This window comes from Amborella trichopoda, chromosome 9, assembly GCF_054954075.1.
Source record: "Amborella trichopoda isolate Santa Cruz 75 chromosome 9, AtrichopodaSantaCruz75HAP2 v2.0, whole genome shotgun sequence".
Classification (NCBI taxonomy): domain Eukaryota; kingdom Viridiplantae; phylum Streptophyta; class Magnoliopsida; order Amborellales; family Amborellaceae; genus Amborella; species Amborella trichopoda.
The window spans coordinates 11,296,827-11,358,564 of record NC_142344.1 but is presented as its reverse complement, the minus strand read 5'-3'; the positions used below and the strand labels follow the sequence as shown (position 1 = coordinate 11,358,564).

The window sequence follows — 61,738 nt, the reverse complement described above, 5'->3', positions numbered from 1 at the left end:
GTCGATTTGTCAATCCGAATCAGTTTTTGAGGTGCCCGATCCGGGTCACCGATCTGCTTTTTAAACCATTGGTTTCTTCTTATTTTGGTCACTGATGATTAATAATGCAAGGAAGAATATGATTTAGCAATTAATTTTCCTAATTGCATCTTAAAAGCTCAAAATGTCATCAACCTAAACCTGCATGGCAGTTAAGACAGTCTTGCTAAAAAACATATGTACATGTCAATTAAAAATATTTCATGCATGAAATATGCACCCTAGGTTTTGTGAGCCGAGACGGCGAATTATCGAGGAAAAGTGCTTGCAAATATACCACAAATGTGTTTTATTATGTTAGGAATACGAAATCAAGAAATCTATCCAGTGCAGGTCAACAACACATATAGTGTTATGATAACAATTTTCTCTAACCTTGAGAAAGAACTCAATGTTATCAAATTCGTTTTGTTTAGCCTACAGATTTTAGGCATAACAGAAGAGAAGCAAAGCCTGGTGCTGCCGCTTTGCCCAGATTTGGATCACTTTGGGCTGTTTCGGGCAAATTCGGACCGTTTTGGGTTTGGATCACTTCGGGCTGCTTCGTTCAACTTCGAACCGTTTTGGGTTTGCTTTAGGTCTGCTTTGGCCAACAAAGAAAGAGCTATATAAATGTATTTTTTTAAAAAAAAAATTATTTAATTTTTTCTATTATTTATATATATTTCATATATCAATATCTAATTTATTTATATTAAATTTTTTAAAAAATACGAAATCTTCTCCCGAATCGGCCGAAGCATCGAATTACTTCATTTTTTTCACCAAACCAAAAAAGACTTCGAATCAAATCTGACAACATTGGACAAAACCCCATAATCAAGAGTTTGTATTAATCACTCTTTGTCAAAGAGCATGTTTGAATTGCGACCCAAGGGATAACCTTTCTCTTAAGTATTATAAAGGAAAAATAACATTTCTTTTTCCTCCGGCAACTGACAAATGGTTAATGTTAATAAATAGTCAAACCATCTAAAAAAAAAAATTGAGGCGGTTAAATCAAGTAAGTTACTAATAAAGTCATTGCTATTAAAAATCAATTTCCCCTAAGAACCTCCTCAACTATATTGTTAGAACATACCTAGGTTGCTCTTGATTTGAGGGATACTTTGGTAATTTGCCACATAAATTACTAATGCCAAATAATTTAAGGGATTCTATACATCAAAACTATTTACCTTTGATACAAATAGGTCACAATTATTTATAACCATCTGATGCGAAATCCGATAGCTTGAGTGTGTGATAAAATTTGAGATTTTTCTTTTATGAACTTTGAGGTTGGAATCGAATAAATGCAACCACTCCATTTCACATCTAATGGTCAAGATTAATTGTGCAAATCTTGTGCTAAAGATAAATAGTCCTACTATGTACTCTTCTATAATGTAAATTCCCTTGCTTGTTATGGATTTCAAACCTCGAAAATGCTTTTTATTGAAAAAACATTTTGTAATCAAAACAATAAGGGATAATCACGACTTTTGGCTTGGTGAGTAAAGTGGCGCCAAGTGGTCATAATGCTCTTGCTTGCTCCAAATTTTAATCCCAAAATAAGATTTTTAATGGAAAAATATATTTGAGTTACAGTATCTGGATTAAATTAGGATAGTTAAGTCAAAGACTTAAGTGGTCAAATATAAAAATATTTAATTTATAAGGTTACAAGCTCAAAACGAGGATAATTTTTTTAAAAAAGGATAATTTGAACATTTTTTAACAAAATTCTTCAAAATGTACTTAAAGGAAAATATTTTAAAAAATAAAAAAATTATAAAAAACCCATAAATTTGTACTTTATAGGCATCATCTTTCAATATTTTTGATACCACACTATTAACCCCAACATTATTTTTCTTTACAACCATCACACCAAATAAAAAAGTGAATTATTTTGAACCAAAATACCCTCTATTTTAACCCATGATTCGAAAACGTGACCCTAATATGTTTTGGTCCGAAACAAAAATATGTTAGACCAGCTTGTGCATGTCCAACACAAAAATGATCTGGACCAACAAAACTTGAATATAAAGCCAATCTAGCACAAAAGACGTGTCAGACCAATTCTATATTCAAATGCAATATTCAAATTGTGCTAATCGGACACATTTTGTGCCCGACCGACTTAGAGAGAGAAAGTAAAAAACATGGCCTAAAAAGAGGATATTTTGTTTAAAAAAATACCTTTTTTTTTTTTTACTTTGGGTTAGTTATAAATATAAAAAGTTTGGAGGTTAGGAGTGTGATTTAGAAGGTATTCGAGTCAAGAGGGTATCTATGATTTTCCCTCAAAATAATGACTTCATTAATTTATGAAATACTTTCACCTAGTGGTTTAAAAAACGGATCGATGCCCTGGATCGGACACCTAAAAAACCCATTCGAATCGGTGAATTAGCGATCCCGATTGGGGATCGGTCGGATTAAGCCTTAAAAAAATTTATCAAAATTCATTATAAGTGTTGCTTTTTAATAATCCAATGAAAAATGGGGGTCCTACATTATTAACTTTCATATTTTCATCAACATGCGAATATTGAGATGTACTTTCCCCGTATGAACTTAGGTTAACTATTAAATTTACATCACACAAAAGAATAATAATATAATTATTATGGATGAAGTATGTAATTATATTGGACTATAATAAAGAATGGATTAAATCGATGAAAAAATGGCTACCAAAATAACGAATTGGCAGAAAACCCTACTCTACTAAAAAAACCCAAATTATTACAACCTAACTATAATATTATATACTGAAATTGAAATTGTTGGTTTATATTTTATAGTTTATTTTATTATACAAATAATAACAAATCCAAAATATCTTATAATATCATTTAATTTAAAATGTATTGTTGACAACTGGAAGAAAAAATAGTATATCACATAATTTATAATACAAATAAATTAAAAAATAAAATATTTTATTATCAATATAGAAATAAATTCTAAAGTGGTATGAGTTAGTATTATTTTTCTCTTTTAAAATATCCTCTAAACTAATATTTTTAATATTCAATAAACTAGAATTAGTATTATTTTTGTTTTTTAATATCATATGAGCTGGTACTAGTTTTTAATCTCAATTAACTACTTAATTAATTAATAATTATATAACGAAATAATCTCGTGATATAATAGCCTAATAGATTTTTTACGTTTTATTTGGGTAAGTAAATTTAGATTTTTTTGGTTGAAGATAGGGGTGATGAGCAGCCAATTATTATTATTAATAATTTCTTCATTTTTATCATATAATGTCATTTTTATCATATAATGTCATTTTTATTGTAATTACCACCACCGAGTTGACTCGTTGTTTTTTAAATCCCTGATTATAACTATTAATTATAATATAATATTAAATCAAACCAATTTTAAAATATTAGTAAAAAACTTCCATATAATTAAAAATAATTTAGTGTATATCAAAATAATTATATTGACAAAAAATTAACATAATTATATTTAAGTTATTCACATAAACAAACAACAATTTCATATAATTATGTTAATTTTTGTAAATTATTATATATCATTTTATTTTTGTAATTATATGTAATTAAATATTATAGGTACTTTATATTTGTATATCATAATAAATAAATAAATATATAATTAATATTAAAAAATATTAAAATCTTAAAAATAAATTAAAATAACTATAGACTATTTCATTTTGTCATAACTTTTATTTTTTTTATCAATGTGACTTTTTTTGTCAAAATAACTTTTATTTTTATTTTTTGCTAAAGTAACTTTTCTTTTTTGACAAAAATTAATTTTTTATTTTTTGTCAATATAACTTCTTTTTTTTTGTCAAGATAAATTTTTTTGTTTTTATAACTTCTTTTATTTTTATAGCTTTTTTTTATATTTTTATAACTTTTTTTTGACAAAAAAATCCAATGTTGTTTATTTTTATAACTTTTTTTTTTTATATATATTTTTTAATTTCTTTATATATATATTTTTTGACGAAAAAACTTATGTTTCTATAGATATATATATTTTAACGAAAAAAAATTATTGCAATGAAGAAAGGGTTCGAACCTACAACCCCTAGTAAGTGGATTGAAAGAGCTGCCCATCATACCACTGCAACATATTTATGAACTTCCATATAACAAAAAAAAAAAAAAAAAATAAAAAAAAAAATAAATATATATATATATATATATATTTATATTTTGCTTTAGCTTCTCAAGACCGTCTAACTAATTATCCCACATGGAAGCATTGTAGTTATAGATTGTTCACGGGTAGTGTGTTACGTTGTGTGCGTGTGGAAGGCAGGCGCTTCATGGATTGTGTTGTGTATGTGCGTGTGCGTTTATGTGTCCATGCGTTTTTTAATTTTTTTTTAAAAAAGACTCTTTACCCTTTTTCGGTTTTCTTTTCTTTTCACTTAATAAAGAAATTTTTTTAAAAAAAGACTTTTTACCCTTTTTTGTTTTGTTCGATTTTTTTTTTTAAAAAAAGACTTTTTACCCTTTTTCAGTTTTGAACAAACAAATTCGGTTGTTCAACATCTGAAAATGTCTTGTTTTCCGTTGTTGAACAACAAAAAATAGGACAAAATCTTGGAATTTGCATCCTTATTTTATGTTGTTCAACAACGAAAAATAAAACATTTTCGGCTGTTCAACATCTGAAAATGTCTTGTTTTCGGTTGTTCAACAATAAAAAATAGGACAAAAGCTTGAAATTTGCATCCTTATTTTTGGTTGTTCAACAACCAAAAATAGAACATTTTTTGTTGTTCAACATCCGAAAATAGAATGTCTGTTTTTTTTTTCACTTCATAACGAATTTTTTTTTTTAAAAAAAGACTTTTTAACCTTTTTTGTTTGTTTTTTTTCACTTCATAACGATTTTTTTTTTAAAAAAATGCTTTTTACCCTTTTTTGGTTTTTCGGTTTTTGAACAAACGAATTCGGTTATTCAACATCCGAAAATGTATTGTTTTCAATTGTTGAACAACCGAAAAATAGGACAAAATCTTGGAATTTGCATCCTTATTTTCGGTTGTTCAGCAACAAAAAATAGAACATTTTCGGTTGTTCAACATCCGAAAATGTCTTGTTTTCGGTTGTTCAACAATTAAAAATAAGACAGAAGCTTGAAATTTGCATCTTTATTTTCGGTTGTCCAACATCTGAAAATATATTGTTTTCGGTCGTTGAACAACTGAAATTAGGATTGCGAATACGCAACATTTACGATTGTTCACCATTCGAAAATGCCTTGTTTTCGGTTGTTGAACAACCGAAAATAGGACAGAAGCTTGAAATTTGCATTCTTATTTTCTACACTAATAAATAAACAAATGTTTCAAATGTTTAAACGAGCCCCGCTGTTTTTGGTTGTTCAATAACCGAAATGAGTTTATTTTCGGTTGTTCAAGAACCGAAATAAGCTTATTTTCGCTTTTTGAATAATCGAAAATGTAGCGATTGGTTCTTCAAAAACGGAAAAAGGGCAAAAAAGTTTTTTTAAAATTTTTTTCTCTTTGAAGTGAAAAAAACGGCGGCCAGTCTAGCCAGCCAGCCAGCCAGCGAGCCAAAACAAAGTAGGGCATAAACCACAAAATATCTCAAGGGGACAACGCCACTATGGCCCGAGACTGGGGCTAGGGCTACGACAGGGGCGGCCTGGATGAGCGTTGGGGGTACGCAGCCCTACGAGTATCCTCTCCTCTCATCTCGGTGTGCCCGCCCACTCCCGCCCTTCCCTCTATTTCCGCGAAACCGAAAAACAAAACCCCTCTCTCATCCAATTACACTCACACTGAGCTAGCCCCTCTTATGGGGCAAGTCACCCTGTCCCACCATGCATTCTAGCAGTTCTTGAACCCTAGAGACCATCCCAGTAACTTCAACATCTATATTTTCCCGTAGTTGACCATGGCTTCCTTCACATATTCTATCTGCTTTAACCCTATGTCTGTAAAATTAACACTTCCTGCTTCTTCTTCTGGTTATGGTTCAGTATCAGTGTTTCGTTCTGCGCCTATAACAAAATTGAGGTGGTCTCAAAGTTTTTGTCAGAAGAGGAGGACAATTCTGATAGCTAGGGCGGAAGATGGAGCTTCTAATGGATCAAAAAGCGAAGGAAAACCTGCTAATGGAACACTGGTTCGCTTGGTTCTCTTGTTCTCTTTTTTCTTTCCATTGTTTTGCTGAACTCTCTTTCTTTCTCTCTCTCTCGCTCTTCCATCTACACGAGCGTGGTAGTTGGAATGGTTGATGGCGATTGAAGCCCTTGGCTCCATCTAACCTGTTGATGCCAGTCTAAACCCTGCGATGAAACAGCTAGTTATTATCATAGAGTGTGCTTATTTTTTGGGTTAGTTAAACCATTGAAAGATTTTTATTTCAAAGAAATTTGACGAAAATATTACTTTCTCATGGTTTTTAAAATAAATCATTTGCTTATTGATGGTCGAGTGCTGGTGAATTCAGAGTCAGTCCTCAACATTATTGTAAGCTACAACGACAGTGGCTCCCTGGTCTTAAAAGTTTCTCTATACATGGATTAGGTGAGTGATAGAGGCGTTTACACTTGTTTTTCCTAAATTGATTATCATTATCTTTTTGTCTTTCTTTTTATAAAATATCCGATTCTCGATCTATTCGTCTATTCTCCAGTGTTCTACTCTTTGTTTTTGGGACAAAATTATTTAGCTGTATTTACAATGGCTGGTTTTGGACCTTTTGCAATTCACTTTTAATTCACTTTCAAATCCTGCATTGTATTAATTTGTTGCCGAGCTTTGTTATTTATCTGATTTTTGAACCTTTTTCAAATCATTTTCAATTCTTGCATTTTATCATTTACTAACTTAGTTTTACTACTCTCAATAAATTGTGGTGTAAGAGTGTTAGTTACCTTTACTCAAAAAAGAAAAAAGTTGAAACATCTTTTGCTGTTAATGAAATTGGATATGATTTCTTTAAGATCTCTGTAGGGTTCTGCCCTTGAGTTGTGTATTGCAGAGCATGTTTGAATCTTAGGGACATAAAAATCATCTGAAATAACCAAAAAAAGGATTTATCTGAGCCTTTTTTTGTATCATTGCAGCCATTTTTGCATGTAAATAGGCAATGTATATAATCTGAAATTCATTGTGATTTAGGCATACTTCATTTTTGTTTCTTTCAATGGATTTAGATGGTTTGATTCTGCATCTATCATGGTCCTTTAGGATCAGTACTATAATGTTAATTTTGATTAAGTAGAATAGTCATATATTCTATATTTTCGTGTTACTATGTATAAATGTAGTAAATTACATTGCAATGTCACTTCAAATAGTTCAAGGTATTAGATAAATGTCAGCTCGTGTATATTATGGAAGAGGCTTTGGCGCCTTCTCTCAACTAAGTAATGTTTTGAGACATCGTGCCTTTTTAGATGTTTAAATTATAATTCCAAGGCACATCAAATTCCATCATTGTAAGTCTTTTGAAACTTGTTAAATAATAATTTTTCATTATAGAGGGAAGGAGCTTCAAATCAGCGGTATCCATTGGATCTTCTTGTTGGAGGTAAAAAGTTGTTAACAAAAGGGGTATTGAGAAAATGTTTGTGATTGCATTTGCTGTCTCATTTGGAATCATCCGTATGTGTACCCAAATTAAATAATTAGAATTTAATGAGATTTGTTTATTATTCCATGCTTACTTTATAAGGGTTGAGATTACATCCTGCAGTTTCTTTTTAAATAATTTTCTATTGTATAATTTGGCTGTCTATTAGACTGTGGAAATTCTTCTAAGACCATTCACAACTCTATCTTCTCATGTCAAAAGGCATTGGGTTTTCAAATCAGCATATAGGTATTGAATAGTGTTGCATATCTTGATAACTTTATATCCATGACAACTGTTGTTGCGTGACTCTGTCATGATGATTAATCTTTGACTTTGTTAGTTTGATCTTATATTAGAGATTGTTATTAAGATTTAAGACGTTCTTGCAGTAATGCTTCTCATCTTTTTTTTCTCCACCGAGTCTGCCTTTTGCATTTTCTGTATGATTTTAGTTTTTTCTTTGGATACTTATGTGTAGGTTTAGTGCTTCTGTGTCATGTTAGAGATGTCTCATGATTTTGAAAATTTTAAACTTGCTGACACTCATTGGTTTGTTTTTTAGCAGCCCAAGGGCAGGAAGGAAATTCTTTTGGAGTATGTGAGAAATGTCCAGCCAGAATTCATGGAATTGTTTGTCAAAAGAGCACCCCCCCAGGTTTGCTACCCAATTCTATGTATTCTTAATTGTTTCTTGAATGAAGACTCTGCATTTCTCTAAATTTCTAAAGAATTGAGTTCACACATGTAATCATCATATTTGTGCATACTATAAAAGCTAAAGCATCTGCCCTGTTTATTCCTACAGGTTGTAGAAGCCATGCGCCAGACGGTGACAAATATGATTGGGACACTTCCTCCCCAGTTTTTTGCTGTAACTGTTACCACTGTATGTTTCTTATTGTACTCATTTTTTGTGATTCTTCTCACTGAAAAATTGTAGCTCTTATTTGATTTTTCTCCATGAATATTTCTAAGGAAGGACATACTTGCCAGCATATAGTTCCAATGTTATTGTTGAAACTGAACGCATTATATCCAATCAAAGCATACACTTCACCTATGTTTGTTGAAATTGAACTTATGTCCATTACTACTACTTTTTATAATGGTTTTCCCTTTCAGGTTGCTGAAAATCTGGCGCAGCTCATGTACAGTGTTTTGATGACTGGTTATATGTTTAAAAATGCACAATATCGTTTGGAGTTGCAGCAGTCTTTGGCACAAGTTTCTCTTCCTGATAAGCAGGACTCTAAGGTATTTTCCTGTTCCTTTCTATAACATTTTTGCTGTATTTTTTTATTTTCCCTTTTTTGGCTGCTGTAGGAGCTCGCTTCAAGTGGTGTCAGTCAATACTCTCTATAGCATAGTAAAAGAACCTAGTGATGTAGCCTCATACCATCATCAATAAATCATACTCTGAAATTGTGGATGGAGATTGGTTAAAAAGTGTTCAAATAATGAATAGCATAAGCAGGCGAGCATTGAGTATTGATGCATCATGAATCCCTTTTTTGGTTATCTTGATATTTACTCTATCTTGATATTTGTTGTATTCACATGGATTCTGTGGACTCAATGCATTAATGTCTTGAACTATTTTTAGGTAGCACATGAATTTACAGTAATTTAGAGCCCCGTACCATTCCTTCTGTGAGCAATTGTCACCATGGCCATTGCTGCATTATGCTATGGTCAGTGGAATGGACTTTATATTATAGTTGTATTTTGGTATTTAGTGAATATATCATATCAAACATGATCTATGTGCAAATCTTGATAGCCTTTCATAGAAATATCATTCCAGCTTTGATGTAAGCAGTTTATGCTGTGATATGATCTCTCTCTCTCTCTCCAGAACTTTGTATTAATAAGACTTGACTCTGATGTTGCATGATATAGGATGGGGCAGATTATGCACCTGGAACACAAAAAAATGTGACTGGTGAAGTTATCCGGTGGAACAATGTTTCTGGTCCTGAGAAAATAGATGCTGTGAAGTACATTGAATTACTAGAAGCCGAGGTTGAGGAGTTAACACATCAAGTTGGAAGGAGGTCAGCAAATGGACAAAATGAACTTTTGGATTATCTGAAATCCCTTGAACCGCATAACCTGAAGGTAGTAAAAATATTGGTTATTTTAAGCTTTATGCTGGTATGCCTTATTGCCTGTTATTTATTTGCTTCTAAAGATTTATCTTTCAAAATTTTATTGCTCTTTGTTAGGATCACAAAGGCCTTGTACTTGCTTTATTGCATTTAAATGGCCTGAACCCTGAAAATGAGATTTAATGTTTTCTTGTTTGGTTGGATTTAAACCAAAATGTAGTGGTTGAGATGAAATCTTTTATGCCACTAATATATCGTTTTCCTTCTATTTAAGTATGATCCTGTTTGATACAATGCTATTTAAACTTGATATCTATGCAAAGTGCAATGTCGAAATGGTCCGTCCGTAGGAATAAGCTCATTGAACTACAATAGCATGAAGCATAAAACAAAACGAAGAGTAAGAAGCGTAAAATAAAATGAGAACACCTTTTCAGGCGTTTGTTAGAATTCTCCCCTTGAACTATATTAAGAATCATAATTACTCTCAGATTAATAAACATAATACATGTAGCTGTGCTGTCTGAACTAATCTATATTTTTTTATTACTCTACAGTAAAGTGAGTCATCTTAAACTTTGAACTTCTCCCAATAGTCATATACTTCAATAGTTTTGGATGTTGCTAGACAGCCATGATATAGTGTCAGTGGAGAGGAGACTAGTGGATTTATCGTGTCTTGCACATAGAAATGTAAGAAGAGACAAAAAAATAAAAATATATTAAAAACAAGAAATAAAAATATAGTTCAAATATACTCATATCTTCTAAAAAGTTCTTTCAAATTATGGGAGTCTAATAGTACTGAGAAAGAAAACAGAATGGACGTAAATTTTTCAAGTAAAACTTGTGTAAGAATCCTAAATATTTTGTGGAATTAAAAATAGTCCCATACTTTCTACGCCCAAGTCCCTATTTTTTGTCATATTTTTATTTTTCCTCAAGTCCCTTTAAGCAGAAAAATAGGTTCTGCAGTTGAAGTGCCTAACCACCAAACTCATTTATTTTTGTAATTAAAAAATGGGCTTGGCACTTGAAGAGCCGGACCCTTTTTTTAAAGTAAAAACATGCCCATTTTTTTTAAGTGAAGAGCATGTATTTTGTTCTTCCACTGGAGCATACTGCGTACTTGCTCCCATGTGCTTCCTTTTAAGGCCCTCAAATTTTGGGGATCAGAATCATCAGATCTTTAAGAACTTAAAAGTCCTTTTTTTAGGTGGATGCCAAAATCTTTAGATCCAAAAAATTGTAAATAGCTGTATTGCTCGAGGAAGCAAGTGCGCGTGGGAGCATAATATATGTGCAATTAACTTAAAAGCAAATCGTTCTCGGCACTTGACTGAACTCATTTTTTACTTTAAAATGAGTTTGGCACTTTTTGTTAAGAAAAGGTTGGACCTTGGGGTATTTTGGGAAAAATTAAAAATCTGAAGAAAATGAGACTTGCATTAAAAATAAAATTTAATTCCACAAATATATAGGTTTTTTATGTAAATTTCTCAGTTTTAGTTATTAAAAGATTAGAATTGGAAATAATTAAAATTATTCAAACTATTTTTAAGTGTAAAACTTTAGGTGGAAATATTCATCTTGTATTATCAGTTATGTTTCCTACTTCCTATTTTTGTAGAAAAGTAAGCATAATATTGTAATGTTGATTAACTTATTACAAGAATTCTAGAAATTGCTCCTAAACTGATTTTAAAGGCTGAAATTTAATGAAATGTTTAACATTATTTTTTTTGGAATTTTTTAGACATGGTTAAAAGTAAAGAAATTAGTCACGAATGTAATTAAAGAGAAATATACATAGGAACTAGCAAATATTTATCAAATAAATACAAGGAAAATACTACAACTTAACTTTGCTGATTAATATGTCTATTTGAGCTTCACATTACGGGCAAAATACCTGCTCAAATATAATCTGATTACAAAAATTTGGATATAAAAAAAATATTATAACTATAAACATTAAAAAAACTAATTGCAAAAGATTTACAGAAAAAATAGAAAGATAACTATAAACATTAAAACTTATTGCAAAAGATTTATTGAAAAAATATGCAGAAATACCATAAATAATAAAAGGACACAGTTTCTATGAGTCCATGTAGAAATGAGTCATCTCTTAAAAATCTGTTTTTGAGATGGATTTTTGGACTTAATTTTTCTCTAATACGGAAATCATGAATATGAAAAAATAAATACATTTTGAAAATTAAAAATAATAATTCTAATTCAATTGTTTTTAGATGGACCACCTATTTGCGTCCATCTTTAAGATGGATGCTTTATACTTGGGACCACACATTCTAGAAATGGGGTCTAGCTCGCGTGAAACAATTTTCCATAATAAAATTAAAAAATAAATAGATAACATCTATGAAAGATGTAATGGTAAGATTTGATTGGCTCTAAATCTACTTTAGTATTTGATAAAAAACCAAAGCCAGTAAGCTGATGATCTTATCATGGATTCAAGAATTATAAGTATGTGGGAACGTGCATTATATTTTATTCCTACATTGTGGTAACTGGGATTTAAAGCTAAATCTAGCTTCAAGTACTTTTTTCTTTTGCAGAAAAAGTTAGATATTTATCTTTCTGATTTATCAACAGCATAAATTACCATAAGAAGAATCATCATATAGTCACCCATTTCAACAATACCTATTATGTACAATTTCGAAACAAAAGAAATACGATGCAACCTTGTCAGACAAATAAACCACAGAAACCAACTCCACATGAAGACATTGTTCAAAACGATAATTTGTATGTAAATGGAGGTAGAAGATTTGTGCATCAATTGTTGGTGCACACTCAATTATGATAGAATGTCATGTTCTTAAAAATATAGCAAGAGAGGAGAAAGAGAGTCATGGGTTTGTAGAGATATAGCAAGAGAGAGGAGAAAAGAGAGACATGGAAGATAGGTGAGGAAACAGAGAGACATGGAAAATACAAAGGAGGAAAGAGAGGGCTAGATCAAGCTTTTTTTTTTTCCCTTTCTTGATTTTGGGATTCTGGAAAAGAAAAGAGAGGGCAAGATTTTGGGATTTTTGGTTAACAAATATTTAGGGTGTGTTTGATAAGTGGGAGTTTCTAGAAGTGGAAGTTGAACATTACACTTCTACGTTTGATCTTGTTGCGTGGAAGCCGCAAAGTGGAAGGGCAGCCTTCTATCCGGCATTTTTTAAGCATCAAAATGGTCCCTTTTTGGAAGACCATCCTTCCATAAAAAATGATGGAAGGGCAGCCTTCCGTAAATTGTACGTGACTCCCTCCCACTCTCAAAAACTCCGTAATGTGCCCTTAAAGAAATTAGTGTGTTCTATATAGTTTTTATATTTTTTCTTAAAATTAGATTATTTAGTGGAATAAATAAGTGGGCCCTTACATATATTCTCCTACAACTTAAGAGTTTGAAGATAATGGGACAGATATTTGTGGGTTTGGAAGAGAGAACCTAAACTTTTTAATGAAACTAAATAGAATTGGAATTTGAATAAACATATTTCATCATTTTTTTGTCTAAAATTGAATAGGTTATATTTGAGCAATCTAGTCCCCTATCAAATCCTAACTCTATAACATTAATATCCATAAAAATAATATTATATTTTTTAATTCAATATACTAATATTATATAATTTTAATATGTTTTGTAAAATAAATTATTAATATTGTATAGCATTATATAGTATGTTATATAATAATACTCTTTTAGAATAATATTTTAATGTATAAATTTATATTTTAGACTTTTATATTTTTTGAAATATATCAATAATATAATATTAATATGTAAATATTTTGTAAAATAAATTATTAATATTTACAAATTATTATATAGTATGTTATATCATATAAATTATTAATATTGTATCGCATTATATAGTATGTTATATAATAATACTCTTTAAGCATAATATTTTGATGTATAAATTTATATTTTAGACTTTAACACTTCAAAAAAAAAATTTATATTTTAGACTTTATATTTTTAAAAATATACCAATATTATATAATATTAATATGTAACTATTTTGTAAACTAAATTATTAATATTGTATAGCATTATATAGTATGTTATATAATAATACTTTTTAAGAATAATATTTTGTTATATAAATTTATATTTTAGATTTTTATAAATTTACTATATGATATAGAAGTGTGATGACCTTAAACTTTCCCTTATACCGTCCCATGTTGGGTTATGTTAGGTTGGCAGCCAACGTAAAAAATTTTCAAAACTTATCATGACGGCGATAAGATGAGAGAAAGTAGACTTAGGTGGGTTGGCCATGTGTGGCGTCGACCAAGTACAACACGTGTTAGGAGGTGCGAGTTAGTTCAAGTAAAAGGCCTAAAAAGGGCAAGGGATAGGCCCAAAATGACATGGTTGGATGTAGTCCGAAAAGATATAGGGACATATGGCGTCACTGAGGGTATGACCTTTAATAGATTAGAATGGCGGACTAAAATTCATATAGCCGACCTGATTAATTGGGAAAAGGTTATGATAATGATGATGATATGGAAGTATTAGGAGTCCTATATCTCTTAGTGGTCTATTTACCTAATAATCTAATATGTTCCATGCAATAATCATATTGTAGTAAAGTTCTCCTAAAAATTCTTATTTTGAATATATTTTCTCTATTCATATCTCTTCCCATCATTTTTTAATTCTCTCTCCTAAAAACTCTCAAAAGACCATAAATTTTTTTTATCCATAACCTTGCCCATTGTTTTTCAACTACATAAAATCTATCCTAAAAAGGGTTGAATAGAAAAATACCCTACATAGATTTCCATGAAATCCCTCTATTTCTAGGGAACCTACCCTATGGTATCTCTATGGATAGGGTTCCCTTTTATTCTTGCCACACGTTTCCACCCCTTAACTATCGTTTATACAACACATAGATTTGGATATAATTTTCACTTTTGATGGATAAAAGCTTATGCATAATCATCTCATAGTTTGAGAAAGATGTTGGATTCATAGTTGTGCAAGGGTAATTTGATCGTGATGTAATTTTTCTTACTTTTTTTTTAATACATGGACATTTTGGTCTTTGGATCTTTAATAAAGTATCCATGGACGACATCATGGTTAGGCCATTATTCTATTTGTTTATTTGGGCTTTATATGATTATGGCCAAAGTAGTGCAATGAAAAGAATTCCCTTTTCTTATTTATAAAGAATTTTTGAGGAGGTATTTTTGTCCTGACAAATCATATATTGTTCTCATGAATCATGTTACCTTCTTGTAGCTTTAAATTTGGGAGATTGTAATAGATTTTTACAAATTAGGGTGTATGATTTCTATGTGTTTGGATTACTTATATTATTTGATGATATGTGGTTCTAGCAATCGCTGGATTTACTAAATGTTTGCTTGTTTGTCAACCACTAGATTTTCAAACATGATAAACGGCATCCCTAAGAGTTCCTTCTACCCCAAGGATTTCTTCAAAATCAATGGATGCCTTCAATTAGGTGATCCTTGTAAATTTTTCTTTACTGTTGTTGTTGACTCACACTGCAACCTCTTGCGGAGGCTTGAGGAATGGAGTCTATTAAATTTTGCTTGAGCTTGGTTCACGTGTGTTTCACTTCTTGCCAGGTCTTTGATAATATTTCATTTAGGGGATCAAGAACATATTTCATAACTTGAATTTGTTCTCTCTTTGAGAAGATGTGCTTATAATTAAAATTGTTCTAGATAACACCAAATTAATGAGGACTAACCAGAATCTATGCATTATTTGATTTCAAAATTTTGTCAAATGGTGTTTTTTCCAAGTTTTAGTTGACCAAATGGAAATTTGGTCATTATCATTTACTATTTAAGGGTGTTCGATTGTTTCAAGTTGAACTCCAATTTGTTCTTGTGTGGTGAGATGGTGGCGGCGGCGGTGTGATGGTGGTAGTTGTGGTGGGCCAGGTTAAGTGCTGGTGGTGGCAGTGGTGTGATGGTGGTGGTGGTGTGTTGTTGTTGGTGTGGCGGTAGCAGTGGTGGCCGTGGTAGGTGACGGTGGTGTGTGTTGGTGGTGGCTAGACGGTGGTGGTAGTGCAGTGGCGGTGGTGGTGGTGAGGTGTAGGGGGTGATGATGTGGTGGTAGTGGTGACCGTATGGTGCTGGTGGAGTGGATGGTGACTAGGCAGTGGTGGGAGGTGGAGTGGGTGGTTAAGTAGTGGTGGTTGTGTAGTGGTGATGGTGCACACACACAGAGAGAGAGAGAGAGAGAGAGAGAGAGAGAGAGAGAGAGAGAGAGAGAGAGAGTTCTTTTGCAAAATAACAGAATGGTTTTGTAAAAAATTCTATTTGCGAGCCCAATTCAAAATTTAAAATCAAATACCCCTTGAGGTCATATTGCATGTGAGGCCCAAAGTTCAATTTGCTTTGGAAATCAAACGCTGCTCTAGATTACTGGAGGTGTCTAATTCTGTTGTGATGCTGCCTGAAATCTCCCCTTGACCCATCATAGGCGTCCACTACATATTGAGTTTCAAGGGATGGTTCTTAGGAATAAAGACTTGAAATTTGACTTGAATAATTCAATGATGTTTTCAATATTGGAGTTATTAACCTTTATTTTGGTTACCTTGCATACTCCCAATTTTTAATCCATGGAGTCTATGTTAAAAGGTTTGAGATTTTTATAAAATAGTTATTGAAAAGTTGGACTCGGGTAGGGACTCGCTAGGTTCCTAATCCCGAGTATCCCATGTCCGACTTGGGTGAGTCCGAGTCAAGTTGGGGTAGTTTTAATAAAGAAAAGTCAAAAGATTATGAAAACTGGGAGACTTGGGCAATTCAGGGTTTTTAGCCTTGAATCGCATGGCTCTCAATCCGTTTCGAAACGGGCGAGTTTTGAGTCAGACCGGCAATATGTTAAACACTGCTTTAATGGGGTAAGTGGGGAATTGCAAATTGAGTGCATCAATGAGCATTTGTATGTTCTGCTCATGGTGATACAATACCGTGTATTTTTTAGAAGCTTAGGGAGGGTGACAATCTTTTGCTTTTATATTGCTTTGGCTGTTAAGAGATGACGGGGATGGTTGGTTGAACTATGGAATGATATTTGGAGGAAGAAGTACATCAGCGGTGGTTATGAGGTTTGGTATGGTTGGTGGATGAGTAGCGGGTCTGTTTAGTTCTTTGAAGGTTGATTAGAAGCTTAAAGATTGCTTTTAATGGGTTGAAATGGTAGGGATGGTAGCAGATGCAGTTTTGGATGGATAAATGGTGCATGCATAGGGGTTGGTTACTGTGGCTGGTAACTAGAATATTTGGGTAGTGGCCTGTCTCTCATAGGAATGAGGGTGCATGCTGGTTGGATCTGTTTATGTTGGGCGTGCATGATTTGATGGAGTATTTGAACATTATATGGGAGATGAGTATGAGGAAAGGGGCAGAAATGATCAGGTTGGGTGGAACAGTGAGATAGAGTGGTGCTTTGGAGAAGTTATGAACGAGATCCATGTGCAAAGTTTGAAGTGGTTGGAGGTGTTTCTACAGGTTTTTGTTCCTGCCATCCCCCCCCCCCCCCCTTCCCCCCCAATGTTGCATGCGAATGGTCAAGCATGAAAGGACAAATTATTGCTCATTTACAAAGTGGGTTCAATATTACTCATATCTGTGGTCTTTCTTGAGCAGTGGGAGAAATTCTGAACCATCCATTGCCCCAATGAAAGTACAGTAATTGTTTCATTTGGTAGGGTATGTTCGAATAATATTTGGGAAAAAGGGGATAATTGTTTTGGTTTCATGTCTATTGGTGGCAATCAAAAAGGTCGAGAAATAAATGAAGAAAGCGTAAAAGGTACGAGTACAAAAGATGATTTTTAAGTTTAAAGAGGGTTAGTAAAGAGAAGGTTTTAGTTAGGAAAGTTTAAAAAGAGGGTTAGATAGAAATTCTGAGGTTAACTGTTCAAAAAAAGGTACTGAATACTAAAGACAGTCTACTTGAAGATCAGGTGGCTAAGCCAGTATCATGTTCGTTTAGTGTAGTAATAACTATTCCGGTTGAGAAAGCAAACATCCTATGCTTGATTGCACGCACTTCTTTTGTATAGTGATATTGATGAACTTATGAAACAGCTTTGTATATTTCTATGTCTACATTTATGTGCTAGGGGACTTCCGTTCTCCCCTTGCACAAGTCTCTGCTTGTCTGCATGAAGTGCAACATGATGTGTTCTGTCGTTCAGCAATGAAATCTATCCCCACCACCCCATCTCCCCCCTCCCGCCCTCCAAAAAAAAAAAAGCGAAGGAAGTCTGTTCTCTTAGAAATATACAATATACATTAGGGCAAGTCTGATAAAAGGAAAATCTTGATTTACAAACCCTCATTTGTTAAATTCTAGATTTCTTGAAACATTTTCCAACAAATGCATAGATTTCAGTGGTAGGATATGGCATTTTTGGAATAGGGTGGTCTAGTTTGTCACCATTTTCAGAAAGTAAGGTGTTTTAGTATGAGGAACGTCACAGATGTATACACATGTTGCATGTTTGTCATGAGAATACTGAATACCTTAATTTGTTAAATTCTAGGTTTCTTGAAACATTTTCCAATAAATGTATAGATTTCAACAGTAGGAGATGTCATATTTGGAATAGGGTGTTTTAGTTTGTTACCATTTTCAGAAAGTAAGGTGTTTTAGGATGACATAGTTTTGATCGATGAGATCCGAAACGGCATCAACACAAAATTAGAATTTTGGAGGGATGCTTTAGAATCCAAGGTTTTAAAATTAGTTAGACTAAGACAGAGTATAATGCAAGTTTAGTAATAATAGGTGTAGAGACGAGGAAGTAGTTAAAATTGACGTCCAAGAAGTGCAAAAAAGACCACACTTTCGATATCTTGGGTTAATCTAGGAAAATGGAGAGATTGAGGAAGATGTCGCACACAAAATTAGAGCTGGGTGGGTGAAGTGGAGATGTGCAACTGGAATTTTATTTGATCGCCGCATGCCAATGAAGCTGAAGGGTAAGTTCTATAGGACAGCTGTGAGACTAGCTTTGCTCTATGGGGCTGAATGTTGGGCGGACAAAAAACAATATACTTATAGAATGTGTAGTAGAAATGAGGATGTTAAGATGAATGAGTGGCCAGACAAGAATGAATAGAATTCGAAATGAATCCATTCAAGATAATTTAGGTGTAGCACCAATAGGCGATAAGATGAGAGCCAGTAGACTTAGGTGGGCTGGCCATGTGTGGCACCGACTAAGTACATCACCTGTGGCGAGTTAGTTCAAGTGGAAGGACTTAAAAGGACAAGGGGTAGGCCCAAAAGGATGTGGTTGCAAGTAGTTCTGAAAGTTATAGGGGACTTATGGCGTCACTGAGAGTATGGCCTTTAATGGACTAGAATGACAGATCATGATTTGTGTAGCCGACCCCAATTAATTAGGAAAAGGTTATGATGATGATGATGATGATGATGATGAAGGTGTTTTAGTATAAGAAACTTCACAGATACATACACATGTTGCATGTTTGTCATGAGAATACTGAAAACACTTTGGGCTTTTTGTTTCATGACTGAATAGAACTCCAAGGCAACCAATATAATGCACGTATAACTTTTCTTTTCGTTTGTTTTTTTTAAAATGAAAACAGTATTTTGATATGAGCTAATTGTTGTTTCTTTTCTGAAAGAAAAAAATCAGATTAAGGAGTTTTCATGTGGAAAGTTCATTGGTTACAGTTAGAGTCATTTATTGTTCTTAGAATGTCCATCATTTTTGGAGATTTGCGGCATACATTTCCCGTGTAGGGAACTTGTGAAGTTTGAATAGACAGAGGGATAATCCTTTTTGTTTTTTTGGTTCTTTCTTTCTTTGTTACTTTTTTGTATGGGACATAAACCTTTTTGAGTGTTGACATTTTACTTGTAAGACCTTGATAAAGCATATCTCTGATGCATGTATCTTCCCCATACCAACCGTATCTAATATGTGGAGTTCGATTTGAAGCTCCAAATGTTGCAAATATTGAGGGGTTTTTGTGAAATTTTGCGAATGGCAATATGGCTGCTGGTCTTATGAGTACTGACAGATTTAACAGTTCTGCCCTAACATGCTACAACTGCTCTTGAGATGGTTTATTTGTGTTTGCGATGAACCTATGGATTTCTTGTTTATCGATAAGAATTATTGTGATATGTCTTACTGTTCCAGTTTCCATCTTTCATTAAGATTTAGAGAAAACCAACAGAGCCCAATGTCATAATAACTGAACCGGTAATCAGACTGGTAGTGTCTAGATCAATTTGTTGTGGTTGGACTGGTTGAACCGGTGAGCGTGTTTGCTTTTTTCTTAAAAGAAAGATTGGAAGAAATTCTCCATTTTTCCCTATTGTGAACATAGAAAGTCAAGGTTAGATTGAGTACTTGGTTAAGGTTGGATAAGATTGTGCTGTCACCATTTTATTATACTTCTCCAACATATATATCTATTCAAACTTTGAACGAATTTTATAAAACTATTAATGAAGTGTGCTCTTCAGGTTTTGTTGGGATCTAGAAATGAAGGCATCTAGTCGCTCATTGTACGTCTTTCTTGTGAGGATGTTTGTGTTGAACAAACTGTATTGTTGAACTCCTACTTGTCAGTTGTTTGTATCGGCTATTCATTGTTACAAGGCACACTTTGTTATGGTCTTTCCTCTTTTTGATCTTTGATATGCGAAGGCACTATGATCTTTAACCACACAATGTCTTATGTAGGAGCTGACGAGTAGTGCGGGCGAGGATGTTGTGCTGGCTATGAATACCTTCATTAAGCGTCTTTTAGCTGTGTCAGACCCTGCACAGATGAAGGTTTGGAATCTAGTTTGCCAAGCTTTATTTCTTTTGACTTGTCACTAATTTTAGTATGATATACTAATGGGATTATATTATGATGATATGAAATGTAATATTCAAGTTGGGAATGGGTTGGGGCATCGGTGGTTAGGGGGGCAGTTGCATCAATATAACATCCTAGGCTCCATTCTCACCTTTAAAACACTGCCAAAGCAAAAAAAAAGAAAAAAGAACAAAGTCATCTCTGAGGTATATCAAGTTGGATAATTGTCTCCTGCTCATCTATTGATAATATGAAGATTGAAGTATGCATGACGAGATTGCAAAACATTATCTTCAATAAGGTTACCTTTGGCAATTGAATTGTTTCTTGGGAACATGAATTCTTTTTCTTTGTGGATCCCTAATTCTCTTTTGTATTTTATCTACTTATTGATGCATGTTTATTTTATGGGTGAAGTTTGCATATGGTGCCATACTAATGCTGCAGAAGTAAGGCGCACCTCTAAATTGTGTTTCTAGGTGTAGTTCTGGTGTCAGAAACTTTATGAGGGCTTGAAAATCTATTTTTAACCTTAGCTATAACATTTAAAATTCCAAAAATGGTACAGATTGAGTAAATCTATAAACACTAGAAACTTTTGAAAATAGACAGTCTAGATAATTTGTTATAAGATGCAATATTTTTAGGACTTGAAATTCTTTTTTTTTTTTTTTTTCCATATTCATACATTTTGAGGTCAAGATGATCAAATTGGAGGGTTTTCCAACATCGGAACACTCTCTTCTAGAGGATTTTTTATATGTATGTTACTTCAATAGTTTAAGGTTGATACCTTATATAAACTTTTTTCCTATTTTATTTATATTAATGTGTCTGTTGTGTTCCATCCATGCATTTTTTTGCATATGTAAAATTCCGTTGTACATACTGGTACATGCTTATTAGTGATGTCTACATGTAGTACTATACATAGTAGTCTATAAATTTATATATTTTGATGTACTAATGTGGTAATATACAAGTCAGTTTGTCTATGCATTCATTTTTTTTCATCTGGATCTAAGAATAAAGTTCTTTATGAATTAGTACGAGAGGCTCATACTTGCTGGAAAGAATGGCACATCATGAGCTCATGCATAAACTGAGTCCCCATACCTAACCCATCAATTTCTTGAACGAAAAATTTTTATTTGGCACTTCAGTTATGTGCAAAGTTTGTTTTATTGATAAAAGCTGTATATGTTAAGAGTATTTTGTAATTTTAATTATTCAGGAACAAGATATCATATTATTCTTTGAGGTGCTGATAACATGTTATGTCGTAATTTGGATATTCTCATTTGCTTGCGAGGTCCTCTTGTACTGCTTTTATATGACAATTAGCATGCCAACAATTGACTTCTCTGCTATTTCATCTGCTGTTTTCTCTTTTCCCCAAAGTCAAACAGTTGTCTGCACTTACGGTTTTGCACACGGCGGTAGAATTTGAGTTTAAATGATCTAACAGTGTCCTCAGTCATTTGTAAAGTTTAACATTAGACTTACATGGAACAATGCCTGGGCAATTGATTGCAGACTACAGCAACAGAGACAACTGCACCAGAGCTTGCAAAGTTGTTGTATTGGCTGATGGTAGTGGGCTACAGCATCCGAAACATTGAAGTTCGCTTTGACATGGAGCGAGTGTTAGGTACAACCGCGAAGCTTGCTGAGTTACCTCCTGGTGAGAACATCTAATGCACAATTTAAACAGTGGATTGCCACCATATGCAATCCAACCTGCCAAGCTTAAGGGGGTTTGAAGGTAATTTGGGGATAGATGGTGCTTTCTCTCTGGCCTGGCTGCTTATTTATGGCAGTGTACTCAAGTATAGAAGAGGAAATGATTGGAACGTTCAAAAGAAGAAATGAGCTTCAGATGGAAAGGGACTAGTAAAAGTTCCTAGAAGAATGGCTTCTGAAATGAAAATGGGTAAAAGTGTAATTGGAGGAGACCCACTTGATGAAATTTAGTTTACATCGTGGGAGACCTCCTCTAGGGGCCTTATTGGGACACATGCCAATCTAATCTATATTAGGTCAATTTGATACACCTTAGAGCTAATAGTTCTTTATCCTGTCACCTTCATGAGAATCCTATGCTTAGGGTGTTATTTATTGTTAAAATAATCGGACTAAGGGCGAAAAATGGGCCCTGCATGAGTCTTGAGTTGATTGGCCGGGTTCACCTCGGGTTGCCCCGGAAAGGCTGGAAAAGTCTACAAATGTTTTTGGAAAAGTCTACAAATGTTTTTGAAAATTTATAAAAATTTAGAAAAATAAAATATACATAATAATGAAAATATTTACGATATGGGAAGTAGATAATTTTGCAAATATCTTTTTCCTTTGCAATATTTAAAAAATGTACTCCATTTTTTGTATTTTGCACTCATGTCTTATTATTATTATTATTATTTTTTTACCAAAATACCGTCATTCCGGTTCTTTGAAGTTCTAAAATCGGTACCTTTTCTTTGTTGTCTTTTTGAGCAACATATGGGTTTGAAAGTCGAAGTTCTGAAGTGACATTTTTGAAAATTAAGTAAGTTCTGAAGTTGAAGTTTTGAACAACTTATTCACTCAAAAAATGTGCAAGCTAAGCATTTTTGAAGTTTTGACTGCCATTTTCAGAAAAGTTGATTTGGAACTTCCGGTATGTAGTTTAAAAAAAAAAAAAGAGTAAACACTTTGAATTGAGGGTATTTTGAATAAATTAAAAACTTAAAAAAAGGTACAAGCATGTAAAATATAAAAATGAGAGACTTTTTATGAAAAAAATTATTTTGAAAAATAAATTATATAAATTACAAATAAAAAGGTGAAAGTTACAAACTATTATAAGAAAATCTTTTTGGAACAATGATAATGTTATTATTAGAAATCTTTTTGGAATCGTGTGATGATGCTATTAATTCAATATTTTAGTGGAATTTTGTGACAAAAATGAAGGAAATGATAATTCTGCATTTTAGTGGAATTTTGTGACAAAAAAGAAAGAAATGATAGTTTATAGGTACATGTCGGTAAAATATTGGTAATGCATTTTCTATATTTCTTTTCGACGTAGCCAAACAATAACAATGTATTTATCAGATTGCATCTAAATCTAAATACTATCCAAACAGTAACAATCAATTTACAGGTAATGTATTACGCAGTAATGTATTACGTCAGTAATATAAGTCATTGGTAATATATTTTCAGGTATCCAAATTGCCCTTGAGAGAACTATGAAAAAAGAGGGTCGGATTTCTACCAGCTTTTATATTTTGCTGAGTTTAGTTCACTCGCCTAATCAGTTGAGAACTTGCAGAGTTTGTACAATATTTCGGCAAGCCGGTGAGTACCATAGTGCTCGCCATAGTTGAGGGGGTGGTTGTGCTGGGGGTTTTGGGCTTGGCAAAGTGCGAGAACAATGGACTCGCATGCTGAGTGGCCTCGGCCGAGTTTCGAGCTTGAGTGAACTCGACTGAGTTTTCCAACATTAATCGGGTATGAAAACTTTGTATATATTCGCTGTATAGAAATGTAGCTCATTAAACCAAGATGGATCAATACCTCATTTGCAAGGAGATTAGTTTGCACATCTTTGTGTGGGTGGCTGGGTGCGAGTCTTCTTACCTAATGAGTAAGGCTTTTACCTCTTTTGCAAGGAACTGGTGCCGCACTTTTGCAAGAGATTTTTTAGCTCTTTTGCAAGGAACCGGTGCCACACTTTTCGTAGTTGTCTCGCTCTCTTCTGGTGTACTTTCCTCCTTCTCTTTGGTTTAACTTCTAATTAGTTTGTCTTTTGTTTCCCATTTTCTACCCCTTTTTTAATTTTTACGCAGGCGTATGTATGCTCTATTTTGCCTTTGTTTGTCTTTATTTGCCTTTCAATTATTTTTCTTTTTTGTCTTTTTTTGGGGAATTAGATGGGTCTGGGGTGTTTGTTGAAATTTGCTGATACATTTAAATTTATTTTTTATATTTAAAAATAGTTTCATATATTTTGTATTTTACAATGAAATCCTATTTTTTAGAACAATAAGTATATCTTAATTTATCTCTTTTTATATATATTGGACGGTCCAATTTGATATTTCCAAAAATAAAATGACCAACCTTCCCATCTATGTGTTTAAATAATTTTTAAATTTTTTTATAGTTATGAGATGCTGAGAAGTATAAACATACTAAATTTGGACTTAACCCGATATATAGAAAAAAATATAAAATTAATAGGTCCCCCTTCCTTCGATGGGTTTCCCTATTAAAATTAATAATATGGGGGAAATCTCTTTCTTCACACATATTTCTTGAATGTGTAATTGTGGATTGAACAATCAATTAGTACCTTGGCTAATATGGTCCAAAAACAACATTAGGTTTAGTCAATAATTGATCAAAATCAATATTTGATTTGTCTTAGCTGCTTAAACCATTTTGTTTTGACCGGCTCCATCAACTAAACAAACTTGGGGATTTTTATTTTATTTTTTAAAATAGGAAGAAGTTTATATAGAGTTGAGGCTCTAAACAACCAAATTAGAGCCTACCTCCAAAATTTCAATAGAAGAGGTTGTTTTAATGCCCAAATATCCTCAAATTGATCATCTTGGCATAAAGATGCATGGACATGAGAAAAAAAATGGATTTTGAGTTTTGGAAATAGTGCATCTTATAACGCATTTTTGGACCGTCAATTTTTAAGATTTTCAAGTTTTCATAGATCTACTCGATGTACACTATTTTTTAAGCTTTAAATTTTAAATTAAAGAGAAAAATATATTATAAGACTATCACAAAAATTTTCAATATTGAAATATTATTTCTCGATACTATTTGAAGGTAGGTTGTAATTTGATTGTTTAGAGCCTCGGCTCTATATAAACCGCACCCTTTAAAATATTATTTTTGTTTTTAATTTATTTTTCAAAAATTCAATTGAATTAGTTTGACCAATTTTTCTATCAGTAAATAAAGTTGGGCAGATATTTTACTATATTTGTTGATATTTTAATTTTAATTTTATTTTTCTAAAATTCAATCCAACCAGTCTGAACAAATTTTCCATCAAGTTTAATTAGACTAAACCCCTCACCGTGGCTTATCCAATCCTAATAGTACTGCTTAAAATAAATTTTTTTTAGAGGTGTATAAGGGAACCAAACGAATTCAAAAGAGCCTATAAATCACTTTGTAACTAATATTTGACCGCGTTTTTAAACTCTAATAACGCTCCACATCCCCTGATCCACTCTTAATCTTTAAAGGGTGTGCTCTTGATCTTTAAAGGGTGTGGTTTTTATAAAGTTGGAACCTTAAACGATCCAATTAAGGTGAATCTCCAAATTTTATCATGTAATTTTGGTGTATTTTTTTTAGAATTATCTGAAAGTCTATTTTCATATTTAATTATAAAAATTTTAAATGAAAAAAAAAGTTAAAATCAAGTAGATCTATAAACATATAAAAATCTTGAAAATGGGCGGTTTAGATAATGTGGCGCAAGATGCACTATTTATGAGACTCAATATATCAAACATCTCGAAATGATGAATTAAAACCTTTTGCGATAGATTTTTGAAGTGTATCTTTAATTCTACATTTTTTAAGTTGTAACCCTATATAAACTTTTTCCATCTTTTTAGATGGATTGTTTGCTTCTTACTTCTCAGTTTTAAGCTCCATATATAATTTTTTTTTAGAAAGTGCTCATTGGAGATTATCTGGGAACTTTTCTATTCCCTTTAGGTGGATGCAGCACTAAGCGATGTGCCGTGGCGGCGAACTTTTCATCATTTTGTGCGCGAACTTATCCTTCAAAAAATTTATTACCTCATAAATTCTTTAAATTTTATATATACAAATAGGCTATAAAATTATTAAAAATTACCCTCCCCAAATCTCCGTGTTGGTGAACATTTGATGCAACCATAGCTTGTAGTATTTAAAAACCCGGATCGGTGGGTACAATAATATTTAACTACATATTTGTGTCGAATCGTTTGATTGGCAATCAGCATCAAGTCTAGACTGGTGTGGATCAGATCTAATAAAATATTAAATAATTTTAAAAAATATATATAAAAAAATAAATTCAAAAAAAATTAAATTAAATCCCATACGATCTTAAAACCAATTCCGTCCCACCTGTTTTCCAACTCAATCGAAGATTTCAAAACACTGCTTTGATATATATATATTAATATCCCAGTTTGATGTGATCAATGATTGCCAGTTTGTCTACTAAGGATAAATGGTGACCCTTGGCTTCTATGGTTTCACACACAATAATGAGGTTAGGGAGCTTTAAATGAACAGTAAAAGGAGGCAGCTATCGCAAGCAAACACCCGTTCCTTTCGCATTGCTATTGGTTTTGGCGGCCGTATGTTTGTCCTTGGAAATCAAACCTATTGCAAGTCAAACAACCGTTCATTATTATTGGTCGTTCGCCATATATTTGTTGTTCAAAATAAAAAAAGAAATGTGTGCAGGGGCATTGTTTCTCATTTTACGGCTCCCTATCTTTGATGCTTTGACATGTTTGGTTCCTAACGAGGTTTTCATATTTTGAAAAAACAGATCGGTGACTTAGATCGTTCATCCCAAAAATCGGATCGGATCGGGAGATCATTGATTCAGATTGGAGAATAGGCCGAATCAGTAAGATTCGACATTAAAAAAAAAAAAATTTAAAAAAATAAACTTTCTTAAAAATCCATTTTTTTTAGGTTTTAAAAAATTAATGATATTGTAATAGTTTTTTTATTATTTTATTGAAAGTACATGAGTACTTAGAACTTTTCTCATGTCTGAGTGTTTGTAATCAATTATATTTATTTTATAGTAAAAAATAAAATTTAAAATATAACTCATTGCAATAGAATGGATTTATTTTATAGTAAAAAGTAAAATTTAAAATACAAATCATTGCAATAGAATGGATGTCTTTGACTCAAATTTACAGTAAAAAAAGAAGACGTCTATAATAGTTTTGGACTTTTTGATTTAATTGAGAGAAAACAAGGGTATGATCCTCGCAAATAAATGAATCTAACATGTAATAGTTTATGTGGTCAAAATATAGAATTTAGAAACATAAATTTTCAATCATGTTTTAATAAAATTATAATAAATAAATAAATTCATACTTACAATGTGGAATAATTGATAAAACAACTAGAAAATAGATTTTGAAGTGGTATGAATTAGTGTTATTTTTTTTAAAAAAAAAATATTCGATAAGCTAGTACTATTTTTTTAAAAAAAAATGTTTAATAAAGTAGGATTAGTATTTTTTTTTACTTTTTTAATATCATATGAGCTAATATTTCTTTTTTTTAAAAAAAAATAATTCCCAATGAGCTAATATCCTAATATTAATCCCTTGAGCTAGGACACTATCAAAAGGAGTTTATTCACTAGTCACTAGTAGGTTATGGAAACCACGCCTCCACTTGTAGCTTATATAATGGGATATATAAGAGCCAGTTGTGATTACGTTGGAACACAATGGCAAAGAAAGATCCACTATGAGAAATTTTAAGGATGTGATTGAACTCGCATATCCAAATGAAGAACATCTTATTCAATAGAAGAGACAAAGAAGAATTGTCCCGTATCAAAAAAATGTGGGACTGAAAGGTGGGGAAATCAAGGGCCATGTGATTTTAAGGATGTGATTGAACTCTCATATCTAAAGGCAACTCAATATAGGCCACCACTATATTTATTTAATGAAAAAATTAAGAACTACAAATTTAAAAACTGAAAACCATAGGAACAAGTTGAAGTCTTATGTTCTTGCTGAGAGAACCCGTACAGACTGTTCTGAACCGGCCGGTTTTAGAGGGACTCAACTGGATATCAATATATTATGGGATTTGGAATGGCTAGGACGAATCCTGGTCTGGATTACCAAATTTTCAAATACTGGTTCTTAATATAATCTTTGTTGACCTTTTCCTATGGTAAATTGTGTTTTTAAAACCTGGAATCGGGTGTTGGGTCAGTGTATGAATTTGAATTGGCAATTCTGATCCACCAATTCTTTGGGTTCAAAAGAAAATAAAATATTGAAAAACAAAGAACAATATTGAAAAATTAAATTGTGAGGGAATTGCTTTGTTGACCTTGCTCGAATCGGTGGATCTCAATTCGATTCACCCAATTCTTTGAACTGGATGATTTTGTCCAAATGGGGCTGATTCTTGGTCCGTAAGGGATTGAACTTTTGTATGAATGCTTTCGATGAGATAGGAAATTATCAATGGTAGTGTTTTGAGACTCGGCCGAGTTTACTAGGGCTTTGTGGATCCACTTGGACTTAGCCAAGTGATTTAGGCCTTGCTATATTGGGTGAGGCCAAGTAGCCCCACGTTTTATGTAAAAGTTGGGGTACATAAAAAATCTCAAAAGATATAGAAATTGTTGTATAAAATGTTTATATGTAAATTGGATTTCTATTGTCAAAGATTAGTGAGTTTTTTTTTTTTTTTTGCCATAATCCCTATTCCTATATTTTTTTTGGATTTTTTTTTAAAATATCTTCAACCTAAATCCATTTTTAAAATGGAAAAAGTTTATAGAGAGTCGAGGCTCTAAACAATCAAATTAGAGCCCACATCAAAAATTTCACTTGAAACGGTTGTTTTGATGCCCAAATATCATCAAATTGATCATCTTAACGTTAAGATGTATGGACATGAGAAAAAGATAGACTTCAAGTTTTGGAAATAGCTCATCTTCTAATGCATTTTTGGACCGCCAATTTTTAAGATTTTCAAAATTTCATAGATATGCCCGATCTACACTATTTTTGAAGCTTTAAATTTTATAATTAAAGACGAAAATATATTTGAAGGCTATCACAAGATTTAAAATGTAGAATTAAAGGTGCATCTCAAAAATCCATCATAAAAGATTGTTTGATGTTGGAAAACTCTCTAATTGAACATCTCGACTGTTTACGCTCCGATCTGCGCCGATCTCTAGGATGAGATCTGCTCAAATTTTAACAAAAATTGAGTTAAATTTGAAAAAGGTAGAGAAAGTGGGGTCACTTGAATTATGGGTTTAGAAAAATCCCAGAACTATACAGATCCGGCCATTTTTTGAGTTCACTAGCAGTGCCAACTCCAAATCCATATTTTGACTAAAACAATGCTTTTAAATTTAATTAAACATGATAATAAATTAATTTTTTTAAAAATAAAACTGATAATTAAATGAAGAAAACAGACCAAAGTAAGCAAATAAATAAATACTTACATCTAGAGACCCGAAACCTGGAGTTCCGGGCTTGGATTAGGCCGTTCTTCTGATTTACGCCATCATCTCCTTTTTTGGATGCCTTTGCTTGTTAGAAATGGTAGTTCTAGGGTTTCTAAGGCACGGAGAAAAACTCATAGGTAGGGTCAACCTAGGCTTTTATGAGGGATTAAGGATTGGAGCAACATTTCTAATAGGGTCTACCTAGGACTTTTTTGAGGGATTGAAGGAGAATTTACTTAGTTTTCTAAAGGTTTTGAGATCTTCTATGTTGAATATGAATTATGGGATTTTGGGATCTTTTAAGTTTGAATATGAATTATGTGATTTTTGGGGATTTTTGTGTGATTTTTCCTAAAATTTTAAGAATTTTTGAGGGGTTTTTCCTATTTTTGGGCTATTGTCCCAATTTCGAGAATTTCTTCATCTCCCTTTTTGAGTTTTGGAGAGGGTATTTATAAGGATTCAATAGGTGATTTTTACAGATTTTTTTGGATTTATCTTGACCCTTTTGACTTTATCTAATTAAAAAAAACTCGTTTACTGGCATCTGGGCCTGACAAGTTGCGACGCGGCCCGGCATTTGGGTCTCACAGTGATCAAATTATCATTTTCTATATCGTTTTAAGCGTAGATCCGATTTGGGTGATTCTTGGACCGTTGGAAAGATCTCGGAGTCTACTTCAATTTGGGATAGGTTTGGACATGTTTAGTTAAAATATATTAAGTCTAAGTTGCTTATGATTTACTAAGATTTGTGTGGTCCTTTGGGACTTAGAACCGAGGTTTTTAGGAATTCCCTTAGCCAGAATTTTGAGAGGGGTGTCTATATCGACATTGAGATGTATGAATATGAAAAAAAAAATATTTTGAGTATGAAAAATAGTGTATCTTGCAATACATTATCTGGACCATCTATTTGCAAGATTCTCATTGACCTATTTGATTTGAACCATTTTTAGAGTTCAAAGTTTTATAATTAGAGATGAAAATATATTGTCATGCCATCCTAAGAATTTTTTATACCAAAATTATATTTATAATAAAATTTAGAAGTACACACTTAAGGTTGAAACCTTATTGAAACCACACTCTTTAATGAATATTTTTCGAATCCAAGAAATAATATATCTTGCAAGACATTATCTGGACCATCCATTTTCAAGATTCTCATGTGTTTATAGATCGATTTGATTTGAACCATTTTTAAAGTTTAAAGTTTTATAATTAGAGATGAAAATATATTCTCATGTCATCCTAAAAAAATTTTATATCAAAATTACATTTATGATAAAATTTAGAGGTGCACGTTTAAGGTTGGAACCTTATTGAAACAACACCATTTAATGAATATTTGTTATTTTTATTATATTGTTATTATTTTTAGTTAATTTTTAATTTTTATGCAGCTTTTTGCCCAGGCGAGTCCACATTGAACCAAGTGAGTAACTCAGCCTCGGGCCAGGGCCAAGTACATGCTGAGACGTGAGTTTCAAAACACTTACAAAGCTGAAAAATCTCGAGGCTTTGAAATTTGTTAAGAACATCATAGTTTTTTAATGGAACTGATATAAGTGCATATTTTATCTTTCTTTAAAAAAACTTTTCTAAAAAACTTCTTCCCCATAATTTTATATCTTCATTAATTTAATATCTTTGAATTTTGGATTAGGGATAAGCACATTAAAAGTGAAAGTAAATTAAGAATCTTGATTTAAAAATAACATTTATAACTTTTTTTTACCAATATATTCTCTTAAAAGAAATACAATATATTCTCCAACAAATAATCCATCAAAACAACTACATATATCAAATAATAATTAGAGTTAAGAGGAATAACCCAATAAAACTATTTTCTTCCTCTAAACACTGAGTATCATTATAAAGAGCAAGAGAGACACTCATGAAACTAGATATTTAGGCACCTAGGAATTCATGGTGAGCTTCAAATATCTAGATTTGCATAAGCATTTTGTCACTTTCTTTTTGACAATAAAAGTTCGATTAACCTTTGTAATTTTTTTTTTTTAAAAAAATTTCATTAGTGCATGCAACATAACTATTTGGATGGACTATTATTATACATTTTTCGGTTTTTGTATTGGGAAAGTATAGAATGAGACCATTTACATTTGATACAAGGTAGTCACATTAATCTTGACCATTGGATGTGAAATTGAGTGGTTACAATTATTTTATTGACCAAGCTCAAACTTCAAAAGAAATTTTTTCAAACTTCATGACACATCCAAGCTACCAAATTTCACATCAAATGGTTGTAAAGAATTGTAACCACCTTGTATCAAAGGTAAATAGTCTTATTGTATATAATCCCGTATTGTATTTTAGTTAACTATGATCCTATATTAAAGCTATGTTTTTTGGGATTGTATACAATGATACCATTTACCTTTGATATAGGAATGTCACAATTACTTACAACCATCCGATGTGAAATATAATAGCTTGGGTATGTAACAAAGTCAGAGAAAAATTCTTTTGAACCTTGAGCTTGGTCAATGAAATAAATGCAACCACCCAATTTCATATCCAATGGTCGAGATTAATTGTGATCATCTTGTATCAAAGGTTAATTGTCTCATTATATACTTTTTAATTTTATTTATTTTTGCTTCTAACAATAATCCCATATCTTGGATTCCGTTCTTGTTGTTCGCTAATATAGTTTTTGTGTTTAGTATTGTTATTATTATATGCTCCCAATAAATCTACGATATATTTTGTACCACGACAACAGGCGTATTCTTGTTGTATTTGTTGAAAGTTTACACAAAAAATTGTCGATATTAAGAAAAGACATAAAAAATATTTTGGTGAATCATTTCTTGACGGACCCACACATATTAGGTTTTCAAAAGATATAGCTTCCAGCCCCCAATCCAATATGACCTTATTTTATAACACATTTTTATACCAAACATTTTAAGAAATGACGCTAACTTATTTACTCACCCAACACCTTCCTCTCTCCACTGGCCCCAAATCCTTTTTCTCTCTCTGTTGCCACTCTCCCAACCTCTCTCTCCATTGCGCCCACAATCTGTCTCTCTCTCTCTCTCTCTCTATCCTTCTGAGAGCTCAAGCATTGAATCAACAAGACATAATCACCCCAAATGCCCATTTTCAATCATCTTATTCACCTCCCCAAATGATACAATTTTACAGAGCCCCTTAACGATGGTGGGCTGTTCAGAGACACTTTGCTGGTACCCATTTTCCCAAAAGCCCTGTGACCATAATGCTATAAGCTGAGGCATTAATCCCATTTCCCCACGATTCTCTCAAACAATTTTATTGCATCATTGAGTCTCCCTTCTCTCCAGTAACCAAAACTGAAGTTTCAGAATCAAAGGCTATGGATTACCCTTGCTAATTGGTTAATCTGATAAAGGCCATGGATTACTGGAATTGAAGTTGCATAATAAATAAACTGATATTTTTTAACAACAAGTCTAGAGAGCTATGTCCGCATTGGCTGCTGGATTAGAGAGAGAGAAAGATGGTTTGGGGAGAGAGGAGAGAGAGAGGGGGTATGGGGAAAGGTCAGAGAGAGATAATGGTTTGGGGCGAGAGGAGAGAGTGTTTGTGTGAAAGAGATTAAAAAGGAAAAGGTCAAAGAAAGGATAAAGAGAGAGAGTGAAAGAATCGTCATATTTTAATATGTTTGGGACGAGAATATATAGTCAAATGGGGGTGGGGGTTATTACATAAATTTTTTGAAAGCTAATGCCGATGCATAGGTCTATTAGGAAATAGTATACCAAATTAAGGTGTATGAGATATTTTTCTTAAAAATTATAATTCAATTGTTTTAATGTATTCGTAATTGATTTTTTTGAGTCAAATCTGAAATATTCACATTTTTTAACTAAATTTTTACGATCCGTATTTTTTACCCGATTTTTTACCTCTGACTTTTTGGAGCAAAACCGATTTTATTACCGATGTTTTGATTTGGCAGTATATTGCTATTCCTCAACCTGTTAACTATGGGCACAACTACTTCGTTGGAGAATAGTTTTTTCGAAGTTGACCCATTCCTAAACTAAGTTTGCCTTTATTTTTTATCCAAACCTGAGAGAGAGAGGGATTGTTACCTTAGTATGTAAGAGTTATACAACTAAATCTTACAATCAAATTAGAGCCCATCTAAAAAATTTCATTAGAAAAGGTTGTTTTGATGCCCAAATATCATCAAATTGATCATCTCGATATCATGATGCACAGACACGACAAAAAAATAGATTTCAAGTTTTGGAAATACTACATCTTGTAACTGTTAATTTTTTAAAAATTTTAAGTTTTTATAGATCTGCTCTATCTACATTATTTTTAAATATTTAAATTTTATAATTAAAAATAAAAATATATTATAAAATTATCACAAAGATTTACAGTATTGAAACCACATTTTTCAAAACTATTTAAACTACGTTTTACTTTGATTGTTTAGAGTCTCGACTCTATACAACCTACACCCTTTTTAGTTTAACGGTATAGAAGTTGAGTGGCCTTATAGAGAGAGATAGATTGTTAAGTTAGTATGTGACAGTTCTAAAGGTTATAATAATTGCCTTTTTAAGGTTTTGGGGGAATCTTAGATGGGCCGAGTAGCCCTTTGAAATCATCATTATCATTCAGATCCTTATTTCAATTATTTTCAATCGGTTGCACAAATTTTATCATGTCATTCTGCTTTATTTTAAGGCCATATCCTGTTTTAAAATGAGCATATGATATATTTATCATTCATAAAAAATTGCAGCATGGGGTGTTTTGTGTCGGTTACGAACCTAACACAACCCTCTTCATTTACTCGGGCTGGGACCCGCCTATGACCTGCAAAGGCCCGGCCAAGGCTGAGTTAACATGGCTGGCCGCTTTGAAATATTTCTAAAAAGCGTGGGGTTGCTTTGTCAAGTTTGGCGACTTCCATACTTTCCAGGAAAAAAAAAGAAGCTCCATCCATCAGTGCCGTTTGAAATTCAATGTAGTGGTCCCCAAAAGTGTCCTTTTAAAAGCCAAGGGCGGCCTCACGCTCTATCTGTAGCCCTGAGCTAGCTGCTTTTTTTTAAAACTTCGGCACCCTACGGATGACGACAAATTTAGATTGAAGACCTAAATTGAATTCTAAGTGAGACTTTTATTTTGTTTATTTTACTTTGAATTATAAGAACCATATGGAATGTGACTAAAGGAACCATTATTGAATTTGCCATATGGAAATGAAAACCCGTGATTTTGAAAGGACCATTATTGAATTTCCCTACATTATTAGTCAAGATGGACCAAAAATTAATGAATTAAAAGTAATTATAAAAAGTAAAATATCAAGAATGAATCTATGATAGGAAAAATGTTGTAGATAAGGGTGAGGCCTTAAACAATTAAATTAATATGCACTTTAAAAATTCACTTGATGAGGTTGTTTTGATGCTAAAAAACCTTCAATTTGATCTTCTCAACTCCATGGATATGAGAGAAATAGATTTCAATTATTGAAAATAATGCATCTTGTAATATATTATCTAGGCCGTTAATTTTCAAGATTTTCAAGTGTTCATGGATTTCTTTGATCTACGCTATTTTTGAATCTTTAAATTTTATAATTAGCAATAAAAATAAATTTCCTGGCATTGCGAAGATTTCTAATACTAAAATAACATGTTTGGGCAAGTGCACCCTACGTTGATTTGTTAGAGCCTCAGCCTTAAACAAACTACACACCTCATTCTATAGATTAAAACCCTAATCTGAAAACGGAAAAACACAAAATTACAAACATACTTGTAGCCTTCAGATTGTGAAATAAGTTGATTAAGGATGTCTTACAAAGCTCGATAAAATCCTTTCTAAATTTGAGTGTAATAAATAGCGCACTCTCAACCGTCCAGTTTCAATTCTAAAGGGTAGATGTAATCTTGACTTCTCGCGCCAGGGGTCATACCATACTTTTCCAAATGAAATTAGTGAGCAAGTACCACCAGCTGGAATTCACACATGAACACCTGTCTCTCTCTCTCTCTTCTCTATATTCTCTCTCTCTATTTATTGAGTCTCTATTCACACACGCACATTATTAATGAGTTCCATTATTTGGAATTGAACTCAAAGCTTGGGCATTCCCTAGAGAGAGAGAGAGGTTGTTTTGGAGCAAAAAAAAAAAAAAAAAAACTAGAGAGAGAGAGTTCTTGAAGAGAGAGTGTGTTTTAGTTTTTGGGCAAAAATATCAGAGAGTGATAGTGAGTGAGAGAGAGAGAGAGAGAGAGATGTTGCAGTGGGCATGGGCATACACATTGGCAGCGGCCATGGCGATGTTACCAGCCTCCACAGGGCTCGGCTTCAGCTGCAAGTCCCCCTCTTCAACCACCTGCCAAGCCTTTGTGGGCTACTTCCCCCAAAACACCACCACCGCCCATAACATAACCGCTCTCTTCAGCCTCTACTCCGCTTCATCTCTGTTCGCCGCCAATTCTCTCCCCGCCTCCACACCATCCTCCCACTCCTTCCCCTCCGGCCGGCCCGTCCGCGTTCCAATCATCTGCCGCTGTGCAAACGGCATCGGCATCTCGGACGGCACCCCTAATTACACCGTCGTCAAAGATGATACTCTCTCTCTCATCTCTGAAACCCTGTTTTCGGGCCTGCTTACTTTCCCCGATATTGCACAAGTCAACAATATTTCCGATCCCAATCGTATTCTTGTCGGGCAAAAGCTTTGGATTCCTCTGCCTTGCAGCTGCGATGAGGTGGAGGAGAGGAGGGTGGCGCATTACGCACATGTGGTGGTGGCTGGGTCGACCACAGACGAGATTGTGGCACGGTTCGGAGTGAAGAAATCGGTGCTGCTGTCGCTTAACAATATTACCGATTCTTCTCTCAAGGCCGGGGCGGTGCTTGATGTGCCACTACCAGGTTTCTCTCTGCTTCTTTGTCCTCCATTTTTGCTTCCTCTCTCATGCCTCTGTTTTTTTTTTTTTTTGCTATTTTGTGTCGCCTAAAATCTTCTCAAAAGCAAGATTTTTCATTAACTTTTTTTAAAACTGAACTGAATTTCTGAACTTCCTTCTCAATTGCTGCTTCTTTCTTGTAATGTTTTTCCTTCTTTTGTTTCATCATGAATTATGGGAGTTGTGATATTTGGACTTTTCATTCTATCACTGTGATACTTGTCTTTTCTTGAGAGATTAAAATGTTTTTTATTTTTACATTCTTCTATTGTATTACTAATCCTTTATAGAAAAAGGTTATATAAGATTGCCATCGGAAAATGTAGTTTTAATGTTGAAAACTCTTCTAATTGATGATCTTGACATCAAGATGTATGAATATATATAAGAAAAAAAAGATTTTTAGTCCCAGAAATAATTCATATTGCACCATGTTATCTAGACAGTGTATTTTCAAGGTTTTCATTTGTTTATAGATCTATTGATAAAAATAGATTTTCAAAAAATCCTAAGAATTTTTTACACCAAAATTATATGTTATGATAAAATTTGGAGGTGCACTTTAAATGGATTGTTTAAAGTTACAGCCTTGTACAAACCACACCCATCTTTTATTAGCCAAGAAATTCCCCATAAACAAGATTGGGGTTTCGTCACTAATCATGAAACTAAATTGTTTTTTCTTGATAAACAAACAGCTTGTTATGCCACTATGGATGATCGATCAATGGATCACAACTTGATCGTCCCCAATGGGAGCTATGCCCTCACTGCCAACGATTGTGTGGAGTGCTTGTGCAACTCTACAGACCTCAGGTGACAAACCAATTATATGCTTTGGATTTATACTTTCTTATTTCTTTTAGCCATAAACCTCGGGATTTATTTTTTCCATTACCTTCACTTCCTTCAAATTCCAAGCCATTAATTGATTGTGATTTATGGGTAACATTGTAGGTTACAGTGCAAGCCATTTCAGGTCACAAACATTTGCCCATCCATGTCTTGTGAAGTAAGCGGCCTTGCTAATGATCTTCCTCTTGGCAACACTGTAAGTTTTCATTGTGCTTAGTGATCTTTCTTTTGCTAAAATAATTGACTTTGTTGAATTAATTATGTATTTGTTTTTGGGAGGAGCTGTGGCCTCCCATTAAGCATTTATATTATTATGGTTTTAAGACTAATGTCACCCTTGGTCAAATTTGATATCATGTTTATCACCAACAGGATTGCGGTTTGACCCATGGGTCTAAAAGTATTATAGACCCATGGGGCAACAAGGTTTTAGTTTATAATATAAATATATTTAATATATAAAGGATGGGGTTGTCGTCTGGCCGCATATTTCAAAGTTTGGTGAAGCTGCACTTTAGATCCCAGCTACAAAAACAAGATCTGGTGCGAACAAATTTGTTTTAGGGCCTACAAATTATCTGCTCGATTTGAAGCTCAAAAAATGGTGCAAAGCTGACGAACTATTAACAATTAAAATCAATGGGCTAAAAAAGGTTTTACAACCATATTTTAGTGCTTGAAATCTATTTTTTTTCCAATCAAGGGGGCGATGCTGGTTTTTGGGCATCGGAATTGCAATTTCAAATTAGATTTAAGGTGCCGCTAGATAAAGCTGTGGTTTTAGAAAATATTTTTCCATGCATGAACAATTTCAGTTTATAGTGCATGTTCTGCATCATGTTTTCTCATAAATTCTTTTCAAAGTGTATTAGTATATTGGGAAAAGTATATAATGAGACGATTTATCTTTGGCACAAAAGGATCACAATTATTTTTTAACATTGGATTTGAAATTAAATAGTCTCAAATTTCAAATGAAATTTTATCGAACTTTTTGACACACCAAAATTATCAGGTTTTCACCTCACATGATTATAAATAATTGTGATCTCTTTGTATGAAAGATTAATGGTACGATTGTATACATGTTTTCTCACAAATTAATTCAATTCGGTAAAATTTAGATGCCCAAGGGTTGAATAGAATGTCGGTGTGTGAATTTTCAATCCAATTCACCACTTGATAAAATATAGATGGCTCAGGTTTTACGTACCCCACGATTTGACCTGTACCTCCAATTTTCAATTAAAAATATCTTCTTCCTTTATATGGGTTTCGTTCTTAAGAAGGTTCAAGGATAATGTTTGCTCAATTTCGTGTATTCACTATAGCCTTTGTACCCTTTTATTTCAGCTTTCCAGTAGCGCAAATTCTACCTCAACGGCCTGCCCATCGGCCACTTGCGCTTACCAGGGCTACACCAACGCCACCATCTTCACTAAGCTCGATACTTCCACATGTTCAGGTGCAGTCTCATTCCTTCTTAAATGACTATCTCATCATTAGGGGTGGCAATGGTCCAGGCCCGGCCCAGACCTAAACTTCTAGGGCTTGGCTCTCACTGCTAGCCTAATTGGCCCGGCCCGACCCGACCCTTTTTCTTTTAGTTTTTCATGAGATTTTATTTAACCCGGCTGGGCCCGGCCCGGCCTAACCTTTTTTCTTTAGCTTTTTTATGTGATTTTATATGGCCCGGCCTAGCCCTTTGCTTGGCCTACTCATTAGGGTTGAGAATGGGTTGGATTGGGTTTGGATCCACCAGGTTCTGGATTCAGATTTGAAAAGTATACGCAGGATCCGGATCCAGATCTAAAAAGTATTCATAGGATTCAGAATCGGATCCGGATGTGGAAAGTATACATAAGATCTAAATTCCGAATCCAAACCTGATTGGATCCCAAAAAAAATTATTTTATATATTTTATATCTATAAAATTATATATAAAAAGTACTATATATATATATATAATACTACATAATATTTTTAATTTTGGCTGGATCCAGATCGGATCCCCATGTAAGATCTGATCCAAATTCAAATCTGAATCCGGATCTATCCCGATATCCCAGATTTGTATAGGGTCCGAAATTCAGATTTCAGGTCCAAAGTGGGTAGAGTCTCAGCCGCGTAATCTTTTACTAACCTGAGAGAGAGAGAGAGAGAGGTTTTTCTTGGATTCCTAGCAGCTGGGATAATATGGAATTGGTAACAGGTGGGCCCCCTAGTTTTGGGTCGATTGCTCGAGTGGTTGCGAGATGGTGGGGCCTCTTGTTTCTAACAACACTCTTCTTACTCTCCTAAAAAGAAATCACATCTGAGAAGCACATATGCTTCAATTTTGGACTCAGTTACTGTTGAAAAGGCGGAGCAGAACGTTGTTATTGTGTGAATCTTTTTCATTTTGGAAAACGCAGTTATTCATAATGTACTGTGTTGTAACGTACCGTATTTTGTTTTTTTCTGTTACGTTCATTGTGTTATATGTACCTTGACCTCAGGCGGTCAAAAAAATGTTAAGAAAAAAAATACAAAAAAATCTGTTAAAATATGAAAAGCATATAAAGAAAGAAAAAGTTTATATAAAGATACTACCTTATAATGTAGAACCACGGATGCCCTTTAAAAATCCATCGGAAAATGTAGTTTTAATGTTGAAAAACCCTTTGATTGATCATCTCGATATCGAGATGTATGACTATGACAAATAAAAAGATTTTAAGTCTCAGAAATAGTGCATTTTACAATATATTATCTACAACATCCATTTTCAAGATTTTCATATGTTCATAGATCTATTTGATTTTAACCATTTTTGAAAGTTAAAATTTTATAATTAGATATAAAAATAGAATTTGAGATAATCTTAAGAATATTTTACATCAAAATTATATACCATAATAAAATTTGAAGGTGCACCTTACTTCTACACCTATGGATGCATCCGTATGCAAACTGCACCCTATAAAGAATGATTAAAACAAAACACATTCAAATGAAGTTGAAAATTTAATGTAAAAAATGGATTTTAACCCATTTTATATTTTTCAAGGGCTATTTTAAAAATTTTCTAAAATAGATGGAAAATATAAAAGTGAGTATTAATTAACAAAACAATTTTTAATCGTTACCATAATGTAAAGAATATTTAAAAATGCATTACAAATCAAATTCTTTATTTTTGAGAATTTATATACATTTTTTTGATTTTTTTCTTAAAAATACGGGTTGATCACCTTAACCGCCCAAAATCGGAATCAGCCACTGGCTGGTTTTGATCTAACAGGGTAGTTAGCAGTTAGATCGGGCAATTTTACGAACAATGACCCCAAGAGATTATAATAATCCCTAGCCATCAGATGTAGAATATGACATTTTGGGATGTCTTCTAAAGTTCGAAAAAACTTCTTTTAGACTTTGAATAGAGTCAACGAGACAACTCTAGTCACTTTGTTTGGTATCCAAGTGCCGTGGTACATTATGATCTCTTTTTACCGAAGGCAAGTATAAAATTTTCCCATAACTATACAAACAAGAAACTCGTTTCGAAAGTGCTTGAAAGAAAACTTTGAACTGGCCTTGCCTGGGATGTTAAAGGAGTGCTTTAACATGAGAACCTCTGATGTTGGTGAGCATCTTAGAAGTGGGCTGTGCCTGCACACACATTGGCTGCTCCACTTTAAAGGCCTAGAGCGTGTCTAGGAATGGATTTCATAATCCATTCTTCTCGAACATTGATTTGGTCGTCGATGCTCTGTGGTTTGAGGGTTTTGAAAAGTAATTAAATTTACAGTAATTGAATGAAATGAGTGAAAAAAAAGAAAAAAAAAAGTTCACACCTTTGTCAGAGCCTGATGACAGAATCCTAAGTAACAGGAAGCCAAATTAGACTTGTTGAAGAGGTGTATGATTCTCAAGCTGATCTCAAAGAAATAAACACATGTGGATACAACTCAGCTATTTGCATGATAGTGAAAGGAGAGCCAAATATAATGCAATTATGTGGAGAATTGAGTGGACCAATGATAAAAACAACTAAAGTGACATCTAGAATAGGACATCTTATCCTATAGGTAGGCTTGAATTGACTTATTTGATCTTGGTTCATTGAAATTCACATTTCTCTAACTGGTTTAGTCCTGATGACGAGGCAGATTCTGCCATTTGTGCCTTGCTCCATTTTCGAAATTATTTAAGAATATTATGAAAATATGGGGAAGAGATTTTTGGATATAGAAAACAGGATTTTGAATCAAGGAATAGGAAACTACCTACTGATCTTGTAACCCAAAATCCCAACTTTGAATAATTATTATTTTTTTGTTCCTGTTTTCGTTTAGGCGCTGAAGAGAATCAAATCATCCACCACCGAATAATTTTAATGCTTCAATAGGCTTAGATCTGGTGCCTGGTGTGCCACATTAAAAATGCATCATGCCTGAGTTCTACCTCCCAATAATTTTGCTTATTGGCCCCCTCATTTGCTATTTAAGGCCCTGAAATGGGTATTTTGAGCTCAAATGATTCTCTTTCATGGTTCAAAGTTCAAACTCATAACGTTACCCCTTCAATGCCCAACCCTAAGAAATCTACTTCCAGGAGATTTGATAGGGGTAAATAGATTGTTTTTACAAGTAACCCAGGACAACAACATTGGAATGCCATATAGAGCCATTAGGTAACTTAAAAAGGAAGTATGGATTATAAAATCTACTGGGTAGGTGAACCCATTATATTGAAAGGATACAGTGATGCAAATTGGATTTAAAAATAAATCTATATGTCCAAGCGGCTAAATTTCACTCTTGGTGGAAATGCAGTAGCTTTGGGGTTTGAGAAGCAAACTTTATCTCTTGATCCACTTTTGAATCAGAGTTAATTGCTTTTAAAATGGTTGGATGAGAAGCTGAATGATTAGCGGTGGCAACGCGTTAGGTCCGAGCGGGTTGGGTCTGGCCAGACTCGGACCTTGACCCAGACTCGAATAGTATTCAGATAAAATTTGGTGGTGCACCTTATTTTGATTGGTTAAAGTTGCAACCTTATGCAAACCACATTATTTATTTATTTAATTTAGAAGAGTATTCAAACAATTACTGTTGGAGGGCAAAAATATGAATTTGTAGATTTTTAAGTGATTAACCAATCATTGAGAAATGCGGTGTCGCTCTACAGTTTTGAATGTGATAGAGTTTACACCCAATACTGTGATTTGTCACAAGTTTGAACATCTTTCATTAATCATGACTACCCTTTAGTTTGTGCTAAAAAGGCCCTAAATCAGTGATTTAAAGAACGGATCGATGTTTCGAATAAGGCATTTTAAAAACTCATCCGGATCAGTGATTCAAATTAAGAATCGGCCGACTCGATCGGATTAAGCTCTAAAAAAATCAAAAAAAATTATTATTAAAATTATTTATAAATGTTATCTTTTAGAAATCTAATAAGAAATGAGGGTACTCCATTGTTAACTTTAACTTTTTTCATCAATTTGTGAATGTTGATATGTTTTTTCTCTGTATAAACTTATGTTAACCATTAAATTTACATCACACATAAGAAAAATCATATAATTATCATGGAGAAAATATATAATCATATATGGACTACTATAAAGAGTAGATTTAATCGATAAAAAATGGCCATTAAAATATCGAATTGGTAGAAAGCCTTAATCCCCTAAAAAAACCCAAATTATTACAAACTAACTAACTATAATCCAAATTTATTACAACCTAACTAACTATAATGTTATATGCTGAAATTAAAATTGTTGTTTTAAATTATATAATTATTTTATTATAAAATAATAACAAATCTAAAATATTTTGTAATACGATCTAATTTAAAACTAAAAAAACCCAAAATATTACAAACTAACTAACTATAATCAAAATTTATTACAACCTAACTAACTATAATGTTATTTGCTGAAATTAAAATTATTGGTTTAAATTTTATAATTATTTTATTGTACAAATAAAAACAAATCCAAAATATTTTGTAATACGATCTAATTTAAAATGTATTATTGAGAATTGTAAGAAAGATAATAAATTACGTGATTTATAATGCAAAAATTAATAAATAAAATAAAAAATTCGGTTAGAAATTATTAGAATGCATACCAATTTTCGAAAAAATACTTTAATTTTTCAAAAATTTAATTTTTTAGATTTCTAGAATAAATTTAGTAAAAGAGATTGTTAATCGAAAGAGAGATTTCAAATGGAATATTTTTTTAAAAAAAATTAAATTTTTAGATTTATAGAATAAATTTAGTGAAAACGATTGTTAATAGGAAAAGAGAGATTTTTAAAAAAATTAATTTTTTCTTATTTTTGTTGTCAACAAAAATAAAATAAAATGTGTCAAAGGCAGAATCGAACTTGAGAAGTAAAGGCTCTAATGTGAAAGTGATAACCACTCCACTACATCAGCACACGTGTAATTGTTTTCTATATTAATAGTACTTACCCAAATTCCATCATAATTTAACGCATCGTGGGAATTATCCCACATCCAACGGCGAGTTTTAGTTTTGCCTCTATAAATTGCTTTGTACGTTTAAAAACTATAGTACGTGTGTTTCCGAGGTTGTCATCCACGCGTGGCCGGTGGGAAATTGTAGTCCCACGTGTGGACTAAAGAGAGTCAATGTTGTTTTGGCACGTGCTAACTCGCTATTTGACGTTAGAACCGGGTTATGTTCTAGAACCCGAGCGGTTTGCTAACTCGTTATGTGACGTTAGAACCGGGTTATGTTCTAGAAGCCCGGCGGTTTGCTCCGGTTCTGTTCTAGAACTGGGCGGTTCACGGTTTTACACTGAAATCGACATCGGGTAACCGATTCATGTGCCGACCGACTCGGGCGAGTCCGTTGTGACTTGCCGATTTTTAAATCACTGCCCTAAACTATTGTCTAGACGTATCCAAGCTTATCCTCAAGGGCAAGGGAAATTTATCTTAATATGTATGAGAAATAAAGTATTTTACATTCTATTCATTTTTTTTTATAGGTAATCTATCAAATTACCCTTGAGATGTGAACTATTTAACATTTTAACTATACTATTCAGTTTTATTTCATAATATCCAAGACAAGACAAATGATAATGACTTGGAATAGTTCCAAATATGTAAAACATTAAATAATGCATCTCTCATTGGTATTTTGATCAAAATTTCCGATTTTATTTAATTTTAAAATACCCATCAAAATCACCACAATCAAATAGTTGCAAATGCTAAATAGTCTATGTAATTTGATAAATTTCCCTATGAATTTTACTAATTACCCAAGAAAAAAAGAATCTGAATTTTACTACAAATATCAAATTTTAAACAATATTGCTAGCTTGGTTTGAGGTACTCTAGCCATGTGGCAATTCTTTTGAAAGAGCTAAGCAATTTATTCAAAGATAGCCCTTGGTCTTTTACATCGTGAGCTTAAATGTTTTCCCCAACATGTTTGTTTTACCCCTAGAACCCCAGGGCCCTAACCTAGTCACCGTCCCATATGTACCTCAGATGTAAAACTCACCTTTTATCTCACCAAATACCTCATTATTCCTACCATAAACCCCTCCAGGGATCATAAAGGCTAATAGTTCGTAGTGATCTATACCGTAGTTGTTGAAGCATCATAAGAAATGGACGGGACCCACTCCAAAACCTCGATCTCACGATTCCAGTTAGGGATTTTTGATGGAACGCAGATCCCTATATTGTGATTCTCGTTCCCAACAGGTTTGAATCGCGGTTCTCAAGTGTATGATGCAATGCATATGATGTTTTTTCTATTGAGTAATGATCATATACACTGATTTAGGTTTGTGCCCAATGCTACTGTAAACCAATGCATCATATTTTATCCCTTAAAACATACTATTGCGATTCCTTTCTCATGGAATCGTGCTTCCCTGTGACAAGGATCGCTCCCTTGATATAAGATCATACAGACGACGATCCCAACTACAAAGAGCTTCTAACAAGCCATGACTCTGTAGACCTGAGTCAGCTTCTGCTCCCGGGAATACACCCGCACCGAACAACTATGATTTATACATCCTAGGCAATATCCTGAAAACGTCATAGAAGCCCCATAACTAGCAGCATTACTTCCTAATCCACCTAGCTCAATAGGAAAACTTACAAAGTCATGCTTAAGACCTACCGAATTAGGAACCTTCCTACACTGCTCTAAATCTAGAGTAGGATGATCCCACACCTTAGACACCCTTAATACGCCGTTATCAACCCAAACCCCATTTTGACCCATTAAATAGTATAAATAAATAAAAAATATTGTAAAAGGGGTAATAAATTGCCTCAAACCACTGAAAACCTCCACTAACAACTAATGGGTAGCTAGACGGCTACGGCTCAGATTGAGCTACCACTTGGGCAAGGACTATAAATTCTCCTTAGGCCAACAAATAGCCCATTCTCTAGACTATTTTTGAGCCCAAATCCTGATATTTTGACCCGGCCCTAACTTGCGAAATTTAACATTTTGGCCCCTCAATCCTGGAACCTGTAGGCATTGAAACCCTAACTTTAGACCTTCCAAGAGCCTGCAACGCCCTTACCATTCCAGCAAGCCTTGACAGAACCCTTCCATGCATTTGACCAATAAAAAATCTTAATCTGATCCACAAAACACCTTTGAAGGGACGTTAAGATCATCATAGGCATCCCTGTTCTAAATCTTCTAAATCTCTCGGCTATGATTAATTCGAGTTCACGCGATCATCTTTGGCTTAAGTTTTCTTCAAAGATGAAGGAATGGTCCCTCAACATCAAAATTCTATAATCCAGGCTTCAACTCCGAGTGCCAAGCCCGGCCTTGACTTACACGACCACCTTCTTCGATAATTTCTTACTTTCCTTCGATTTACCTATTTAATGTACCCTTTTTCTATTAAAAAGGTATTTAAACAACCTTGTTTCAATTTTCTATACTCTTTCTAGCTTGTCTTCCTATTCTAGCTGCGAGGCTGGTATTATGTGGGAAAACAATGTTATAGGCCGATTTTCCTTGGGGTTACAATTTGATAGAACCCTTTTACTTTTGACTATGATTTGATTTGGCATAGACACAAAACAAAGTAGGAGGAAATTGTCATCTTTCTAATATTTGCCTAATTTTATGGGAAAATAGAAACATTATAGAGTGTGCACAAATGACTTTCATAAAAATAAAAATAAAATAAAATAAATAAATAAAAACTATTGATGATTGATGTCTTGTATTATGAGGAAATAGATTTGTCAAGGTGGAATCAAAGGGATGACTCCGGAGGGCTGTTAAAAGCCCGAACTGCTTAGAGACTCTATATATTGTTACGATGGGGGTTCTTTTAGGGTTAAATAAAAAAAGGAGATTTTTTTGTAATAAGAAAACAAGTGTGAGGTAGAGAACCATTATAACACTATTTTCCATTCCCAGTACAGAAACTCTCATCTCCCGGTGGACATAGGCACGTTGCCAAACCATTTATATATTTGCGTTGTGGTTGATTTTCTCTTTCTTTTGTGTTTATTTCTTCTTTCTTGTTTTGTGGATTGTTTTTTCGTGTTTACAAAAGCAACTTGGGAAAAAGGGCTAGGTTCGTGGCAGTAGCACCCCAACACCCTAGTCACTATGTTGTGGTTTCCGTTCTCCCCAGTTAGTACCTTTAAAAAGCGAACTTCTAATCTACTTGAAAAAATAGGTAAGGGCTATCTTCTCCATTGAATTACAAAAAAAGACAACAAATGCCACTTCAAAGCTTTTTAAGTATAAAAATACTTTCCCATGTGACTCAGAACTCTCGCCGAAGATAGCTTTCCAATGAAACAAACCTTCCCCCGAAGTAGTGGTACATGGATTCCAACGTGGATGGGTGTCTACAAGTGTCTAATACATAGGTCTAATAGCCAGTATGGTTAGACATGCTGTACATTTTTTTTTATAAGTAAAATAAATAAATATCGTATTAATTTAGCATTCCATTTTACAATAATAATTAAGTAGTTGCAGGGGTGGCAGACCATACCATGGCACCTTTAATACAAGGTGGTGAGAGTTTAACGCTCATAGTAAGTATATCTTTTATAACTAAAATATTAGTTAAGTATATATGGAGACCATTTAACTTTTGTATGTGGAGGTCACAGTCATTTTAGACCTTTAAATTTTAAAATGGGTGGTTGTAAGAGTGTAATTGAATAGGCACAAAGTATTAAAAAAAAAAAAAAAATTTTAAACTTCGTAACTCAACCCTAGCCATCCAACTTGACATCTAATGAGTGAGAATGATTGTGACTTACATGTACAAACAATAAATGATCTCTTTATAGACAATGTCATAACTAATTGGGTGTGGTTTGTATAAAGCCGAGGCTCTAAACGGTCAAAGTAAAGCGCACCTTCAAATAGTGTTGACAAATGTGGTTTCAATGTTGGAAATCTTTGTGCTACCCTTAAATATATTTTCATCTTTAATTGTAAAATTTAAATCTTAAAAAATAGTGTAAATTGAGCATATATATGAAAACTTGAAAATCTTAAAAATTGACAGTACAAAAATCCATTACAAGATGCACTATTTCCAAAAGTTGAAATCTTTTTTTTTTTTTTTTTTCTCATGTCCATGTATCTTGACGATGGAAAGATCAATTTGAGGATATTTAGGCACTAAAACAACCTCTTTTAATGAAATTTTTGAGGTGGACTCTAATTTGATTGTTTAGAACCTCGGCTCTATGTAAACTTTGTCCTAATTTAAATGTCCACTGAATAACTTATGTAGAAACGGTAGCACGCCATGGTCTGCAACACTTGGGGAGGGATTTTATTTCCACCGTGGGTATGGTATGGAAGAAAATTTGCCTAAGGCAAAACACAAGTTATTAGGGGTGGCAACGGGTCAGGTCAGGTAGAACCCAACTGGATCCGAAATTGGATTTGGACCCAACCCAAAAAAAATCTAAAACAATATTTAAATATTATACTAAATATGTATGTATATTATATAAATATTATAAGAGAAATGATCCTATAAGACTCTCTCCCACCCATATGTGTAGGACCTTAAAAGATCATCATTAAATTTGGTACGGATCTCTAAAAAAGTCAAAGTCTCACACTCATATGATAACTATTCTAGGGATCTGTACCAAATTTAATGGTGATCTTTTGGGGTTCTATATATATGGGTGGGGAAATGTCCTATAGGATCATTACTCATATTATAACTAAAAATATATAATTATATTTATTTAAATATTATATATTATTTATTTAAATATTAACACTATTCAGGTCAAGTCTGAGTCGGGTCCAATTTTTAGACCCATATTCAGACCTGGGTCAGGTCTGGTTATCATGTCTTAGGTAGGGTTCGGGTCCGGGTCCAATGCCACCCCTAAAGATGTGTTACGGCAAATGAAGGTGAATTAAGCACTATTTTGCAAGGAGTGAAGTTGGTGAAAGATCTGAATTAACCTTTGGTAATTGAATCTGATTCTGCAAATATTATCCGATGGACAAAAATGGAAACTGGGTTTTCTTGGGCTTTTCAAGGGCTTATACATGAAAGTTTTTAGTACTGTAGGAATTTGGTTTGTTTATTTGGTCGTGTGTTTAGGGAGAGTACCATGGATGCAGACTCTTCGGTGAAAAGGGGTGTGATTGCGGAAGTTCTGTAATCTCGTTTTTTCTTAGTTGGTTTCTGTACAGTTTATGAATTTGTAAACGGTTACAGGAAAAAGTTTATATAAGGATGCTGCTGATGCCCTTCCAAAATCCATCGGAAAAGGCGGTTTTAATGTTGAAAAACCGTTTGATTGATCATCTCAACTTCGAGATGTATGACTATAAAAAATAAAAAGATTTTAAGTCTAAAAAATAGTGCATTTTACAACATATTATCTACACCGTCAATTTTCAAGATTTCATATGTTTATGGATCTACTTGATTTTAACCATTTTTAAAATTTTAAATTTTATAATTAGATATAAAAATAGATTTTCAGATAATCTTAATAACATTTTATGTCAAAATTATATGGAAAATGACCTTGTGTGACCCTCCCACACCCATGCGTCTAGGACTTCAAAAGATCACTATTATATTTGACACAGATCTCTAAAAAAATCAAGTCCTACATCATGTTGATAACTTTCTAGAGATCGTTGCCAAATTTAATGGTAAGCCTTTAGGATCCTACAGACAATGGGTATGGGAGGGTCTCATAGGATCATTACTCAAATTATATACCATGATAAAATTTGAAGGACACCGTACCTCTATACCTATGGAGGCATCTGTATGCCAACTGCACCCTTGGTTACGTTTAATGCAATAAAGTTGTTACCTTAGGCAAATAATAACAAAGTAATGATCCTATAGAACCCTCATCTACTCATGTGTGTAATACCCCAAAAGATTATTATTAAATTTAGCACGGATCTTTAAAAAAATTATCACATGGATGTGAGACTTGACTTTTTTTAAAATCTATGTCTAATTTAATGATGATTTTTTGGGATCTTACACACATGAATGGAAAAAGGTGTTGTAGGATTATTTTTCATAATAATAATAACAATAATAATAATAATAATAATAAATATTATATAGACATTTAGCATTACATGTTAAGTATTACATATTAAGTGTTCACATGCAACACCAAGCCCAATATGAAGTATTGAGTGTTCACGTGCAACACCAAGCTCAATATAGAGTGTTGACGTATCACTGCTGGCAAGGAAAGTGGGACCATGATCCCCACAAGAAGTAGTAACTATGATTTGTAATGATCTTTAACTAAGTCAAAGCTCCCAGTCCGATATTAATGTGCATAAGCCACAAAGCGAGAGAGACGTTGGTTTAGCACGTGACCCCATGTGGCACCCTTAATCATTTCTCAAACATATCAATATGGCCGTCTTCATGAAGGAAAATTATTTAGTGGGTCCGCCGGCTTATGCATCCCTATTGATTTTAAAGGGTTTTAGGTCCTGGAGCATGTCCACATGCCACTATAAATCCATTTTTGCCTCAAAACTGTGAAATTGGAACTCTAGGAATAAAGCAGATATGAATATTTTCTAAATAATTAACATGAAAAGAGTTTATGTAAAGTTGACACCTTAAAATGTTGAATTAAAGCGCATATCTAAAATCCTTCAAAAAAAGTTGTTTTGATGTTGGAAAAACATTAAATTGATCATCTAGACATTAGGATAAATAGATATAGAAAAGGAAAAAAAAAAATTTAATAAAGTGTTAAAAAAAATACATCTTGCTACACGTTATCTGGACTGTCTATTTTCAAGATTTTCATGCATCTGTAGATCTATTTGATTTTGAACCATTTTTTAAATTTAAAATTTTATGGTTAGAGAAAAAAAATAGATTATTGTACCATCCAAAGAAATTTCAACATAAAAAATTGGATGTGCACCCTATTTTGATTGTTTAAGTTTATAACCTTATACAAACCACCCCCAATTAAAACCGATGATAAAATAAAATGATTATCTAAAAGAGACCATTTATCTTTTATGCATGGAAGTTATTATCATTATTGTTCCTTAAATTTCAAAATCCATTAAATGTCATTGATTATACACAAAGTTTCAAAAAAAAATTCTTGGACTTCGTGGCTCACTTCAAGCCATTAAATTTGACATTTAATGAGTGAGAATGATTGTGATCTCCATGTACAAAAGATAAAGGGTGTTGTTTGTATACAGCCTAGGCTAGGCTCTAAACAATCAAATTAGAGACTACCTTCAAATAGTATCAAGAAATGTGATTTCAATACTGGAAATCTTTGTGATAGCCTTAAAATATATTCTCATCTTTATTTATAAAGTTTAAAGCTTTAAAAATAGTGTAGATCGATAGATCTATGAAAACTTGAACATTTTGAAAATTGAGGTAAACAAATACGTTACAAAATACCCTATTTCTAAACTTGAAATTCATTTTTTTTTTTTTTTTTTCATGTTTATGCATCTTGATGTTGAGGTGATCAATTTGAGGATATTTGGGTATTAAAACAACTTCTTCTAGTGAAATTTTTGAGGTAGGTTCAAATTTGATTGTTTAGTGCTTCGGCTCCATGTAAACTTTTCCCAAAAATAAATTATTTCTTTGCAGACAATCCCCAACAAAATACAACTAGACGCCTTTTAAACCCCATATTCTTTTATTTTTCTTTTTCAGATTCATAATCATGATGGTCTTGATATTTCAGGATAAAGTTTTGAATCCAAAATCTTGATATTTCAGGATAAAGTTTTGAATCCAAAATCTGCCTCCAAAATAAATTTAGCCGGGGGGGGGGGGGGAGGGGACTCACTACAACACGTGTTGCCACCGTTAAAATATCAAGCATCCAAACTGTCGTAGCTCATTCACCCCAAACTTTTTCCCCTAAAGCACAAACAAACATGCCCATCACACCTACACATATGACCCAATTCATTATTATTCCAATTCACTCTATCAAGTACATGATCTTTCTAAGCACTTTTTTTCCGCTTTATTTTTTCTCTTTTCTTTGTTTAGATTAGCCTCGGATTTGAACTTTGTATAAGATTACAATTTTTATTGCGTGAACTTTATTATCATCTTATCTTTTTTCTAATTATTTGGGGTTTAGTTATACGAATTTTAGTATGTCATTATGCTCAATCAAATATCATACTTTCAGTCAGGTCATGAGTCCCCATATTTCTCACACTTAACCAAATGATCACTTGGCCTGATTTTAAATGTTGGATCCAAACAAGGATAGACAATAAGGTGAAAAGGTCCTAACAAGATATCGCTATGAACAAATATTTTATGCTTGGGCGTATGCAATCCTACAGTGCCATCAAATATTTTATGCTTGGGGGTATGCAATCCTACAGTTCCATCCCTTGAACTATCAAACATCCATCTTTAAGATTGATGTAAAATGGTGGTCCCTCAAAAAAAAAAAAAAAAACGAGAAAACCAAAGGTCTAATTGTTTTTTATAATTTTAATTTTTAAAATTATCTATTTATGCACATTAATGATCTCCATATTAGAGATCATACGTTTCCTAAAAAATTAGGTCCAAAATCCAACCAAAAAATAGATCATGAAGAAGGGATGCAGTTCTACATATGAGTCTGGGGACTTATAAAAACCATGTCCTATAGCTAATCAAGGTAATCTATCTTTTCACAACATCGTTCCTAATTTTAACTTCAGATAATTTATTTGTGTAGAAGTAAGTGTTTATCCTCGAAAATTTTGTAAAAGACTTTGGTCCCCACCTCGTTTTAGGGCGTAAACTTGACGACAAGCTTTGTGGGGTGGTCTAGATACTAGGGTACGGTCCTTGGGGTTTTGGTTGGTTTAAGCTTTAGGGTACAGGTGTACTGATCGGGATTAGGGTGTCTACAAAAAGTATACTTTGAACCATTCTAACTTCATGTCAATATTATTTAATGTTGCATAATGTAACACAATAAAAGGGAGTTGGCCAGTTTGGGTGCCACCAATCACCATATACACACCATCACCAACGGTTGGCATTGACCCGGCATTTGTACATCTCTTCCCAAATTAAAAATGCAACAGTCGGTTCTTTAATCCTAGAGTGCCGAGCCACTAAGTTTGAATACTTTGAAGTTATCCTAGATTGCCGAGCCACTTGGTTGGAATACTATGAAGTCTGAAGTTTAAATGATATATGGCCCGACCATTTATGCACCTTAATTAGGGTTTAGGTGGTTTTTTTTAAAATGGTAGGGGTTTAGGCGCATTTTAGAGGTGGCTTTAGATTTGCGTACTCAACAGGGCTGCTTGACAAAGATTATTTTAACTAGAAAATAAATAAATAAATAAATCTTTAATGTTTCTTGAAACTTCCATTCGTTGATCATAACCATAGCCCCCACAAAATTTTTTTTAAAGGGTGAGGTTTGTATAAGGTTGTCCCCTTAGATTATAGAAGCAATGGGCACCTATAAATTTTATTTAGAGATGCCGTTTCGTTGTCGAAAACCTTATCATAGCTTCAAAATCTCTTTTCATTCTCAGTTATAAATTTTAAAATTTTAAAAATAGTACAGATGGAGCATATCAAGAAACTCTTGACGATCCAGATAGATTATACAAGATGCACCATGTCCATTCATCTGAAGGTCGAGATGATCAGTTGGAGGGTTCTCTTATGCCGGAACACTCTCCACTGTAGGATTTTTAAGGTGCGCCTTACTTCAACAATATAAGGTATGCAACCTTATATAATTTTTTTCCATTTTTAAATTGACCTACTCCACCCAAACAAAAAAAAGCAAAAGATATACATCGTTAGAGAGATCTCATCTACTATTGCAATATTAACTTTTTTGTTTCATTTGATAAAGGTACTTTTATAAATAAAAATTATAATTGAAGTTTAAGGTTGAGAATTCGGAATAATTAGAGTTATTTTAATAATTTGGCCCAACTTAAGTGGCTCAAGCTCAATTAAAGGAGTACCCCTGTCTATTTTGGTTTGCAGGTACAAAAAAACATAAAATTCAAGAATGCTGCTAACGTAGAACAATCATGGCTATTTAGTCATGTGGAAGTTCTATTTTCCCAACTCTGAACGATCTAAGTTTTTATTATTATTATTATTTATTTATTTAATTTCATTAGGTTAAATTGTCACAAAACTCTTAATGATGGGTCAGATCGATTCTTAATTCAAATTGACCGAATCACTTATTTTAGAAACCTGAATCATAAGTACCTACCATTGCGAATACATGATCACATCATGCATACGAAACTTGTGTATGTGCATGTGTATAAAGATGTGTCCACATTTTCCCATCATAGCGTCTAGTGGGAGCAACCGCAGTTTGTTTGTTAGGGAGAGAAAGACATATAGTAGCGTAGAGTGGAAGGTTGGACACATAAAAATATTATGGGAAGAAATTACTAGCCTGTCCTTGCTCTTTTAAAAGACATAAAATGCCATTCTTTTACTTGTAAGTTATTGGGCAAATTTTACAATATTTCAACAAAAGGAAATAGGACCCTTCTCTTTCCATTGAACATAGCCCAAAAAAAGGATGTTATGGGAGAATACCAAGACATAAGAAGCCATGATTCTCAAATTCTCATGTATTAGGAAATTTTTATATTATTTCAACATATGGTAATCTGATATTTAATACAATTACTTTTTTGGAGCAACGTATTGGTAATGTATGCAATGATTATGCTTACTTTTGGTACAAAACACACATAGATCACAATTGCTATTGACTATTAGTTGAGAAATGGAGTGGATAAGGATGTGTCATTTAATTGGGTTCAAGTAAAATTTATCGAATGTTGTGCCGCACTTTACCAGGGAGGATTTCACATCCAATGGCCGAGACCAGTTGTATCCTCCTTGACTTAAAGTCGATGATGCTATTAGTTGATCCAGATCAACTATTTGAGATGTTATTATGGTGTAAGCTAACTTTTTAATGGTTTAAAAATCTATTTTCATCCTTAATTATGAATTTAAAATATCAAAAAAGATAGGACAGAACAGATCTATAGATAGTCAAGCACTTTGTTACAAGATCCACTAGTTTTAGATATTGAAATTCTATGAGTTGGGATTTAAATGTCAAAATACTATTTTATAAAGAAATTTGGAGGTGACTTTTACTCGGATGGTATACAGTTTACACATTATATAAACTTTCTTCTTAATAAATCTTCATAATTTTTCCCTTGTTTTAATGGCATACATGGTGCTGATTAGGTTAAGATGGAACAATAATAATGAATATCCAGCCAATTTTTAGAAAATACTCTCCTATAAATAAATACTCCCTTATTAAGAAATTTGGAATATAAACTTTTTTCTTATTAAAAATGAATAAATTTTCCCTTTTTTAATTGCATAGATGGCCCTGATTGGGTTAGATGGTGCAATAATATGAATATCCAGCTAAATTTGGGAAAGGAAGCAAAGGGCTGTATCCACCTACCCTTCACCTGCTGTCACCCATTGGCTTTGCCTTTGGCTTTCACATGCACCTCTCTGCCCTTTTGGTATATATCTTTACTATGCCCCAACCCCTCTCCCTCCTCATCAACTCTTCATTCTCTCTCCTCCTCTGCAAATACTCAGGTACTCTCTCTCTCTCATGCATTCTGATCATGGTGGCAGCTGTATAGCATCTCTCCCTATCTATCTTCTGTCTCTCTTACTCTGGCCTACTACTAGTTCATTATCACTTCTCCTTTTCTTTCTCTTGTACTCTGCTATTCTGAATTTGGTAGGAGCCACATTCTCTCTCTCTCTCTCTCTCTCTCTCTCTTCTCTCTCTCTCTTCATCTCCATATATGCTGCATTGTCCTAGTTTTCTCTCTATTTCATTTTAAAAAGATTTAGATGTTAGATCTACACTAGGCATGGGCAATTACTGGTTATTTCTCTAGCTCTTGAATCTTATTTCTCAGTCATGAAACAAGTTTGAAATTCAGTGGATGCTGAAACTGACCCATAAAGCTGTATGTTAGATCTGCTAACCCATTATGCTTTCTTTACCCCTCTTTTCAATGAATGAAAAAAACCCAGCCAACCAAAATTGATTTTTGAGTTCTAGATCTGTTAGTGAGAGGAACTGTTGTGATTTTGTTGCAGGTTTCTGGGTCTTCCTCTGATTTCAAGGCATTCAAGAAGGGGAGGAACCATGAAAGGGAAGATGAAGCTTTCAGCCATGGCTATTGCTTTGGCTTGGTTACTCTTCATGGATTCAACAAGAGCCGCAACTGTCTCATCTCCATCTCCATCTCCAGCTCCTGCTCCTGCTCCCGACTATGTGAACCTCACTGAGCTCTTATCAGTTGCAGGCCCTTTCCATCTCTTTCTTGAAAAGCTTGAATCAACCAAAGTGATAGATACCTTCCAAAACCAGGCCAACAACACGGATCAAGGGATCACCATTTTCGCCCCAAAAGACAAGGCATTTTCCTCTCTCAAGAAGCCTTCCCTCTCTAACCTCACCAGTGATCAGCTCAAATCGCTCATGCTTTACCATGCTATACCAGAATACTACTCCCTAGCCGATTTCAAAAACCTCAGCCAACAAGGGCCAACAAGCACATTTGCAGGGGGCCTATATGCTCTTAATTTTACAGACAATAAGGGAAGTGTTAGCCTTGATTCAGGGTGGTCACAGACATTGATCAGTAGTAGTGTGTACTCAACTCGACCAGTAGCCCTTTACCAGGTCGATAGTGTTCTTTTGCCTGAGGCCATTTTTGGAAAAGCCCCACCTCCTGCTCCTGCTCCTGCTCCAGCCCCTGATACCTTCACCCCAGCTGATGTTTCTCCCTCTGGTTCACAGGAGAACCCTTTCTCCCCAAAATCTTCTCCCTCTACTTCTGCTAATGCAGCTGCTTCTCGACCGGTGGCAATGACGGCCCTGTTCTCCCCTGTTGTTGCCTTGGTGCATTTGCTTCTTGTGGCTGGCGGTGTGGTGGTATTGTAATGTAATGGGGATGTGAATGATCTCTCTCTCTCTCTCTCTCTCTCTCTCTCTCTCTCTTAATTTATACCATTATGTTGGGGCATTTTGTTTTTGAGGGCTTGTATACCAGTTGCCTGCTTTATTGCATTCCACAGATAGAGATGGGCCTTCAATTTTATTCTGGTTATTGCTTGAATTCTTTTGAAAGACCTGTGCTACAATGTTATATGATCTGTAGCGGACTCTGTTTATTATTCCTTTGGCTCCTCTGTTTCAACAAATTTCAATTGTTTTGCCTTCTGACTTGGTGAAATCTTGAATGAAATCAAGAGTAACAGATGGGGCTGCATGAGTTTTCATTAAATAGATCACAAGGCTTCTTTGAGTGTTTAGGGTTGTTTCCTGCTGTTGTAAGAGAGACAAAGTGAGATATGTTTATTGGAATTCTGGGAACTGTTTGTTGTAGAACCTGGCTCTTGCAGTTGCGTCATTATGGCCCCTAATAGAGATTCTCTATAAATATGTGATATTATGTAATGACTCAATGTTTCACCTTCTGGCAGGTGAAAAGCCAATTCAATCAAGAGTACAAACAGATTGGTTAATAGATGGTTAAAGCATTTCTTTCATTAAATTGCAAAAACCTCTGAAACATACTAAGATCCAAGGAGATCCGGTAAGAATGTTGCCAAATCTCAACAATGCCCAGCAATTTTAATGGGTTAAATACACATTAGAATGCTATCTGCAAACACTGTTAAGAACATCAGAAAAGCCATTGCATTTCTTCAATCTCCAAATCCCAACAAAACAGAAGTCCTCATCACATTGGCTCCCTCCAAAACAGAAGTCCTGATCCAGTGACATCACACGGTGGCCCCAGTTTCATCTCTAACGCAGCCCTGTAAAAATGGCAAAAATAATTCATTGTCAGACCAATAAATACGCCTTAAGAAAAATATGAAGGTACCCAATCAACCTGAGAAAGCAAGATATTTGGGCCTTTTGGTCTATAATGCATACAAGTTCATGACTAAAGAATCAAACGATCATGAATAAATAATCAATCTATTGCTGCTTTCCATGCCAGTATGAGCAGAAACAACGGCCCCTTTTTGGCAGGCAAAATGATAGCGCACCCCTGCTTAGCTTTATGGAAAATCCTTAAAAAAATTGTAGTCTTAAATGGTCAGTCATATCAAAGAAGTAATGCTTTTCTGGGGTCTTAGGGGCATTTTCGCAGCATTTGGGGAACAAACAAGGTAACAAAAAAGAAGCACCACAGTAAATGGTGGCAGACCAAGCTGGGACACATCTTACTCTTAAATGGGTATATGTCACTAGCAGAAACTTTCTAAACTTACATGAGGTCAAATGGGGCCTCAATTCTTCTCTAGCTGCACTAAAGAGAATGAATAATAGGAAGAAGAGGCCAAACACGCACACACTTTCACACTCAGACCCACACCCACATGCGCGTGCCTGAGTTAGGCCCATATAAACTGCCTCAGCATTTCTCAAATAAATCAAGCTCTTGTTTCTACGAGGATTTTGTGTGCAGGACCACCGGAAGGATTTTCTAGTAACAGTTTTCCTCTTTAAATTGGTGAACAGAGTCTCAGATTACAGCAATTGCATTGACAAAGCTAATAAGCATTAGTTACCCAACTAAAAAGGTACACACCTAATTCATGAACAATAATAATTTACAGGTTATAAGCTTAAAATATGATTGGCATGTAACTTAAGCAAATTGTTTGTTGTAGACCTCCCACTTACCAAATTGATGTCCTTTTCAGCCTCAATAATCTGTATGGAGTTGAACCATCACACATAATAATTGAATTTTAAATACAATCCCTTCAAGCATATTTTAATTGGCCCATTGCACCATATAAATAAGAAATATTCAATGTGAATGCTTATGCGTAATTATGGTTAAGATATTGGAGTTTAGTCCTCCAAGCCATAGAAATACATAAATTGCAGCTAACATCTTCGTGCAAAATGGGTAAGTGGGTCAAAACAGATAAACCATGTGCAGATTTACTGTAGGATAATCAATCTAGATAATTCCTACTTTGAAATCACAGAACGCATACTAAATGTACCACCTGATTTATTTATTTGTATCTTTATACAATGAACACGTCTTGGACACCAGGGAGTTTCTCATTTGATGATGACAGCAAGGAGTTTCATCAAACCAACAACAATGTAATAGGTTCCCAGTCCTTGGTACATAAAAAATTACACTATTATGGGGAAGAGTTTTAATATGGCATTACCTTGAAAATTTCTACATCTTTTAATCTTTCTGCATTGCAAGTATTTAGAATTTGAAAATACACATTAGAATAGAGGTCCCTACGTTCCCCTTCATTCCTAAAATACAAGGCAATATGATTGCATTAAGGAATCCAATGTAGAGAGAATATAGTTTATGAGTGGCCTGCAAATAACGAGAAATGGCTTACTATAGAATGTTTAAGGGGTATACGATGGCCACTCAATTAAACTATGTGTGACCTGTGAGTGATTGAAGATAACTTATATATAAGGCAAAGGGCCCCACATGTGCACAACCAAACAAGTACTAGGATATGATGCTATTGAGAAAGCGAGCTTTCTAATCATATGTGCATCTATTATGATGCTATTGCAGCAAGACACAATAGCATTCTTATTCTTTAAATATTTTCAGTTTCTGTTTGATATCAGGAAGTGTTTCCAGGATAACAAAGAAACATCTTATCCGGAAGTGTTTGCAGGATAACAAAGAAACACCATATCAGGAAGTGTTTCCAGGATAACAAAGAAACATCCTAAAGAATCTTGATTGACAATATACACCAAATTTGTAACATCTTACTTCAAATTTGGCAAGCTGTAAAGGCAATTCTTCCATCAACAATAAAAAACATATTAACGACATAGAGTTCAGAGTTAATGATCAAAAACCTATTTATCATAAAAAAGAAAAACTATCAAGAAGCGTGTGGCAGTTCTCTGCACGGAAGCTTTTAATTGAGTATCTGATTTCAAACATAAGCAAAACTTTAAGCGATAATTAGATTGACAGAAACAATACAGTAATTAGAGTATTCAAAATTAACATCACCAACAGAAGTAGTGGGACTTGAATCAGTGAAAATTTCATCAATAGTGGGGAGATGGAATTTACACTACCAAAGAAGGCTGTTGTGAAATACAGAAATGCCTGATGGGATTCCATAGCTTTTGGAATTTTCTGGGACTAAAGATGTTCAAATTGAGTAAAAAAAAGAACCATGAGTAGATTTTTACAATTCAATGTCAGATGCATGGTCAGCGAGTGTGACAAATTTCAGACATGATGCCAGGGGCAAGGTCGTGTCATATAACATTGTGATGCAGGCTAAGAGATTAAAATGTTTGGAGAACTTAAGGGAAGTTCTACATGAAACACAAATAGAATGCATGGATTACACGCTTGTCCTACAAATGCTTGACAAATAATGGCTAATGCATTGAAACGGAGGTTATGCCTAAAACTTTATTGGGAAACAAAGGGGTAACCCGGCAGAGTTCTTTTGAAGCATTGAAGAAATGCAAAAGACCCTTGGGGACAATACAAAGGGATGGAAATAGAATTTTTTTCTCTTTGGGAACATGCAAACTCAAGAGAAAGCTCATACATTGGGATTATGGGGGACAATGTTGCAGAAAAGTGGCACTTTTGTAAAGTAGAAAAGGTACCTAATGCAGATTTGAGAAATGATTCATAGAGAATTTCAAGTTAAAATACAAGTTCGCCAGACAAACCTTAAGGTTAGGGAGGGCAACCTGAAGTGCAATCAACTAGACTACTTCAAATTCATGAATCACATCACATATCTAGGAAATGTAACTGCAAATCAAAGTGTACTTGCAACTACAACTGGGGAAACTCTACAGCTTGTAAAACATTTTCGATCATGGCATGTAATCTAAAAGATGGAGTTGGCAAAGCTAAAGATGGAGTTGGCAAAGCTTTGTTTGAGATTAGTTTTGGTTAAGTTAATGGATCATGGGCAGTGTTTCATTGTATGTCCGACAACATAGAAGGAAAGAGAGGGAACTGCTTTCCAAATAATGTACAAAATGCTGCTTATTAGTGACATTTTGCAAAACCACGCCAATGGAAAATGCGGCAAAAGGGATGTCCCAAACAGTGGAGCATTGAACATCAACATGATGTCATGGATTTGCTAAAAAATAAACTCTACCCCTTCCAAAGTGGAGCCCAAGGTTTACTTCTTTCGTTGATTTATTAATTTTCAATACTTTTAAACTGACTTTTTTGTAGCATATTTCATTCAAAGAAAAAATGTTGAAAAATCTTATTTGCCACACACACCCACATGCTGAAAAATCTAGAATGGGGGAATCTCAAATCTTGTATATTACTTGTTATAGATACTTCAAAAGTAATCAGAGTGGTAGGGTATAAGAACATAACACAAAAAAGAAAAAATCTA

The 61,738-nt window shown here is 33.6% G+C and overlaps 4 protein-coding genes across 7 annotated transcripts in view; 3 read left to right on the top strand and 1 right to left on the bottom strand.

Moving 5' to 3' along the window:
• Positions 1 to 5,847: 5,847 nt before the first annotated feature.
• LOC18424291 (uncharacterized) lies at positions 5,848 to 22,692 on the top strand. 2 transcript variants are annotated; one of them, XM_011630658.3, is made up of 7 exons: positions 5,848 to 6,185; positions 8,209 to 8,298; positions 8,449 to 8,529; positions 8,766 to 8,897; positions 9,543 to 9,761; positions 20,521 to 20,613; positions 22,178 to 22,692. In XM_011630658.3, exons 1-7 carry the CDS (start codon positions 5,955 to 5,957, stop codon positions 22,337 to 22,339), a joined length of 1,008 nt encoding a protein of 335 aa, XP_011628960.1. In that variant the 5' UTR covers positions 5,848 to 5,954; the 3' UTR covers positions 22,340 to 22,692. The 2 variants fall into 2 exon arrangements, with proteins under 2 accessions (XP_011628960.1, XP_006828943.2); XM_006828880.4 differs by having other exon boundaries at positions 8,206 to 8,298.
• A 13,476-nt stretch (positions 22,693 to 36,168) lies between these two features.
• LYM2 (lysm domain GPI-anchored protein 2 precursor) lies at positions 36,169 to 40,276 on the top strand. The gene is made up of 5 exons (XM_011630657.3): positions 36,169 to 36,839; positions 37,573 to 37,690; positions 37,832 to 37,925; positions 39,083 to 39,194; positions 39,943 to 40,276. The coding sequence occupies exons 1-5, from the start codon at positions 36,194 to 36,196 to the stop codon at positions 40,029 to 40,031; spliced, it is 1,059 nt and encodes a 352-aa protein (XP_011628959.2). The 5' UTR covers positions 36,169 to 36,193; the 3' UTR covers positions 40,032 to 40,276.
• A 15,401-nt stretch (positions 40,277 to 55,677) lies between these two features.
• Positions 55,678 to 57,539, top strand: FLA7 (FASCICLIN-like arabinoogalactan 7). 3 transcript variants are annotated; one of them, XM_006828878.4, is made up of 2 exons: positions 55,678 to 55,894; positions 56,411 to 57,539. In XM_006828878.4, the coding sequence occupies exon 2, from the start codon at positions 56,460 to 56,462 to the stop codon at positions 57,258 to 57,260; it is 801 nt and encodes a 266-aa protein (XP_006828941.1). In that variant the 5' UTR covers positions 55,678 to 55,894; positions 56,411 to 56,459; the 3' UTR covers positions 57,261 to 57,539. The 3 variants fall into 3 exon arrangements, with proteins under 3 accessions (XP_006828941.1, XP_088701888.1, XP_088701887.1); XM_088845762.1 differs by having other exon boundaries at positions 55,853 to 56,042; XM_088845761.1 differs by having other exon boundaries at positions 55,893 to 56,277.
• Positions 57,540 to 57,836: 297 nt separating this feature from the next.
• Positions 57,837 to 61,738, bottom strand: part of LOC18424288 (protein SHI RELATED SEQUENCE 5) — a 12,843-nt gene continuing 8,941 nt past the window's right edge. Inside the window, exon 2 of the mRNA XM_011630780.3 lies at positions 57,837 to 58,141. Coding sequence (XP_011629082.1) covers positions 58,131 to 58,141 — 11 coding nt within the window. The 3' untranslated portion in view covers positions 57,837 to 58,130. The remainder of the gene's footprint in view (positions 58,142 to 61,738) is intronic.

Coding starts and splice junctions, on each gene's coding strand:
- LOC18424291 (XM_006828880.4), top strand. CDS start 5,955: ATGGCTTCCTTCACATATTCTATCTGCTTTAACCCTATGTCTGTAAAA. Junction 6,186..8,205: donor AACCTGCTAATGGAACACTG/GTTCGCTTGGTT, acceptor TTTGTTTTTTAG/CAGCCCAAGGGCAGGAAGGA. Junction 8,898..9,542: donor CTGATAAGCAGGACTCTAAG/GTATTTTCCTGT, acceptor TGCATGATATAG/GATGGGGCAGATTATGCACC.
- LYM2 (XM_011630657.3), top strand. CDS start 36,194: ATGTTGCAGTGGGCATGGGCATACACATTGGCAGCGGCCATGGCGATG. Junction 37,691..37,831: donor TGCAACTCTACAGACCTCAG/GTGACAAACCAA, acceptor GTAACATTGTAG/GTTACAGTGCAAGCCATTTC. Junction 37,926..39,082: donor ATCTTCCTCTTGGCAACACT/GTAAGTTTTCAT, acceptor CTTTTATTTCAG/CTTTCCAGTAGCGCAAATTC.
- FLA7 (XM_006828878.4), top strand. CDS start 56,460: ATGAAAGGGAAGATGAAGCTTTCAGCCATGGCTATTGCTTTGGCTTGG.